A 72,089-nucleotide genomic window follows, 5' to 3' on the forward strand; every position below is an offset into this window, starting at 1 on the left:
ATCTTCTCATAGAAGACCAGAAGAAGACCCATAGGTCTTTTCATAGAAGACCAGAAGGCCTTTTCATGGAAAACCAGAAGGCCTTTTCATGGAAAACCAGACGGTCTTCTCATAGAAGACCAAAAGGTCTTCTCATAGAAGACAAAAAGTTCTTCTCACAGAAGCCCAAAAAGGTCTTCTCATAGAAGGTCTTTTCATAAAAGCCCAATTGGTCCTCTCAGTGAAGACCCTTCTCATAAATAATTGTCCATAATCTGCAATTTTTTTTGTTTTAATTTTTTATTTAATTTTAATTTTTTTTTTTTTTTTTGATTTTTTGGTTGCTTGTTATGGTTTGACACAAGTTTACACGCATACACAGGGACAGGGAACATACAAGCACACATGAAAATTGAACACCAGCGCAAGGATAAAAAAGGAAAACAAACATATTTTTAATTTTCTTTTTTTTTTCTAGGTTATGTACAATTAACAACACAAAACATTGATTATGTACGGTAATATAAGGAAAATATCCAGAAGTATTTATAACAAATTAAAATTACAGTTGAAATATTGAAATAATTTAATTTCAATTTTTGAAGTGCAATTTTAGTTGTGGGTCATGGAATCACAAGAAAACATACAAAAGCACAAAGAGAAAGACTTGCAACAAAATGCTTGACGAGAATCAACTTTTGAAACTTATTCGATTAAACAAAAATCAACCGCGGCATTGATTTAAGAAAATTCCAAAGTGATCCTGTTGAGCAAGCATACACTGATAAGGAAGGAAAACAAAAAAAAGGGGGGATAGAGATTATAGTATAAAAAGTGGAGGAATATCAAAGTAAATCTATTGACTTTTATATATTTGTGCACGAATACACAAAAGAATACTTTACTTTGATGCGAGGGGACAAAGGACAATAATTACAACAGTGGCCACTGGGGGACAAAACGACCTAAACAAGACCATATCTTAAACTAAGATTTCTTTAAATTTTGCATGACTTTTCTTAACCTCAAAAAGTCATTGGAAAATTTCAAGAAATCTCTTACTTTTCTCCTCACTTAACAAAATACCAGCTTTTGTTATGAAATTCTGGAGAGAAGGTATAATGGAGGGGAGCCTAACTTAATTCTAAAAATTTTTCTATCTTCATTTAACTAAGCTTAGTTCTAGTATTGGAATTTTTCCTTACATTAGGCACAATGTTTTTTATGGACACATATAACATAAAAATACACAAAAACACAACAAACATTTAAACATAGATATAGGAACATACATAAAATAACATCAACATTACAAAAAATTTGAAAAATTTTTTCTTAAGTTAAAACAGCGTTCCGTGATAGATTGATTTTCGTTTAGGGCTTAAAATATTGGGAGTTTTAAAAGCAGCTTTATCACATATGATTTTAATATTCCAACTGAGATTCTATTAATCGCAATACACGCTGGCGACCAATGTTATTCCAGAATAGATATGGCTCCGAAGCTCCGGTGACATTTCGCGGTTCGCTGGAAGTAGGAAAGAGGAAAATTATTTAATTACAGGTTTTTGATAAAAAAAAATATTTCCAAATATGTAAGGTATTGCAAATTATTTGGGGTAAGTATTATAAAAAAATCCACGACTGTGTTTAGAGCTTTAAAAATATTTTTAAAAAATCAACGACTGTGTTTAGAGCTTTAAAAATATTTTTAAAAGATCCACGAGCTTTAAAATATTTTTAAAAAATCAACGACTGTGTTTAGAGCTTTAAAAATATTTTTAAAAAATCCACGAGCTTTAAAAATATGTTTAAAAAATCCACGAGCTTTAAAAATATGTTTAAAAAATCAACGACTGTGATTAGAGCTTTAAAATATTTTTAAAAAATCAACGACTGTGTTTAGAGCTTTAAAAATATTTTTAAAAAATCCACGAGCTTTAAAAATATTTTTAAAAAATCCACGACTGTGTTTAGAGCTTTAAAATATTTTTAAAAAAATCCACGAGCTTTAAAAATATTTTTAAAAAATCCACGACAGTGTTTAGAGCTTTAAAAATATTTTTAAAAAATTCACGACTGTGTTTAGAGCTTTACAAATATTTTTGAAAAATCAACGACTGTGTTTGAGCTTTAAAAATATTTTTAAAAAATCTACGACTGTATTTAGTTCTTTAAAAATATTTTTAAAAAATTCACGACTGTGTTTAAAGCTTTAAAAATATTTTTAAAAATCCGCGACTGTGTTTGGAGCTTTAAAAATATTTTTAAAAAATCCACGACTGTGTTTAGAGCTTTAAAAATATTTTTAAAAAATCCACGACTGTGTTTAGAGCTTTAAAAAAATTTTTAAAAAATCCACGACTGTGTTTAGAGCTTTAAAAATATTTTTAAAAAATCCACGACTGTGTTTAGAGCTTTAAAAATATTTTTAAAAAATCCACGACTGTGTTTAGAGCTTTAAAAATATTTTTAAAAAATCCACGACTGTGTTTAGAGCTTTAAAAATATTTTTAAAAAATCCACGACTGTTTTTAGAGCTTTAAAAATAATTTAAAAAGTCTACGACTTTGTTTAGAGCTTTAAAAACGTTTTTAAAAATCCACGACTGTGTTTAGAGCTTTAAAAATATTTTTAAAAAATCCACGACTGTGTTTAGAGCCTTAAAAATATTTTTAAAAAATCCACGACGTGTTTAGAGCTTTAAAAATATTTTTAAAAAATCCACGACTGTGTTTAGAGCTTTAAAAATATTTTTAAAAAATCCACGACTGTGTTTAGAGCCTTAAAAATATTTTCAAAAAATCCACGACTGTGTTTAGAGCTTTAAAAATATTTTTAAAAAATCCACGACTGTGTTTAGAGCTTTAAAAATATTTTTAAAAAATCCACGACTGTGTTTAGAGCTTTAAAAATATTTTTAAAAAATCCACGACTGTGTTTAGAGCTTTAAAAATATTTTTAAAAAAATTCACGACTTTGTTTAGAACTTTCAAAATAGTTTTAAAAAATCCACGTCTGTGTTTAGAGCTTTAAAATGTTTTTAAAAAGTCTACGACTGTGTTCAGAGCTTTAATTTTTTTCTTAAAAAATTCACGATTGTGTTTAGAGCTTTAAATTTTTTCTTAAAAAACTCACGACTTTGTTTAGAGCTTTAAAATATTTAAAAAAAATCCACGACTATTTTTAGAGTTTTCAAAATATTTTTAAAAAATCCACCATTATGTTTAGGGATTACAAAATATTCTTAAAATAAAAATCAGGACTGTGTCGGAAGGTTTTAAAATATTAAAAAAAATCACGATTGTGTCTTGAGCTTTTAAATATTTTAAAACAAAACTAAGCTGCGTTCAGCGTTTTAAAAATATTTTTAGAAAAATCCACGGGGTTGTTTAGACCTTCAAAAATATTTTTAAACACTTTTGTAATCAAACATTAAAAAATATTCTTTAAAAATCGTTCCTTAAAATCTTTCTACTTACTTCTGATAGCAATCGAACCTCACGGCACCTTTATCATTCACCAAACACTTCCAGATATCAATGACTATTAAATTATTGCGTTCCGCTTCAGATTTAATGAATTTATTGAAACGTTCCAGTGTACGTTTCGTTTCCATATCATGTGTATAGTTGGCCAAGGGCGCCAATGTGGTTAGAATCGGTTGTATACCCTTTTTCAGCATTATGGTAAGTAATTCCCGGTATTCATGTTCGATTTGTATCAATTGACGTCCCTGCATTATGTTAACTGAACCGATATTCAGAATAATCGAACGACCATTGTCTTGAAGGCCAATGACACGTTTAATGGCAGCACCAATTGTTTGGCCCGACACACAAAGTCCGGATTGTAAAACTTTCTGACCTGAAAACGAAAACTATTTTATTTTCTTTGTATTTTTCGAGATAGTTATGAGACCCACGTTTTTTGAATTTACACCTAAGCTCCATGCGGGCCATGTACAAAAAGAAATCATCTCCCAGTAAAAGAAAATCCAGAAGATGTGCCTCATAATCGCTGTCGGCATACAAGGAATCGTTTGTATAGCAACTTTTGGTGGTGGGCGATGATGATCTACTCGAGCGAGGCATTAGACTTTTCTGCGTCCCATAAGATGAACGACGAGGATTAATTGCTGGGGCACCAACACCACCACCGCCGGGATTTTCACCACCAAGTACCATATTGTTATGTGTATTTATTGGCATTTCTTGGTTTTGAAATAAATTATTTAAATAATTCATATTATTTTCACATGAAGGCATGGCAATATTTGTTTGCATATTGAAATTACTCTGGCCACAAGTTGGTATTCCATTAAAGAATTGTTGTAGATTTTGATGTTGTTGATCATCAGCGGCAATATACATATCGCTGCTGGGAATCATCATTTGATTGGCATAGATATTGGTGGCAACAGGTTCTTGGCTGTGGATGCGATTGAGTCTGTCAAAAGAAATGGGAATTAATATTATCTCGTATGTATTAAATTAAACTCTTTCTACTCACAAATAATTACAGTTATCATTATAGATCCAATTGTCCTCCACGAAACCTTCGGAATTATCTTGCACCACCAGCTTATCGGTATTGGCACTTTTCAGCATCAGATTTTCGGTGACCACAGCATTTTGAGATAATATTTGATTCGAAGATGGCACCACATGTTGTTGCTGTTGTTGTGGCCCATCAGGTTTTATCTGAATTGGTTCATAGAAATGATGCTGATGCGGCTGTTGAGGCTGCTGATGTTGAAAATTACGTCTGTAATTATTTGGATAGTAATTTGTATTCCTTTGGTGCTCACGATAACGTCGATGATTATAAGACGATGGTTTGTTCGTAGTTTCCTGATGAGGTTTCTGTTCCATAACCATATTATGAATATGTTTGGTCTTCTCCATGGGTCGTATATTGAAGATACGTGTACCATTCTCATTACAGTAGGCCGAGACATATGGTATGGTGAGAAGAAATTCCGTAACCGACTCATAAATTGGAAATGTGAGGCCGGTTAGTTTGCGATAATCATCTGCAAAACAATAAAAAATGGAAATATTTTATAAAAATATTAAATATTTAAAAAAAGTTCTGAAAAGAAAATATTTGAATAAAAATAAATTCCGATAAATTCCACATTCATCTCAGATTTCTGGTTAAGAGAAATATTAAAACAAGTTGTAAAGTTAACCAACGGCGAAACGCGTCGCATAGTGGTGAGTGTGTGATAGTGTCTATCTGGCTTTCCTTTTCACTGCAAATTTCAGATCATTAAGCTCGTCTCGAAAGAGAAAACAAACACTTAAATCATAAAACATATGATCTTCGCCTTAACAAGGCAAAACTCGAAATGCCGACTTGTTTCACAAGTCATGACAGATAAAAGTAATGGAAATTGTGACCCTTTGTAGGTGAGGGACCAGAAGAGGTTGGAAGATATATTTCATCTTCGCAACAGATCTTGAGTTAGCAATAATATTTGGATGTGTGAAATTTGAAGAGAGTTGGTTGCTTATCTAGCCTTCTTTGAGCGTTTTATTTTTCAAAAATGTTGAACCCTATGTGGGGGAGGTACCAGAAGAAATGGTGCGATCTCTGTCATATTTAAAACAGATCTTGTTTTGATGGAAATATTGAGACTTACCAAGTCTGGAATGGAATCGGATGTTAATTTCACGTTTCATAGACATGCAAAATTTTGAACATTTGTGGGGGAGGTACCAGCAGAAGTGGTGATGGTTCACATCAGAGCTGGGGTTAATAAAAATATTGTGATATGTGTAATTTAAAGAGAACCGGATGCTTATTTCGGAATTTATGATCGTTTTTGTTATTAAAAAAGTTGACTTTTTTCGGGGAAGGCACCAGAAGGAATGGTTCGATCTCTACCATCTTTATAACATATCCTGTTTTGATGGAAATATTGAGGTGTACCATGTCTGAATGGAATCGGATATTAATTTCGTGTTTTATGAGATTCATGGATATTCAAAATTTTGACTCTTTGTAGGGGAGGTATCAGAAGGAGTATACCGATATATTCCATCTTCACACCAGACCTTGGGTTAATAAAAATATTATGATATGTATAATTTAAAGACAATCGGACACTTACATCACATTTTAAAAGAGTTATAATTATTCAAAATTTTGAACCATTTGTGGGGGAGGTACTCGATGAAGTGGACCGATATTGCCCTATTTCCTTACCTAGCTTTGATATAAATATTAGGATTCGCAAAGTTGGAGCAAATTGTCCTTTCTCTTTCCGTGCAGCAAATTATTTTCTTTGAAAATGTTGACATTTTGTGTGGGAGGTACCGAAAGGATTGGACCGATATTGCCCATCTCCGAACTCGATCTTAGCTTGACAATAATATTACTATGTACCAAGTTTGGATCAAATCGGATACTCCCTTCGAGAGTTAGCGTGCGCACCAGCCAGACGGACAAACGGACGGACATCGCTAGATCGACTCCAAATGTCCTGAAACGGATTTTGTCCAAAGAGCCCTAGGGCCTAAAACCGTTATTTCGATTCGCCACGTTTTGGTCGTATCAAATGATATATACCCTCTCGAGCCATATGGCTGAGGGTATAGAATCGTAGTCCTCTCTTACCTCTTATATCCGATATGGTAGCACCATCCTGAGCACGTGCTGTCAGAATACTGCGAATTTCGGAATCCAAATCGGGATACTCATCACGTATTTCCAAAAAAGTTAACTCCGAAACAACCATATCGTTAGCGTTCTCCTCTTCCACCACCTGCTGATGCTGCTCGTCGTTGTCGTCCCTTGCTAGTGTTGTTGTCGAAGAGGTTATCGAGCTTTGAAAGATCTCGAAACTTTCTTCAACACTATGATAGGCACTATCGACTGAGTTACGACGACGTTGACTGCAATAATTTTCCTGTTCTGTGAAATAACTGCCAAGGTGGGAGGAGGTTGAAGTTGAAATGTTGCTGGTTCTTACCAAAGTTGATGATAACAGCTTGGCCACAATTTCAACTTTACGATCGTCTTGTGGATGAGGGCCCTCTTCTTCTCTTCTCTCGTCGGCGATCGTTGATACTGGTGTTGTTGCTTTTGTTGAAATTGTGGTACGACGACGCTGGCGCAGCTCTTTTGGTATTAGAATTTTATATAGTTTTGTATTCAGCGTTTTACAATACACCGTCGTACGCTGCATAAAAGATGAACCCACTCCAGATGTTGGTGATGCACTGTAGTGGGTGTGGAATCTTAAAAACTCCTTGCGTGTATATCTTTTAAACCATTTATCACTGTTTTGTTGGCACGGACACTGATGATGGCATTCTTCTTCACTTAATTGCTGTTCTTGCTGCTGGTGTTCATTTGAAGTTATTGGCGATTTCTTGCTTGACTTATTGTTGGAAGAATGCTTTTGCCGCCAACGTTGTAGACACGTGGTTAGATGTCGTTTGAACGTTGAACGAAAATCACAACCGTTCGAAACGCTGTTTGAATTGGATTTGATCGTGGTCTCCTCCATATGATGGGGTTCAGAAGTTGTTTTTGCTTTCATCGTATTCGTTGACTTGACCGTGGCCATTGAAGATGCAATTCAATGACAACGCCGCTCACACAAACAACTGAATGAATTGAATTCTGCTTATTTCATACTTTCCAATGATTGTAAATGTAACGGTGCTTTGGAGATTTGTTTTTGCAAAGTTCTGCCCAAGCCATATTCCAGTGCTGTAGTTTGGAGTGTAGGGAAGAAAGAGTCGACTAGTTGTTTGACAATGGAATGAAGAGTTTGCAATGAGACCAATGGCAGAGATGTGATGATATTCACCTTGAAAATGTCAAAACACTCACTGAAGTGGAATCCATCCCAATAGGAAATTTTTAAACTGATTCCTTTTGGGCCTAAGTAAATCTGCAATTAATTCAGATTAACTTTGTTATTGATACCCAATTAAAAGACACTGTAATGACTAGCGTCCCATTAGGAGGCTCGTCACAATGTTTTAACACATAAAGGTTATGGGGATTTTTGCCAGGTCAAGTAAAAACATATCATACCCGAACCAAATTGGACTCCGTTGTTGCATCTGTACACAAAAACACCTCACACACAGTTAAAAATTAGGCCAGGCTGTTCTTAGGCGTGGGATAAAAAAAACGAGGAATTTAATATTGGGATATTGATCACTGGACACTTCTTATTTTTCAACATACTTATTCGATTTCTTAATCAAAATTTTATTAATAAATTAGTAGACAAAATTCCGATGGCAAAGGATTGAATCTAAAAGGAAATGCAATTTAAAAAGTGTTTTTAAATAAACTTTGAAAATACCTCTGTATTGGAAATTCATGGCTCTCAAAAAAATAAGGAGTAAACGTACCTATGGTGTAGATCTTAGCAATATTTGTATGCCTTGTACAATAGAGTATGTGTGGATTCTTTGTATTTTAATACAGAGCTGTAATAAAAATATTCTATTAATAATTCGAAGTATCATTTAAATTGGAAAAATCGTACAAACCTTAAAAATACTAAAACCAGACAGAACCGATGCATGGATACTATCCAGATACCAGACCAAATTATAATCCTAAATGTAAATAGAAGTTGCTAGCCACTGAGATCTAAAATGCAAATTCAAAATAATGAAAATAAAAAGTTATAACAATGTAGGGTTTATACCAAATGGTGGAGCTTGGAATATTAAATATAGAGGCCTAAAAATGACTATTGGAGTGAACTTGAACATTTTGCAAGGAGATGTTCTACTTACTGAGGATCCAAAATGTCAAATTAACTTTTTTGTTCGGATATTACTGTGGCTGACACTTCCAAATGCTGAAATCTGATGGTTCGATGTGTCTGATACATGGATCCTTTAACCATATAGACGATTCCAAATACTAAACATCCAAGACATGTGCAAAACATCCCAGATATGTGCCAAAATCCATACTCTGCATTAGGTAGTTTGATTTCATCTATTAACATTACCTTCTCTTGTGGTACATTCGTCTTAAGAGCACCAATTTTTTCGCTCGGCACCCAGTATTGGTCTTGTTTCTATGAACCAATCTGGAAGTTATAAAGAACTAAATTTAAACAGTTTGACTAATTTACCTACTAATATATACCGCAGACAATCATTTCTTTTGATTGTTTAGTTTTACATCTTTGAAATATTTCCCAACATTCCACGACCCTTATTTCATGCCAGTCCCCGTCAAAGTGTGTAATCTCGGCCTGATTTATGCTGACTGTTGCAAGGCGACTGTTGTATAAAAACGGATTTTTTTCTTCTACAGAATAGATTAGTTCCCAGCATGCATGGTTGTTATACACAAAAACAACAACAACGAACGAAAACATATCACTTATTATTTGTGCGTGTTTTAATTTAGTAATATTTTATAATTCTTTAATGTTTTAACACAAATTGACAAAAACTACTTTGCTTTATTCTGTAAAGTTTTCTTTTCAATGTCAAAAAATACCCGCCATTTCTTCCGTTTAGTGTCATATAATAAATAGTGAATACGTAACGTAACGCATACCCACCTAAGCATGAATTGACACGAGAGAGAGAGAGAGAGAAATAAGCAAAATATGAGGGAACATAATAAGGGCAAAATTCATTATTTAATTTAATTGAACATTTGATTTAATAGCGCGTTTATATTCTTTGAAACTATTAAACCTGCTAATTGACCCATCGCAACAAAATAAACGTATGTTTTCATATGTATTGTGACTGGCCAATAATCACGGCTACCACAGATAAAGATTGGAGGGAAAATGTTCTTTGAGCACTGTTTACACCCATGGAACAATAAGGCGGTTGAAGCATGGTGCAATGAAGACAAGGTAGGCTAACTTTTAAAAAATTGCAAGTATAGAGGTCGACCTGTTTGGCTCGTAATGTAAGAACTAATATCTAAACAAACAACTTGATGCATTTATTTTGAATAAATAATTGAAAACGGCGAACCGAATGAAAGGTCAAAATTACTTTTCAAAATCATGTTCTATCTCTTCTCCTACGTATGCAATTTGAAAATACACGAATTTGAATATCTTCTGCACATTTTTTTATTATTGAAAGGGATACACACACATAAACAAATAAAGTTGACATATTAATCCAAATAAAAAAAAAAAAATAAAATAATATGGTACAATAGCCCTACCTTGATTTTATTGTAGTATGGATTGAATAACTTTTCAAAACTACTGATAGAGCCCTGAAGGCATGTCCGCCTTCTATTAAAATTATTAAAATGACATACAAGTTTTTCTCCTTCTCTTTGATATTTCTCCTTATTTTTGAAATGAGTCAAAAATGACAAAGTTAAACGGAAAGCCTGGATTCTCTTTTAAAAACATGAACCTAACCGTTCAGTATTCCAATTCCATGGCAAAATAATATTCCTAATGGGCGATTCACCATTTACGTTTCTTCTAAAATAATATTTTTTTCAAAAAAAATGTTTTTGAAAATAATAAATACATACACAGAATTGACAGAAGTCGGGCATTTTTCCGTAGGTCAATTGATAATTTCAATGGAAAGTCTATCTTGCTGCCTACCTTTTGCTAGGAACACAATTGGAGCGAACGACGAATTTCGCCCTACGCGGCGACAAAATGAGCCGCGAAAATTCGTCGTATGGAACACAATACCGACGAAATTATAAAACAGCTGATGAAGTTGTTTACTTTTTGCTCATTTGTTGACTACAATGAATTATACAAGAACACATAATTCTTTACGTTCTCTATTATAATTTCACTTATGTCCATCTTCTCTATTATAAATTCACTGATATCCATCTTCACTCAGGCGCAAGTACACAAATAAATAAACAAATTAATTATGTTTTTTTATACGAGTAACAGATAGTAGAGTGGCCATAACAAATTTTAAAGTAAAAAGTAACTTTATTTACTAAAACACATAAAATTCGTACAAGTATGGCCACCTTGTACTGTTTTGTTCGCCGGTCGCCGGCGTATGAAATAGAAATAAAGCTAATTGAGTTCGCGGCGACCGACGAAATTTTCGCCGGTGCCGTGATTGTGTGCACTTCCATATACACATATGTGTTTTATTTTTGACGACGAACATACGCCGCGAAAAAATTCGTCGTTCGCTCCAATTGTGTTCCTAGCATTTTCCGTTGAATTTGCTTGTTATTAAATTTTTGCGCGCCTTTTTCCCCTCTGGTTTCGTACTTCATAATTTTTCCTTTTTTATTATCATGTCTATGTTTTTTCTCTCCTCATTCTCCTTTTTCTCTTTCGCCTTCGTACGATTTGTTTCAACTGTTAAATATCCGCTACTTTTGCTTTGCAACTGTTTAGCTTTTATTCAAAAAAATAAGCTTTCGTGCTTTTTTTGCAACTGTGCAACTTGCTCCACTCGGCAATCATTAACTTGACGTTTAGTATTACGGTAGGCAAATAATTTATTATTGAAGGAAATTTCGTAGAATTTAGTTAATTTTAATTGTACAATTCTTTTTTAAATAGAACATTCACATACAATGGCTTCGGTTATTACGCGCAGCAATCTGCTAAAGGAAATAATCAATCCCAAAGTCTGTCAAAAGGTAAATTTCTCCAACGAAAAGAAAAAATGCAAAAATTCAAACAAATATTTTTACATAATTGGCGAAATGAAAAAAAGCTACTCGTCCGTCATCTGTCTACGGTCAAGGTGATGATGCAGGGGAAGAGAGAGAATGAAATTTAAACAATTTCATTTTATATGTGTGAAGAGCAGTAGCATTTGAAGAAAGCTGAAAAATAATTAACAAAATATGTGTGACGTAACATATTTTTCATGGAGATAATAGTGTACATTTCTCCCCCTCGAGTGGGATGATGTGTTTGTTTGTTAGTTTGCCAGTCAGTCAGCCAGCCAGTTGCAGTGTTTTGTTTTTGTTTGAACCCCAAAGAAAATAAATGTGAGTGAGTTGGGGAAAGAAAGCAATTCGAGAAAAAGTGAAGGTATTTTTTTTATCAATGTTAATGTGAAATAAAAATCGAACGAAGGTGATGTCAATGGCGAACCTTGTACTTTTATTTCGTCTCATTTTATGCCACAAAATTAGACAAACTTTGTTTGTTTTGCGAAATTTCAAAAAGAATTTCTTATCACCGGTAAAGCAACTGCTGATTTGAGTTTTAATCAGCCATGGTAGTCCCAAGCCCCCACTCACTTTTGACGTCACTTATGCGGCCCAAAAATTTATGCTGGCAAAAACCCTGTGACTCACTCTAAAAATCTCGTGACTTGTTGTTGTTTGACATCTAACGAATAACATTCCAGTTTTTAGTTTTAAATCAATTCTGTTGCCGGGTCTAATCTTTCTTAATATTTGTTTTTGATTTTGTCTGCTGTTTGTTTAGTTATCACCGCGTTCAAGATTGTTTGGAGTGCGACAAATGTTAGGCTGTATTAGTGACCATGATTTATATATTTACATACCTAACTTTGTCGTGTTGTTTGTTTTAATTTGTTATTCTAATTTGTTGTTAAATGTTTTTTTTTATTACAGATTTTGGGTTCTGTTGCTGCTGTCCAAAGCCAACAACAACGTAATCTAAACGTACAGGAACATGTTTCCTATAAGCTCTTGAACGATGGCGGTATTGCTACACCCAAGTAAGTGATGTTATTCAATTTAAACAGGTTGTTGTTTTTAATTCATACTTTTATTCTTATTCAGAAATTGTGGGATTGAGGGGTTTTAAAAATGCAACTTAGAGAAAGTGTTAGATGCCATTTTGTTTTACATTTTCGCAATGGATAATTTAGGAAAAATATGGAAAAAATCTTCTGTGGAATGTGAACACATCACTATTTAAAGATCCTTATTAAATTAGTTTTTAGAGCTGCCTTTTTAGTCCGGAAAGCCGTTGTTTCACTGGAAGGCAATTGCGTTAACAATAACATTTTAGAAGATTAGTTCACAATACTATTTAAAAAATAGCACGCCTGTTCCAACACCACTTTGGAGCCTTTGGGAATTTAACTTAAATTTTTCCATATTTAGAGATTATATTAGAAAGAGATTGCTAAACCCAAGTAAGTAGTAGAAATCAATTCAAACAGGTCGTAATTTAAATACATAGTTTTATACTCTCAGTTATATAGCTACAGAGGGTATATATCATTTGATACGACCAAAACGTGCCTCATCGAAATACGGTTTTAGACCTTAGGTCTCTTTGGACCAAATCCGTTTCAGGACATTTGGAGTTGATCTAGCGATGTCTGTCCGTCTATCTGTCTGTATGGCTGGCTGGTGCGCACGATAACTCTCGAAGGGAGTATCCGATTCAAACTTGGTACATCGTTATTTTATTGTCAAACTTAGATCGAGCTCGGAGAAGTGCAACATCGGCCCGCTACTTCAGCTACCTCCCCCACAAAATGTCAATATTTTCAAAAGAAAGTAATTTTCTGCACAGAAAGAAAAATGATATGATTTTGCTCTAACTTTGCAAATCCTAATATTTGAGTCAGTGCTAGGTTAGGTGCGAAAATGGACATTATCGGTCCACATCCTCACAAAGGGTTAACATTTTGAATAATTACAACTATTATAAAATGTGATGCAAGAGTCCGATGGTCTATAAATTTCATACATCTCAATATCTTCATTAACCCAAGGTCTGGTGTAAGATGGATCGATCCACTCCTTCTGGTACCTCCCCTATAAAGACTCAAAATCTATATATATAAAAGAAAGTTGTGTTAGTTACTACGCTTATAACTTAAGAACCGCTGGACTGATTTTAACGATTCATACAAATTCGGAATTGTCTCCTCTCCGAAAAGGATAATATCCAAAAAAATCGCGTAAAAATGTGATATTTTAACATTTTCATTTTGACTTTTGAAATGTACAATAGTAATGTTTTATTTTGCATGATTTTTTTCCATTTTGACTTACTTTTTTCTAATGTACATTTGTAGTGTTTTTTATTTTTGAATTCAAATATTAATACCAAATTATTTAATTGACTTGATTTCTTGAGAAATGAAATTGATGGCGAGTTACATGGAAATGTAGTACCAAATTATGTGGTGGCGAAACGGAATAGATGATGTCGAAATAATTTAATGGAATCGAATTTTAAAATAGAAGTACAATCTATTGACAAACTATATAAGGATCTTTAAACATTTGCTGTAAAAAATCAGCGAACAAGTTGAAGATTTTTTCAATGTGTTATTCTTCTTTTGTCATTTTTTTCAATTTGTATTATCCAATTGAATTCAGTAAATTTTTTTGTGAACAAAATAAAGAATAATTTTTCACTATATACAAATTTTCACCAAAAAATGAAATGAGTGGGAAATACGATGTTAACTGACATCTACCTTTCAACTCCAGGGCCTACATCGTGGTTCAGCTGGAAGATTCGAACACATTTAAACAAACAAAAATGACCGAAAAAGCCTAATGGGGCTCATTTCAAAGCGTGGAACTACTTATTTCCTGTCACAATAATCCGTCCAATGTACAATCAGAAAATTACCAAATATAAAGGGTGGAAAATAGTAGAGCGAATGGGATTCTTAGTAAGAAAAGGATTTCTATCCTTCCAGAAATTCTTCCCAAACATTCAAGATACCTTAAATGGCTTTTGCAGGTCATGATCATAATTTTTTTTGCAGGTCATGATCATAACTCACGTATAAGGGTACAACCCGATTTCATATTTATATAACCATCGTATGATTTAAACTATTTTTGGTGTCTTGGTCACTTTTTTAATATTTTGGCCATTATTTGGCATCTTTGTTTCTAAGGAGGTAGAGAACCTCTTCGCATAAAGTTTGAAATTTTCAGAGTAGGGCCCATTTTGGTCTTGACCACATTCATTAATTGATTTGGCTAAAAATTGTATTTATGCCCCTGGGGTAGGGAACCATCATACAGATAATTGCCACATAGGAATTTATTTAAGTAAAGTCCCCATATAAGTATCCCCAAGTCCACTTTCACATCTAATTGGTGGTCAGAAAAGAAAATTTTGTTTTCTATTGAATTTGTAACCCCCAAGAGAATATTGGTTGGGCCACGTTTTGGTATAACCCTTATATAAATGTATCCCTGATTTCAGCTGTGACCGTGGTCTTGGCCACGTTTTTCAACTGATTTTGCCATTATTTGCTGTATTTAGGCTACTTTTTGTGTAGAGAACCATCTTACAGAAAAATGTCAACATACGTAAATATTTTGGTACAGTCCCCATATAGTCCTCAGGCCTGCCGATCTATAGTGATGTTTACCGATTGGCGGACAACAACGCGGGTATTGTTTAATCGTCATTGAATTTTACTATGAACAAGAAAATATACTTTTTGGGGACTCTCATGCGCAATTTGATGTGCTATGGTAATGGGTGTAAAAGCGTAATTAACTTTGACTATTCAGAAATTATTTTGCCCTCCTTCCATAGTTATTTATTTCTACTTAGTCGAATCAATATTTATATTAAAATTTGTTCACCTTTATGAGGTAGATTTGTAAAATATTATGCTATGCAAAATTTGCATTAAAGACTAAAACTACGGGCCGGCAACGCGGACCGGGCCAGCTAGTTTTAAATATTTATGAAGTTCATAAAGCATGAAATTAACATCCGATTCCATTTAGACATGGCACATCTCAATAAAAGAAAAGCTAAACTGACCTTTGATCAATGCAAAAAAATAAAACAAATGTCTACAGTCAGTGGTGAATGTGGCTATTGAGGTTTCTATTTTAGTGATTACAAGATGCAAAGTCAAACGAACTATTATGTTATCAGTAAAAGCAATTTAAAACGGTAAGGGAAAGGGGATAGAGGAGTGGGTTACTTTTTGCTTGCCATACATGGAACATGGTTGTAATCACAGTAGACGCCTAATTAAATGTACTGTGACTTTAATGGATTATTTTTATAGATTAATTTTTTATGATATATTATTATCACCACTTAATGGATTATATTTAACTTGTGTATATTAAAATAAGATTCCGATTATCACAGATTGTGATGTAGGCACACGTCACTGGTGTTATTTTCAATCATATCTTATCTGGACTTTGGAATTTTGAACGAAAACCCTGACAAATGCTGATATGAATAAGTACTTGTTCTTTTGGCCCACTAATCATTAGACAGCAGTTGTGTGTCATTGTTAATGACATAAATCACAATTATGGATCCTTAAATAAGTTTTGAAACATGAAATATTATTTATTTGAAATAAAATACTAATCTAGGGAATTATTAATTTGCATATTTTTATACCTTGCACCATAGTATGGAGGGTATATTAAGTTTGTCATTCTGTCTGTAATACCTCGAAGAGTACAATTTAAACCCCACAAAGTATATATATTCTAGATCAGCATAAATTTCTATGTCGATCTAGAGATGTCCGTCCGTCTGTCGAAATCAATCTAGCTTCCAAACGAAATGAGGTTGGTTGATAAAATTTTACTAAAATGTATATTATGTCTGCAGGACTTTTGGTATTGAAAATGGGCCAAACAGGTTCACGTTTTGGTATAGCCCCCATATAATGGCACCTCCCTATTTTCGGTATTTTGGTGATTTAAGCGACAATGTTTCAAATTTGGTATTTGAAGTTCGTAATATATTCTACAGCCTATGAGAGAAAATTGTCCGTGCAGGTCTACGCCCCGGCTACATTCCGTATTATTAAGATTTTTAAAGTATTTTTAACGGATTTTATTTTTTTGAAAATTGCCAATTCTTTCCAAATGGTAGAGGGCATTCACATTCGACCCGGCCGAACTTACTGCTTTTTTACTTGTTTAACTTGAAAACTATTTATAAGTTAATAATATTTTTTTTTGTTTTTATTTCAGATTCGGTGTTGCAACCTCAGCCACTGAGGCCCGTGAAATTGCCCAAAAATTGAACACCAACAACTTGGTTTTGAAGGCTCAAGTCTTGGCCGGTGGTCGTGGCAAGGGTGCCTTCAAAAATGGTTTCAAGGGTGGTGTACGTGTTGTCAATGAGTAAGTTGCATTTTACTGGAAAATTAATAACTTTAAAACTTAATATTTTTCCTGAGTATTCGAAATTTGGACACAAAAAATATTCTTAAGTTAAAACTCAGTTTATTGGAGAGAGGTGCCTAAAACATTACATTCATTGTTCACGAGAGCAAGACGGGAATTTCGCCCTCATTGGCCTGTCCAAGGTATATTGAATGGATAGAGTCATCATTAAATTTCAATTTTCGTCATCAAATTTCAATTTTCGTCATCAAAATATCGGATTTTGATAAATAAATGTCGGAAATATTGTAAAAGGAGAAGAAAATAGTTATTTTTTCTGGACAAATTGCCAGAACAAATTATAATTTTTCGGCAAAATCTTCTCTAGAAAGTACCATTTAGAAAATGCATCTTCCAATCACCATTTCTTCCTAGTTTTTTTTCTTCATTTTGGTTTAAAAAATTGTTATTATTTTGACATTTATCGTTTAGAGACAACTCAAATTGAAGATATTCCTTGGACCTGGCCCATATTTCTTCATAAACTCAGTATTACTTTTATTGAATTAACTTAGTTGTGATTAATATTTATTTGCTTATTTATTCGTTTATTTTACAACCATTTCTTTTAGTCCCAAAGAAGCCGAAGATGTTGCTTCCAAAATGATCAACCAACTTTTGGTAACCAAACAAACTGGTGCCGCTGGTCGCATCTGTAAGAAGGTTATGGTTGCCGAACGCAAATTCCCCCGTCGTGAATTCTATTTTGCCGTCATGATGGAGCGTGCATTCAATGTAAGTATCAAGGTGTCCAACCCATTTATGTATTTATATTGCTATATACAAAGTCTGCAGGCCGACTAAAGCGAATACAATATGCTTAAGAAAAGAAGTTATATACTCCAACAAAAGAGCTTTCTTCGAGCGTTTTGTTTTTCAAAACCTTGAATCCCATGCTGCCCCACATGGTGCAGAGAAGAAATGGCCCGATTTGATCTTGTATTTATGGAAACATTGAGATGTACCAAGTCTGAATGGAATCGCATGTTAATTTCGCTTTTTATGAGCTTCATGGATATTCAAAACTTTGTGGGAGAGGTACCAGAAGTAGTGGACCGATATATCCTAATTTCACACCAGACCTTGGATTTATAAAAATATTGGGATGTGTGTAATTTGACGAGAACAGGGTGCTTATTTCGGATTTTATGATCATTTTGGTTATTCAAAACTTTTACCCTTTGTGGGAAGATACCAGAAGTAGTGGACCGATATATCCTAATTTTACACCAGACCTTGGGTTTATAAAAATATTGGGATGTGTGTAATTTGACGAGAACAGGATGCTTATTTCGGATTTTATGATCGTTTTGGTTATTCAAAACTTTGATCCTTTGTGGGGTAGGTACCAAAAGGAATGGTCCGATCTCTACCATCTTTATAGACGATCTTGTTTTTATGGAAACATTGAGATGTGCCAAGTCAGAATGGAATCGGATGTTAATTTCGTGTTTTATGAGCTTCAATGATATTTAAAATTTCGACCCTTTGTGGGGGAGGTACCAGAGGGAGTGGACCTACACATTCCATTTTCTCACCAGACCTTGGGTTAATAAAAATATTGTGATGTGTGTAATTTAAAGACAATCCGACACTTTCATCATCAACTGGAAAGAGACATTTTCAAAAGTTCATTTGTGTTGAACTCGAAAGAGAAATGATCAAATATCCATCCTCAGATGACCTATGCCCTAATAAGGCAACAATTTCAAAATATAGAAAAATTCAATTTGTGAAAAATGCTATGTGGAAGTAAAAACAGCTTATTACCGGAAGTTTTCAAAAGTTCTCAAGTTGCATATTGGACGGTTTCCGAGTTTTCCAATTGTCATATACTTAGGAAGCAGTTTATTCTGCTTGATATTGCCGGCCAGATAGCCTTAGATACCTTATAACACCTGCCTTATATGCTGTTTGATCTAGAGACTCCCTATTATAGAGTGGGACCTTCCTCTCCCGATCATGTATGTCCTTCCTGACACGCCTGGTGGAATATTTTTGGATGATTCCATGATAACAGCCAAGCTGGTACTGCAACGGAAACATATGGTTATGCTGGCTTCTCGTACGCCATACTTTCGGCTCCTCAGGTAGATAGCCATGAGGAGAAATCACGTCACAGTTCTCAGGGCAGCATTCTGGCAGGTCTGAATGTTATTTTACTGTGTAGCACTTATATCCGCAGACCATATAGGGGCCGCATAACTGACCCCAGACTGACCATCATAGTTTTCGCATCCCAATTGCTGCCGGCTAGAGCTTTGAGGTCCGTGTTTTCTTTTTGTCGCAGCAGTGGCTGTTGGTCGAGTAAAATCGAACAAATTGTAGCTCTGATTCATATCGTTATCTCTTATTTCTGTTATATATTTTACTCAAAAATGTTCTTCTTTCAATTTCAGGGCCCCGTTGTCATTGCCTCATCTCAGGGTGGTGTTAACATTGAAGAAGTTGCTGCCGAAAATCCCGATGCCATTATCTATGAACCCATCGATATCAAAAAGGGTTTGACCAAAGAACAAGCCTTGAAGGTGGTGAAGAAAGTCGGTTTGGAGGATAAACATGCCAACGACACCGTTGATATGTTGCAGAACATGTACAAATTGTTTGTCGAAAAGGATGCCTTGTTGATTGAAATCAATCCCTATGCTGAGGATGCCATGCAAGGATGTGAGTATATTGAATACAATAAAATATTAAATAAAGAAAACACTAAAAGTAAAACGATTGGCGAAAAACATTGATTAGGATCCTTTGAGACCACAAATGACAATCATTTTATTTAAGTGTTTTTTTTTTTTTTTATTTCACACTAGTTGGGGATTCAGTTGCGTAGAATTTCATGAAGAAAAACAGAGTTTTAAAGAGAGATTTAGGCACTGTTTCTCTGTGGCGATACGGAATCTAATGCGAAAGAAAAACACCATTTCTAGGACTTTCTTCAAAAACAGAATTAAAATTGAAAACAAAATTTAGAAAGCAAATTTGAAAACTGTGTTTTTCTTTCCAATCACTTCCGTATCTTCATACAGAACAGGCTCTTATTTCCTATCAGGTTAATATGTTATTAGTTATTATGAGCCAGTTGGCTTAATTGAATTACAAGTTAAATAAATTTTCGTTTAATGAAATGTACTCCGTGCCTGTATCCCAACTAGGCAGCTCTCTACAGGAATCTTACTTAAAACAAAATTTAGATTGCAAAATTCATTTATCTAAAAAAAAAAAAAAAACAAAATTGGTTTTATTTAACCCCCATCTGTGTTTCGAAATGTCTTTGGCTAACATAGTTTTTTTTAAGATTTTCTTGTATTTTAACAACGATAGTTGATTTTTATATTATTTTTTTTTAATCCCTAACATTTGTATTTACATTTATTTCATTGCAATCGAACTCCATGTGTGTGTGTGTGTCTTCTGTTAATGAACATTTTGAAAAATAATACACACAAAATCGCGCAGCCTGTAAGTAGTTGAATTAGATTTTCATGTTACTATTTATTCGTGTTCATTTTAAAATGCTTTTATTTTTTTATAATTTACAATAGCCTTCCCTCTGTTTCAAAAACACAAGACACATAAAATTGAACCCAATTTCAGTAGAATTTGATTTAAAACTTAAATTTTTTTGACGAATTTTCTATCTAATGGTTTGTTCCAGAACTGCTAAAATATTAAAATTTTTACAACTATGAAAGATTTTCCCTTAATGATTAAAATTTACAAAACTAGTAGATTCATGCAGGTTCTGGAAAAAACCATATATTATTCAGCAAATCCCTATTTTGACCAATTTCTATCTCAATTGTATTGGGGCTGTAAATTTTCCATATTACCAGCTCTGACGACTTCGTAGTATGATTATGTGTATTTATACCCTCAGCCATATTGCTACAGAGGGTATATATCATTTGATACGGACAAAACGTGCCTCATCGCAATAACGGTTTTAGACCAGGTCCCTTTGAACCAAATCTGTTTCTGCACATTTGTAGTCGATGTAGCGATGTCCGTCCATTTGGCTGATGCTCACGATAACTCTCGAAGGGAGTATCCGATTTAATCCAAACTTGGTATATTGTCAAATTTAGATCAAGTTCGGAGATGGGCAATATCGGTCCACTCCTTCTGGTACCTTCCCCACAAAATGTTAATATTTCCAAAGAAAATAATTCAAAGAAAGTGAAAGGATGGTCCGATCTTTCCCCAACTTTGGAAATTCTAATATTTGCATCAGTGCTAGGTCAGGTACCAAAATGGACAAACAAACAATGGATGGGTGGAACGCATCAAGTACCTCCCCAACAATTTGGAATAATTTTAACTCTTATAAAATGTGATGTAAGTGTCCGATTGTCTTCAAATTACACACATCACAATATTCTTATTAATCCAATCTCTGGTGTAAAGATGGAATATATTGGTCCACTCCTTCTGGTACCTCCCCCACAAAGGGTCAAAATTTTGAGTATCCATGAAGTTCATAAAACGCGAAAATAACGTCCGATTCCATTCAGATTCGGTGTATCTCAATATTTCAATAAACAAAAGATCTTTTATAAAGATGGTAGAGATCGGACCATTCCTTCTGGTACCTCTCCCACAAAGGGTTAACATTTTTAATGACAAAAACAATCATAAAATCCAAAATAAGCATCCGGTTCTCTTCAAATTACACACATCACAGTATTTTTATTAATCCAAGTTCTGGGCTGAAAATGGGATATATCGGTCAACTCCTTCTGGTACCTCTCCCACAAAGGGTCAAAATTTTGAATATTCATGGAGCTCATAAAACAGGAAATTAACATTCGATTTCGTTCAGACTTGGAATATCTCAATATTCCCATAAACACAAGATCTTTTATAAAGGTGCTAGAGATCGGATCATTCCTTCTGGTAACTCCCCCACAAAGGGTCAAAGTTTTGAATAACTAAAACGATTATAAAATCCGAAATAAGTATCCGGTTCTCTTCAAATTACACACATCCCATTATTTTTACTAACACAAGATCTGCTGTGAAGATGGAATATATCGGTCCACTGCTTCTGGTACCTTCCCCACAAAGGGTCAAAGTTTTGAATATTCATGGAGCTCATAAAACACGGAATTAACATTTGATTCCATTCAGACTTGGCACATCTCAATATTCCCATAAACACATGATCTTTTATAAAGGTGCTAGAGATCGGATCATTCCTTCTGGTAACTCCCCCACAAAAGGTCAAAGTTTTGAACTAAAACTAAACGATTATAAAATCCAAAATAAGCATCCGATTCTCTTCAAATTACACACATCACAATATTTTTATTAACCCAAGGTCTTGGCTGAAAATGGGATATATCGGTCCAATCCTTCTGGTACCTCCCCCACAAAGGGTCAAAATTTTGAATATTCATGGAGCTCATAAAATGCAAAATTAACATGCGATTAAATTCAGACTTGGCACATCTCAATATTTCCATCAATACAAGATCTGTTATAAAGATGATAGATATCGGACCATTTCTTCTGGTATCTCCCCCACATAGGGTTCACGATTTTTGAAAAAGTATAGAAAGGAGTTGATATAGTCCATATACGGCACGTTGTAATATTTATATCAGTCTTAGGTCAGATACGAATTAGTCAATATTGGCCAACTGCTTCGGAAACTCCCCCATAAAGGGTTAAAAGTTTGAATAATCATAGCTCAAGGCTGGGGGTATACATCTGTCGGCAAATCCGACTGATTGTATTTTAGTTGTTTTATTTCCTTTTTGTTCTAAAACCCATAGAACCTGTGTAGTTACTTCTTCCATGTTCTTTTTTGTATTTTTGATATATGTTTTGCAAACGCTTTACCTTTATTTTTTCACAAACGTTATTTTATGCTGCCGCTTTTTTACTTTGTTTAAATATGTTCAATTATTTCCAAATCTAACTGATTTTTTTTTTTTCAAATTTAGTCTTTGCCCTCGATGCCAAATTCCGTTTCGATGATAACGGTGAATTCCGTCAAAAGGAATTGTTTGCCATGCGCGATTGGACCCAAGAGGATCCACGTGAAGTTGAAGCTGCCAAATATGACTTGAACTACATTACCTTGGATGGTACCATTGGTTGTATGGTCAATGGTGCTGGTTTGGCTATGGCCACCATGGATATCATTAAGCTGTATGGTGGTGATCCAGCCAATTTCTTGGATGTGGGTGGTGGTGCCACTGCTACTGCCGTCAAGGAAGCTTTCAAAATTATTACTGCCGATCCCAAGGTGATGTGCATTTTGGTTAACATCTTTGGTGGTATTATGCGTTGTGATGTCATTGCTGAGGGTATTATTGCTGCCGCCAAGGATTTGCAAATGAAAATGCCAATTGTGTGCAGGTTGCAGGTGAGTTTCTTAAAAAAAAAGATAAAAAATCAAACAAACTTTAATCCCTCTCCCATTTCTGTATTCCGCAGGGCACCAATGTAAATGAGGCTCGTGAATTGATCAAGAAATCTGGCTTGAGAATTATTCCCCGTCACGACTTGGATGAGGCTGCCAATTTGGCCGTGCACTTGGCCAAGATCGTCGAGTTGGCCCGTGAAGTCAAAATGGATGTCAGCTTTGAAATTCCCGACAGCGTCAAGTAGACATTTATTTATTCTACCATCAATAAACAAAATGATTTACCACCAACACCACCATCTCTTACATCCTTACCCTTAGCTATTGATTGCTTCTACAATATTAAAAAAAATATACACCAACTATTCATAAATTCTCTGAAACTATTAGATAAACAATAAAAAAAAACATTTATCACCGAAAAAAAAATTGGAAACCCACCCAATATGGCCAGCATTGTAGTTTTGCAAAAGGTTATTCTAAGATCCATGGAATGTTTGAATTGTTATTACATCCATTTAAAACCCAAAAAAACAACAACAAAATCAATCAATCAATGAATGAATGATATTGCAGCTTCTAAAGCTATTCATCCTAACCTATAAAAAATAAATTAGAATATCATTGTTAATATATGGAAAAGAATGAAAACCCGAGCACTTTCTTATTGTAACATTTAAATGCACAAGATGTTGAATGTAAATATATATGTGTAATAATCGAAGACTCCGAAAAACCTTTCTTTCTCTTCCACAAAAAGAGCCATACATTGTGACTGCCTTCATGTCTTTTTTGTTGTTGTTATGTCCATATAGTTTCATTGATTTTTATTATAAAGAAATTACCATCATTTTTTCTCTTAGTTGTTTATATATATTTTAAATAATTTGTTTGCAAGAAAATGTCCCATGGCATGTTCTTGGTTTTTGTTGTTACGCTATATTTTACATCATTTTCTTCTATCTCTCTCTTAATTTTTTCCTATTTTTAAGTTTTATTTTAAACAAAAATACACTCATAATACAAAGAAGACCAATACCTCTTTGAAACCAAAAAATCAAACAACTGCCTGTTTTCTTTTATCAGTCATCGATTATCTCTGCCTTAATACCATTACTAATAAACCACTTGATGTTTCTCTTCTATCTTTTTTATAGAAAAGCTTAAATCAAGTCCTTTTTAGAACGGCTGTTCATCTTTGCCAAGAAGGACAGTTCTGCTACTACATACATGTGGTTAATAACTTTTCTTTAATTTCTGTAAAATTTCATTTAATTAACAAAATTTAATTCAATTTGAATATATTTGTGTAACAATTAAATAATAATATGTGATATAATGATTTGGAAATATATATGTTTTTAGAGCTATATATGTTTCATTTTTTAAAACAATTTGTTTTTCGTGTAATGAAATCTGTTGGAAAAGAAACTTGTTTTTGTGTTTAATTTTGGCCAAGGGACTGGCTCGACGTATATCTGAGTCAAGTTAAAAAAGTGAAATAGTATCAATCGGTTTTTCCGACCAATGTATACCCTCCGGCCTTAAGTTTTAATTATTCAAGTTGTTGACCAAAGCAGTTTGGCAATATTGACCACTTCGTATCTGACCTAAGACTGATAAAAATACTACAACGTGCCAGATTTGGACTAATCGACTACTTCCCATACTTTATATGAGATATGTGCAACTCCAGATGGGATTGGCAAATATATATCATCTTCACAACAGATCTTGAGTTAGCAAATTTTGCGTTTTATTAGCTTCATGGTTGTTCAAAATTTTGACCCTTTGTGGGGGAGTTACCATAAGGAGTGGTCCGATATATCCCATTTTCACACCAGACCTCGGGTTAAAAAAAAATATTGTTATGTGTATAATTTGAAGAATGCCAGATGCTTATTTCGGATTTTAGGATCGTTTTGGTTATTTAAAACTTCAAACCTTTGTGGAGGAGGTACCAGCAGGAATGATCCGATCTCTATCATCTTTATAAAAGATCTTGTGTTGATGGAAATATTGAGATGTACCATGTCTGAGTGGATGTTAATTTCGTGTTTTAGAAACCTCTAGATCAAGAGGCCCATCGGGCAGGTCTGAGTGGCATTCATATTGATGACGTCGAAGATGTCATCATCAATTACAAGTTGAAAACCGTCCTCGGAGTCCACCCTTCCATTCCATTGCAGCTGAAGAACGTCAGCTGCCTATACCAACCAGGGCAGTTTTGGCACAATTACGTTCAGGATGATGCAGTCGTCTCAATTCGTATTAAGCACGAATTGACGAAGATGTGCGTGACGTCTGTCCGTCGTGTGATACAGACCCTAACAATACGCTGCACCTCTTTAATTGTATCGCCAAACCTAATCAACTCACTTCAGAAGATCCCGTTAAGATAGCCAAAATTTTAAACCTGTAGCTTGAACCAGATTAGCAGAATCCAAAACATCTGCATGTACTACTGCTACTACTACAACAACAAGTACGAAGTTTACCTTCACCTCAACAAAAATGACTTGAAGTTCAGTCACGGACAGTGATTCAGGATTGTCTGCTACCACTAGGAGCACGAAACGGAACGAAGGCAATGCTCTGACTCTTGACCCAGTTAACGACAGCGTGATAAGAAAGATGCAAGCAATTCGCCAGATTATTGAGGATATGGGACCGTTAAGGCTGAGTCAAGGCAGTATTCTCCTCCTTTCTGCCGAAGAAGAGGAGGACATAAATACTAGAACAGACCTCGACCTCTAGTTGACTCCCAAGGAAGTCGACCTGAGTAGCTCCACCGTTCCCAATATCAATTAGTCGGTAAACACCGACTAGTCCATGCTTTCAAGGCAGTTGAAGTAGAAGGAGAACAAAGAGGCGTTTCTATTAAAAAAGGAGTGTTTTGAATTCTCTCGACACCAAAAAAAAAACTAAATCCAGGGAGACAAAGAATAAAAAGGCAGATCGGCTTTCTGATATCATCTCTAAACTGGGTCTGCTTCTAACTTCTAGTTCAAAAAGGATGGGACTTGTATCGATTGGGTCCTTAGCGATATGGCAGCTAGGCACTTTAGAAGAAGGCACTGCTGTCAGTTCGAGCCTATTCAGATATCAGTTGTTCAAAACTACTCTGGTTTGCTGTGGTAGCTCTCTTTCCTTAGCGGCATTTTCGGTGAGCAGTAAACTACTGTCGATGGGAATCTATCAGAGCTCAATGTTCCTTATCATTTAGCTTTGATGGATCCCTGCTTATAAGGACATTAGGAAATTCAAGAGGCTCAATATATGTGTATATTTCGCAGTTAAAGCCATGTGGCCAATGCCTTTCAAATAACGAATATTTTTTGCTCTTCCTAACAAAGTCTTGGGGCAAGTTCTGGCATTCTAAATCGATCGAAATGAATTTGTGAATACACATTCCAGATAATGGAAAAGTGACGCATTTATCCTTTATTCGACCAAGGATTGAAGATTTTGCATTGGTCCCGATATATTCTCCCTCTTTTTTACATGACTTCTAATTCCTCTGTTTTCTTCCATTTATTCGGCAAAGGATTGAAGATTCTACTGTGGTCTAAATATATCCTCCCTCTTTTTTACATGACATCCAATTCTTTCATTTCGGCTGAGGATTGAAGATTCGACTGTAGTCCTAATATATCCTCCCTCTTTTCTAGTCCTAATATATCCTCCCTCTTTCCTCTTTGTTCTTATTACTACTTTTCTATTTTACTCTCTCTCCCACATATCAATTTGAGTTTCTTATACTATAGCTCCTTATTAGTAAAAAAAAAACAATATGTTTTTATTAATAAAACTAGTTTAGAAACGATCAACTAAGGATAATATATGTGTCTCTTCTTGCTCCTTCCAATCGGCATCGCCATCTTCACCCAAGTTACCGGCATATTCTGTAAATAAAATACAACAAATTAACAAAAAGTCATTACATATATCAAATAGGAAACAATACCTCTCATAACACTGCGTATCGTTTTCATGGAAGCACCACGCAAATTCAATATTTGTAATACCCGGGATTTGATGGACTCTGAGGTGGCGCTGATTTCCAAGATAATATAATCAATCATCTGTAGGGTAAACAAACCGCCGGTTAAACGTTTTAGGTAATTATTTTCCGCCTCCTCTGTTTCATCCATGTCGTCATCCTATAAACGGGAGAGCATATTTTAATGGTGGAAAATAAAGAATTCAATTCTTTGAGACCTTAAAAATTTTTATAAAAAATTATTCGTAAAAGGATAAAAAAAAATTATGAATTAAAACTTAATTATTAAACATACCCTCGGTTGCTGGTCAATTTCCCTATCCACTGCCTCAACCTTCTCCAAATACTTCAAATGCAACTCCAACAAACGATCAACCTTTTCATGATCGTTTTCGGTAAATTTCGAAAGCAGCCGCTGTCTTTGGGCACCCTTACAATTTCTCAACATCGACGCAATGACGGCGCAGACATGTTCCTCATGAGCATCGGCGGACAATAGGCGTTTACTTTTCTTTGGCGTTTTCATAAAGAGTGGGAATATGGTACGCAGTCCTAAGATATCTACAAATTTATTACAATTATCACGACCATCCGGACCCGACATGGCATGATCGAGCACCTTTAAGGAACCATTTCGTGACATTTTCTTTTCCCTCAACATAAGGTTCATCAGCTGTAAACCTTCTCCTTTGAGGAACTTCTCACGATTCTCTTTGGCCATTAGTGCCGAACACATGCAATTGAATAGATTTTCCATATATTCTTGTTCCTCTGTCGAAGAGGGGTCATGTTTCTTATAGAAGGCCAATTGCTGGAGCAGGATATCAATGCCATCCAGCTCACCCAACATCAATTTGTTGTCATAATTGGTCTGTATTAGTATGGAAAGGATTTCACTGCAGTATAGTTTATTGGCATCGTAGGGTGGTTTTTGTTTAAGTCTTTTAAGGATCCAGGCTAAAAGGCCCTGTTGTGCCGCCTCTGCCACAATATCGTTATTCATTTCTGTAAGATTTTCCACAATCGACAAGGTGTTGTGCACACCATCGGCCTCCTCTTTTATTTGTTCATTAAGACGTTCTAAATTCTGCACCAAAAGGGCAATGACCTGTTGTTTGCGTAGGGCCTCAATTAAGACTTCGGCGCCATCACTACTTTCACCTGGAAGTACCACAAAATATTTAAAACCTCCTTCAAAAAAGTTTTATTTAAGTTATTCCCTACCCAAAATATCAACATCTGTAACCTCCTGCAAAAGATCAACAATTGCCACGGCAATATCAGTATTTGGATGATTTAACAATTCCAACAGACTTGGTATACCATTGAGCTCTACCAAAACGGGATATAAATCTGGTACAGTGGCAACAGCCTTTAACTCTTGTATTACCGAATGTAGTTCCACTTCCGAGTCCATGAATTTAATGGGATTATCGGAATACTTTATACGCAGCTCCTGATTTTTTAAGTTTTTCTTTTCGAACACCAATAGCAACTTTTTCAAACCTTGTTCGTCCAAGACATCACCTTCAGCTTCTTCACTTTCAACGTATTTCAGAATATTCATACGTTCCTCATTTGTTAGCTCGGGATCTAGTAGAGCTGCCGCCACCCCACTCAACTGGGGTATGGGTTCCTCAGGTTTGGCAAAATCGGCTGCCTCCTTGGCTTGGGCAATACGTTTCAAACGTTTGCTGTTCTTTTCCTCTTGCCTGCTGGGCGGTTTCTCCGGCGAGTAGTCCTCATCGTCTTCGTGAGACCGTTTCGGAGTGGCTTCCGGCTGGAAAAGTTTTAATTAGGAAAAAAGGTTTCTACAATATTCCAAGATGGGCACAACACTAGGGACGAGTTTTGATACATTGTCCGCATGTTTTGCTTGTCATTTCTTCTTTACTTACTTTGAAGGATAAAAGCTCTCCAATATCCATTCTTTATTGATTATCGCAGTAGTTTTTTTTCTGGAATTTGGTAGTAAATTAAACGCGATTTTGGTTGTTCTCAAAAAGTGGACGATAAAGATGTTTCGATGTTCCAAATAAATGAAAAAACGTTCCATGTGCCACGAACAAGAGACATAGGTATGAATGACCAATAAAGATACAACACAAAACAAAATGACCCGGTGAAGCTTTGTTTACGTATAAAACAAAAGTAAAATAGCAGACGAATGGGGTGGAAGACAGAAAGAAACCTGGTGTATGGTAATCACTGGGAAATGATAACGTGTTAAGTGATACTGATAAGGCTAATTGTTGAGATCAAATGTAAAATGACGTTCTTACATTTCTGTTTCGTGGTTTTATATGATTTTTAAGAGCTCAAAATAAAAAGGGGAAGGGACATCATTTGACATATCGGCAATCACAGGAAAATGATACCAAGTGGAGGGTTGTTAATGAAGAAGCTGTCTTTTTTTCTACATCCAACTAGGCAGAAGTAAAGAATAAACCAGAAAAAAAGAAAAAAAATAAGCTGCCCTTAAGTAAGAACTATAGGATTAAATTAAAAATAAACTGAAATTATGTCATTATGAAATTCAGCTGATATATTGTAATGACAGTAAAATGATAACAAGTTAAGTGATACTGATCACAGTAAAATGATAACAAGTTAAGTGATACTGATGCGACAGGTATTCAATTAAATTTAACGTTGTATAAAGGCTAGTTTATACATTATGTTGAGGTCATATGTAAAATGACGTTCTTACATTTATATTTGGTAGTTTTATATCATCTTAATTAATAATTAATTTTCTGTAGTTGTTGCATGGAAACATATCTCAGCTACGTTTTTACTAAGCTAATACCATGTTCAAACGGTTTGTCTACTCTATTATTTTTCAGAAGACCGACCATGATAGAAAAATACAGGTAGTCGCATCGACACAGCTGCTAGGACAATTGACTGTCAAACCGATTTTGGAATTGAAAATGTCGGATGAAAAATTGGTGAAATTTGTGAAAATTGTTGAAAAATGCAACAATTTGCTATTTGCGTCGTATACGAAAACATTTAAAAGTTTATTTATTTTTGAAAAAAAAAAAAAAAACATCTTAAATATGTTGGAATATCAATGTTCCCAAGCGTTGATGCATCTATCTTTATTCTTCTACCATGAGACCGACTATATAAGTCGTAAAACTACAACAAAAACTACCACTGGGATTGAAAACCCCCATACTGTCAACAATTTTTTTATTTTACAAGGTTTAAATTTACAGGATTTACTTTAAACCTTTTCTACACGATCCGCCCGTTTTAGAAATAACAATAAAACACAGTTTTATTTTAAGTTTTTAGTATTTTTTCTTTTATTTTTTTATTCTTTTTTATTTATTTAACATAAATTAATACAAAAAATTAAAATTAAACTAAACAAAATGAAAGAGAAATAGTGGAGAAAAAACTGAGTACAGCAATTGGCTCAACAAAATAGAAACAAAGTTGAAGAAAGACGTTCAAGGAAATTTAGTCATACAAAAAAATAATAATTTAGAAAAAACGAAGAGTATAAAAAAATTCAGCGACATTTTCTTAAATATTTTTGGTTTCTAAAAGTGGGTGGGAGGGAGAGAAAAGTTCTTTTATTCTGAGTAACTCCTACACTCCTTCATAATTTCCTTAAATGCGCAACTGAGGGTTGGTATAACGGACATACTTCAACAAGGCATCGTTTTCTTCGCAAACGAATGGTTTCTTGTGATGACAAGCCACATCGTGCCAGTTAACACCATCGTTGTAGAATTGATTCAAGAGAGCCAAACAGTTTTCGGGAGCACCGTTTTGTTTGTATTCACGGTTGTCGGGTTGGGGCAAGCCAATACCACCGCTGGGAGACCAATCACCTTGGCTGCGTTCGCTGGTTGGGGCCAATTTTTGCAAAGTAGCAGTCCAGAACCAGCCGTTGATGTTGGTGGGTTGCAAGTCGGGACGTTCACAGCCCTTGAAGTCACAGAGACGGCCAGAGGTCCAGATGTATTTCACCTGAAAATAGGGGAAAATGGGGGAATTTATTAGGTTTTATTTCTTTTTTTTTGAGTAAATAAAAGTACCGGTTTATAATCGAGAGAGAGAGAGAGGGAGAGGGGAAACCACACTGAGTAGCAAATCGAAGGAGCAAAAAGAATACTTAAAACAAATACATGAGATAAACATTTAAATGTTGAAGGGCATATATTTGTGAAATAACCATTTAAAGAGAGACAGAGAGAGAGAAACAGCTATGAAAGATTTAAGAGTCTTATTTGAAAGAAAATTTTAATCGTTGTGGGGATTTTATAACAGTAAACTGGCCTCTCTCAGAAGGGGGATAGAGAGGGAGAAAAATAACGGTGTAATTCAAGTAAAAGACGAAAGAGCAGATAATTATAATAAAGGGGAAATGGCAGGAGGCCGTTAACTAAGAGATAACTCTTCTGATTTTAAAATAACTGAGGAGAGAAAAGTATATCATGTTAAAATTAAACGGGAAAAATAGAAAAGACTTAAGACATCTACTTGATTTAAGTGAGAGAAATATATAGGATTAAAAGAAAAAGAGAGGGATAAAGGAAAATAGAGATAAACTGTCAAGAGATATTATAAACAAGAGAGTTACTTGAATCAAAAGACTTAAGGCACAAACCTGAAGTGTGCAATAGTGAATGAATCAAAAGACTTAAGAAACAAACATCGATTATGATTTCAATGAGAGTAGTGAGAGAAAATTAATTGATTAACTGAATCAAAAGACTTAAGACGCGAACTTGATTCAAAATAAAGACTGAAGCTGCAGATGTCAGCTAAATTAGGGACGATTTTAAATATTTTTATTAACAAAAACTTAAATTTTGTAAAAACAAATATTTGAAAAAAAAAACGCTTTCAAATTTTTTTAATGATTTTTTTTTTTGGAATTGAAAATTTTTAATTATGAAATTTAATTTTTTTTCACTGCAAAATTTCATGTCTTATTATATAATTATGGTGAATTATCTCACCCCCCTTAAAATGGTGTAAGGAAATGTAATAACAGTTACTAAACGATTTAAAAGAGGCGTGTAATGTAAAGTCATTAACCGTTTCATTACACATTTTTATATAATTTTTTGTCTTTTTCTATAAAAATGATCTTGGATCATTCACATCCGTATTGTTTAGATGTAAGAGGTTTCTTGCCCAGTTCATTGCCATTTATGCAGAGATGAAAAAAAAATCTGCATTGACACCAATTGGTACCGGCATTATTTTCACATTTCAGACAAAAAATTTCTATTTCGGTTTAGTTACAGTTATGAACAATAAGGTAAAACTGTAAATATTACAACAAAAAACAAAACACAACTCATTATTGATGTACATTACGTGCTTGTGATGTTGTTGTTTTGGAGCAAAAAAACACCCAAACGGAAACTATTGTTACCCAAATGGTGGTGCTGTAGCATAAAATAGCCCTCATTGTTTTGTTGGCCACAAAAAAAAAAAAAAAAAAAAAAATCGTGCTCTTACAAACCTACCATAAATTGTCAACACTTTCTGTTTGCCATGCAAACAACCACACCAACATTTTCCAAATGTTCAGTCATTTGGGTGTTGTTTGTTTTCTTATTTAAACTTTGATATTTTTTTTTGTTAAAATGCAGTTAACGTTAAACCCCACCTTTCTTTGTTGTAGCTGCTGTTGTTGTTGTTATAACAATAAACCTTGGTCTATAATAATATTTTATTTCCATGATATTTTACATTATTAACAGACGACGTCGACACTACTTTCTCCCCCCGAAAAAGTAGGTTGTTGTAAAAAAGGCAACAACATTGAAAATCAATGAAAAATTTCTTACAGCTGACAGACAAGTGACCATAGAAACTATTTTATATCAAAAAAAAAAAAAAAATATTATGATTTGTGTTTGGATATGTTGAAGTGGATTGTCATTATTCACATTCATAATAAGCTTACGTCGTGCCCTTTTATGGCCTTTGCCTTGGGTGAAGTTCATTGCATGTGTCACATAATTAAGGCTAATGGTGAGAGCTTAAAAAAAAAACAAGGTTTGGGCTGTGTCATTGCACGTGGCAGCTGTCATGGCTCAAGCTTTTTAATGGGCTTTACTTCGGAGAATTCTCTCATGCCACACACAAACTACTTAAGAGCTTATTGAGTGTCTGATAGGAAAGGCATGGACAATTTTACTATGGAACTAATAGAATTTTTCAAGCAAAATACCAGCTATTGATTGTTTTTTTTTGGAAATTTCATTTTTTATATTCTTAGATTTTTTACAAGAATCCCTCAAAAATTATTTTTTTTAATGTTCAAAAAAAAAAAAAAAAAAAAAAATGGATTGACTCGCCTTGAAACTTTGACAAAACTTAGATATTTTAAAATTGACTTAGAAAAAATTCTTTCAAAAGGGGTTCACCTTTAAAAGTTTTCACATATCAAATTAAAAAATCAAAAAAAAAAAATGAATTTTATTTTTTCAATTTTTTCAAAATTTCCTTCTATCAACTGCATTACAAAATCGACCTTTTATTAGATTTTTTACAAGGATCCTTAAAAATTGTTTTTTTAATCTTCAAAAAAAAAATAGTGTTGACTCGCCTTGAAACCTTGACAAAACTTAGATATTTTAAAATTGAATTAGAGAAGATTCCTACAAAAGGGGTTATCAGAGTTCACTTTTAAAAGTTTTCAAATATCAAATTAAAAAATCAAAGAAAAAATTATATTTTTTTAAATTTTTTCAAAATTTTCTTCTATCACCTGCATTACAAAATCGACCTTCTACGTTTTTTATTTTTATTTAAAAATCTAATGACTTCCAATTTTTCTTTGACATTTTTCTTACAACATCCCTGATTTAAAACTCCCCATCCATCCATCCATCTATCCCAGGTGTCCCAAGGCCAATTAATATATCATTAAATACATAAAAACCGCACAAGCTATCTAACTGTTAATAATGGATCTATGCATATGGAAATTTACATATTCAAACCGATGATGCTCATCATTAATAATTCATCAACAACAGATTTTTTTTCTATTATTTGACATTGGCAGCCGGCGACAACTTGAAGACTTCGTCATGGGGTTTGAAATGTGTTACGGATTATATCACATCTGGTGGGTAAACACAAAAATGTGTTTGTGTGTGTGCGTTGATGTTTTAGTTTTGTTAGAAATTAATTTAATTATGGTCTTACATATTTACACATTTTTTTTGTGAAATATAGCGTGACTGAAAAAATCATAATTTTTTTATTTAACAATATTTTGTTGCATTTTTTTTCCTTTTACAGTAATCAATCATCATGGTAAGCATGACCGGGCAATATATTTTGTTTTATAAATATATATTTTTTTTGTTTGAATTATTTATAAAAAATTTTCCTTTATTTTAATGAGGGCCCCGAAATTGGACTTCATTAAGAGGTTGCATGCATGGCTAGCTAGGCTTTTGTATTTCCTCTTAACATAACATGTTCCGATTAGTAGCGTTTTAAGGCAATAGAGACATAAATGTGTTGGCAACAAGGAAATTAGTAGCAATTTGGGAAACAATAATGGTTTGATAGGTAATTTACAATAAATATCAAGAAAATGTGGGTATTTTGCCTTTGAAAATATATTTTTTTAAAATCTTCCTCATAAAAATGCATTTTAATCATGCAAATAGTCAATTCTCTTTATTTACACATTAATATGCATTCAATTTGTCTCATAAAATAAAGAGCGAGAGAGAGCAGTAATTTACATTGGTTTCCTAAACACTCATCAGTTACTCACTCACTCATCACTACCGTTTAATGCAGAGCCAAACAGATGCTATCCTTCAATAACGTAGTATTCTCCACACACACAATAAGTACCATTGAAAAGTAATGTAATTGGAGAGTAATATAAATGGGAGAACATAAAAAATGGGACTCTTTGCCAGCCTCTCGGTTTAATGTAAACAGAGAGTGTCAATAACAATGAAACTAAAGGGAAAGACTTAAGACACATACTTGAAATGAACAGTAATCTCTAATGGAAAGAGAAGAAGGTTGCTAAGCAAAATGAAAAACAAAGTAAATGGGGGAGTGAGAGTCACATATAAATGAGAAAAGGAAAATGAAAACAGAGGAGGATTTATCAAATGATATCTCTGTTTAAGAAAATAACAAGATAATAGAAACAGAGAATATAAGAAATGATTAACTAGACAGAATTTCAGTGACATAAACTGGAAAAAACTCCCTCCAAAGGAATAGCGAAAAGAAAAACAAATAAATTAAGTGAGAAGTAAAGAGAAGTAGGAGTGAGAAAGTATTATCTAAAGAAGGTGTCTTTCACCAATGAAATATAAAGGCGTAAGGCTTTCGAAAGAATTGGTCACCACTTGCGTCGTCTGGAAATAGACCGAATGCATTTTCGACTTACTACTGCTTTCGTTGTTGAACACGCGAGCATCTCCTATAAAAATGTTATATCTTTCACATTATTATCTCAAGAAGAAAAATGAAAACGGCAAAAGTAAAGAGTTAGAAAATATGGTATGATAAAGAGAGAATGAGGGAGGGAGAGAATTCTGGTTAAAAATATAGATAAAAACAAATCTAGGCAAATGATTGTAGGAGACTTAAGGCAGCCATAGAAATTATAGATTAAAAATGAAGAACTTAAGATGCAATCAAGAAAGCTATATTAATTCAGATAAAAATCAAAATATAGAAAGAGAGCGAGAGAATATATTTGTGAGAGTAAATGTATATAATAAAATAACCGGGAAACTCGGACGTTTTTTCAAAAAAAAAAAAAAAAACTAAATAAAATAAATAAATAAATAAAATGAAAATAAATAAATAAATTAAATGAAAATAAAATAAAAATAAATAAATAAAAATTAAAAATGAAATGGTGAATAAAGTGGAGAGTGATAGGTAGAATGAAAAGACTTAAGACACGAACTTGAAAATAGAAATGACGAAGATAACTCTCTGGTATTTCTCAAAAAAAAAAAGAGGAATGAGAGGAGGAAGAAAGAGAATTTCACTCATGCCCATTAAGAGCATAGCGGTTGTGTCTCTTATTCTCTGTCATGAGTAAACTATCAATAAAATAAGCATAACTTTGAAGAATTGTTACTTTAAATTAATTTTAGATTATGTTTGTTTTTTATTTTGTCTATTTAGATTATCTTTGTCTTTGAAAAATATTAAACTATCACAATTTCGTCACAAAAAAACTATTTTTCAATTCTCTTAAGAATTTCTCTTTCATTATTTTGCCCATCTATGATTGAGAGCTATGTTTAATCAAAGACATAAGTGTATCTATTGACCATAGATGGGCAAAATAATGAAAGACAAATTTTTAAAAGAATTTTGAAATAATTTTCCTGCGATAATTTTTTTACTTAAAAAAAAATAAAATAAAAGACTTAAAATATCAACGTGAATTGTTTCATACATAATTAAGACTAAAACTTAAAACGACAGGAAGAATTAGGAATATAATTCGTTAGACAGGAGCTTTTTAATTTCCTTGAGCACGACTTTTTAGTATCAATGACGAATATCAGATTATTTCTCTCTCATGTCTTCTAACCCAACCAATTGACCTAAAAGACAAAGTCTTAAAATGTCACCCATTAAACCGGGTAATAAATAACCCATAAAACTTTCTATTTGACATTTACAACATTATAAAAAAATACCAAAAATACAAAAACAAAAAATGTGCAGCATCATTTCATTTCCTCTAGGAAATGACTTTTGTAACATGTCTATTTTTAAGATAACCAATTTTTTTTCTTGGTCGTCGTCTTCTTCTTTGGCATTGTCATGGCTAATGCATATTGCAGTTTCAACTTGTTTCGAACAATAAATTTTGAGACAACAAACCGGTGTAAATCCAGTTTTGGAAAAGACTCTTTTTTGGGGGGGAGACAAAATCTACCTTTAACCACACAGATGCTGTGTGGAATATAAAGTTCAATGAGAAGGTGGGAATATTTTTAGTTTTTTTTTTTTTTTTTAAGGGGGAGATTCGTTACCATACCGGATCGATTGCCAGACAGCCAGTCGGCCAGCGTCAGGCAATCGACAAGTTGTAAACAATCATCAGGCTCAGGCTGGCGTACAGCACGATGGCGTTATGTAATAATTTTACTTAGCTTCGACGGTTTGTTTTTTCTTCTGTGTCGGTCTTTTTTTTGCAATGGAGTAATTTTGTACATCGTTTGTAAGGTTTTTTTTTCGTTTTTAATTTGTTTCTTCTTCATGAAGAAAGAGTTTATAGGTAAGACGTCTTTTTTTCTTTGCAAAAAAATCCAAAGCAACAACAAAAAGAAAAAACAAAGCAACCTCAGTTAACCATTATTTTGTAATGCCGCATTTATTACAGTTTGCTACTGTAGAGCTTACTAATGGCTGGTGGCTGCGAGGCTGCTGCTGTTGCTATTATTATCATCCTCATCATCATCGTCGTCAGCTTTATCGACTCTATTGTCGGCATCAACATCATTAAGACTATTTCATTGTTGTCCATTTGACCGAAAAAACAGAGGTAATTTTGTACGCAAAACATGTTTTCTATTGAAATCGAAAGTGTTCGAAATGCGTATAAAATAGTGAATCAACTAGAGTGTGTGTGTGTCTCTTTGTGTGTGCTACGCATATTAGATTTTTGGGGTGCAAAATTTCATTGGCTATTTTTTTTATTAATGCTTTGTTATTGTTTTTTGGGAGGAGGCACGTTTAAATGGTACTTTTCAATTCAATAAATGTTTTTTTATTTTTGTGGAAACTTTTTTTTTTATTTTTGAGGACAGAACGTGAATTTCATACCACAATTAGATTATATCATAAAAGTTATTTGAAATTTGAGGTTTATTTCTTTTTTTTTTTTTTTTTGGTATTCAAAAGGTGAATCCCATAAAAAAATTGTTTGCAAAAAATAAGAGTAATGAGAGGGCATTTATGCCAGGGGCTAAACTGGCAAAAACATTAAGGTCACAGAAACAACAAATTTGCTGCCAATGGAAAATTACAGGGTAAATGAATTTTTTTTATAAAAAAATTACTCTCTATTTTTTTAAATTTTTATGTAATTTTATTTAATTTTTTTTTTTTTTGTTAAAAATTAAAGTTTTATTAGTTTCGTTTCTCATCGAAATTTGTGTACATTGAGAACAAAGATGGGCAAGTAAGCACGCTTCTGTCTCTTATCTCATGAGTAAACTATCAATAATCGCAAAATTAGCAATATTTTGAAGATTTGTTTTTATAAATTAATTTTTGATACCTTTCTCGATTATGTTTGTGTTTGACAAATATTAAACCAGCAAAATATCAATACAAAAAAGCTATTTTTAAATTCTCTTAAGATTTTCTCTTCATTATTTTGCCCATCTATGATTGAGAGACAATTTAATGAGGGAGACGATTTTATTTACTGACCAAAGAGCATAAATGGGCAAAATAATGGAAGAGAGATTTTTAAGAGAATTTAGAAATTGATTTCTTCTGTCGAAATTTTGTTAGTTTACTATTTTTCAAACACAAGCATAATCAAAATAGGTTAAAAAATTTATTTGTAGAAAAAATTCTTTAAATTTATCCTTATTTTCCCATCAATGATAGTTTACTTATGAAGAGAATAAGCGACACAACCGTTAGCGTGCATACTTGCCCATCTACTGACGAAAGAGCTAATTAGCTATCAATTGAAAATAAAAGACTTAAGACACAAACTTGAAAATTTAAAATTAATTTATTCTGAGTGAAAAATACTGAAGAAGAAAATTTCGATTCAATAAAAGGAGAGGAAAATCAGTCAAAAAGTTACTTCATATCTGAAATATGTTTTTTATACAAAAGGGTAGGAAGGATTGGAAGGATCTTGAAAAATTTCAAAAAATATTCGGGGGCTATACGAAGACGTGTACCTGCATAAGTAATTTTTTGTTATAAGCGGTAGTACCCAATTAGGATCTTCAAATACGAAATTTGAAAAGATACCGACGAATAATGTCGCTAAAATCATGAAAATACCGAATAAAGGGAGGTACAGTTATATGGGAGCTATACGAAGACGTGGAACTGCATACGAAATTTTTTGGCATAGGCTGTAGTAGCCATTACAAACTTCGAATACGAAATTTGAATCATTTCGGGTGAATGATGTCGCTAAAATCATCAAAATACAGAATATCAGGAGGTACCGTTATATGGGGGCTATACGAAAACGTAGACCGACATATCCCATTTACGAACTTAATCTGCCTACTGGCAAAATACACATGTGTGCAAAATTTTAGCCTTCTATCTCATTTAGTTCGAAAGATAGCGTGGCTAAATCGTATTAGAATTTTATGCCGATCCAGAATATATATACTTTGTGGTGTCTATCATGAACACTTCGAAGAGTTATAAACGGAATGACAAATCCAATATACCCTCCATAGAATAGTGGAGGGTATAATAATTGGTTGATGAATATAGGAAGCTATATCCGGAACATGGACTGATTATCACCAATTTATCGTCCATGGAGCAAACAAATTGAAGAAAATTTGAAAGAAATTTATTCCAATATCTCTACAAAACAAACCCTGATTAATTGTAAAAAAATAATTTTTTTCCATTTTATTTTTTTTACTTTTCAAAACCCGTTATTTTTGGTCATCATGAATTTCCCAGAAAGATTAGCTTAATTTCAAAACTTACATTTTCATTGACAACACGTTGTTTGATCCATTCATTTTCCAAGCTAGTTTCCAGGGATACAGAGTCCATGCAACGTCTGCGGCAGTAGTTTCTGGCACTCAACCAATCTTCTTCGACACCCTTCAAAGCTGGGTCACGCCACGAGAAGAAATAACTGGAATAATGAAAAAAAAAAGTAAATAAATAAATAAATATTGATAAAAATATTCAAAATAAAATTTTATTGAAAAAATATTTTTAATTTTTTTTTTAATTAAAAAAGAATGTGTTTATAGAGAGGAAAAGGTATCAAATTTCTAAAAAAGTAAGATTTGCGAGACAAACATGAAATTGAGAATTGTTGCATTTGTGTGTAGAACAAACGCCAAATTTTCCATAGATTTGCAAGTTTTTCATTTGGTTTTTAGCTGCATTAAAATACGTTAACGTTTCTGTACTTTTATTAATTTTATTTTGAGAACAATAGTGGTTAGAAAGGCTCCAAGAATAATTTTTTTGCGGTTTTCTCTCTTAAATAAATTATACGTAATATTCTCTTTCTCAGAATAAAAATTATCACCGAGAGAAAAGAGACACACATTTTTTTGGAGAGAACTTAAAATTCAACAAAAGATTTAAACAACAAACACAAAACTGAGCCTTGTGCTGCATCTATCAGTGGAGAATAATTATGCTTATTTTCTCTTTGCTAACAGAGACTGATAAAACAAGAAACAGTTATACAGTTAAAATTCAGTTATTTGGAGTTAAAATTCTCTTCAAAAAGTTCATTCAAACATCAATTGAGAAACATAATGGAGAGTGGAAGTTTTTCTCTTTGCTCAAGAGACCAATGAAAGAAAGAACCATAATTTCTACTTAGAAATCATTTTTAACATTTTGTATAATCTTTTGAAAAAAAAAATAAATAATAAATAAATACAAAAAAAATAGTTGGACTTTTTTTTTGAAAAATTACTGCTTTTTTGAATATTACAGAAATTGAAAACGGTTTCTTTATATATTTCAGTGAGTATTATCTCACTCTTTTTTATAAATTAAAAAAGTCTCTTTATTATTTTATTATATTTTTTAAAGGCCATTTTGAAGGGTGAGACGGAAGTTCGATCACATAAAGAAAAAAAAGAAGGACGAAAATATGTTAAGAGGTATATTTATTTGTCATATTATCTACAACCCTTCTGTCCTATATACGATATTTTAAAAAATTGTGCATTTTTTATTTTAAAGAATTTTCCTCGAATTCCAGAATTCCATTAATGGCATGGCTTTTTTACCAATTGTGTGAGAACCTCACAGATTTTTTTTTGGAGAAAATAGGAGAGAGTAATACAAACACTAACGAAAGACTTAAGACCCATACTTGACCGAAACCTCAACAAAGAAACTAATGGATCAAAAATGAATGATACATTCTCAGAGAGCAAATAATGAGTAATGCAAACTCAAACAAAAGACTTAAGACACATACTTAATGGAAGTCTCACTACAGAACCTTATGAATTCAAACTAAAAGACTTAAGGCACATGTTTCTTTCGTATAAAAGTAGATTTTTATATTCATTTTAAAATTTGGAACTTAAAAGAAAACTCCTAAGTCACAAAATTTAAGAATTATTGTTTTTGAGCTATAAAAGAGATTTTTTTAAAAAAAAAATTTTAAAAAATGTCGCAACTTGAATTGATAATTTTACAAAATTTTTCTAGTCGAATTTCTAAAATTATTTGGTTTAATTTGTATTTTAGAAATATTTTTCTAAAGAAATATGTGAGTAATAAAAGATAGTTTTAACGGAAGGGTCTGTTAGAGCTACATAATATTTTAATGATTTTTTTAGGAACATTTTCCGAATGATTGTCAAAGTGGCAATCGTGGATTTCTTGAGAATATGTCAAAAGTGGGACATTTTTAGATCATTTTTAAAGATATATCTGATTTTTAATTCCAAGTGTTTTATTTTGCTGTTGTTTTTTTTCTAATTAAAGGAACAACTATAAGGACTGTCAGAGCAATATACGTTGTTAAAAGATTTAGTTTTTAACCAAATTTTGGATGCACTATCTAAGCAATAAACTACAGTTTTGTAACAACATTTCCCAAACTATTATTTAAATTATTGTGGATTTTTGTTTATTAAACTTTCTAAGAACTGGTACATAAAAATGGGTTTTAGAAATACTTTTCTGAAGGACTGTTAAAAATTCGGTACAATTTATTACGATTTTGGTCTCAACTTGTTCTTAAATTCCCCGTAGACTTTTAAGTTTCAATATATTTGTTTCAAATTCTTTTATTTTAAAAATAGGTCTCGCATTTCCCTTAGACTCCTGTTTTTCACTGCATTTGTTCAAAATTATTTTTTATTGTGAAATATTGTACAAGGCATTTTTTTATATTTATTTAAATGCATTTTTTATATTATTTTCAGATTCATTCACTTCAGGATCACAAGTGAACATTTTAAGTTTTTTTTTTTAATTTTGGGAAATATTGTCTCATCCTTTTAATAACCAGAAATCACACTTTCTTCTCTCTTTAATTTTTTTTGTTTTTTTTTTTTTGAAAAATTTTCAGTGTTCCTTTTTTAATTTTTATGAAATATATATCATCAACTCACCCTTTGCCATCGGGTGTCTTTTCATGAATAACACGTTGGGCACACAACTGGGGATTGGGTGGATCCAAGACGCGTCCGTTTGAGAACTGGGCCAAACCGACACTTAAAACACTGAACAAGCAGATACCGGCCACTACAAAGGCTTTCATTTTGTTATTTTTTTTATTTATTTGTTAATTTAATTTGTGAAAAAACACAACACTTTCGTTTTCGTATTTATACTCTGTTTGCTTTGAATTCACCACGAACGCGTTCGATTTCAAAAAAAGACACCTGTGCTATGTCTTCTTCAGATTCTTGACGTTACGACCGTAATTTATGAAATGACACAAAAGTTTTTATGCCTCCCCACTTTATATACGTGAAAAGCTCAAAGTCAATGTTGAGCTGTGTAAACATGCTTGGAATTTGAGTAGTTTCTGTGTGTGTTTTGGTTTGTGTGTGTTGGTTTGCGATGGTTGGTTGCTTGCCTGCTTCGTATTTGCCTTTTCTGGGAGTCCCAAAGAAATGAGTGACTCTTTGGCTGGGTGGCTGACCGTTTGTTTGTGTGTGTTTTCTGGCTTTACTCTTTTTCCCCAAAATCACACAAAATTGAGTGATTTGTATTTAAATTTGTATTTCTTCTTTTTTTTTTTGGAATTGCCTTTGCCTTCATTGTCGACTGCCTGTATTTGGGATCAATCAATGCCTTTAGGCTTACGTGATATTATGGTCAATAAGATTTCTTTAAACAAAAATATTTTTCATTTGGCTTTTCGGAAGAAGAAAATATTTGTCACCTTGTTGGTTGGTTGGTTGATTGGCTGGCTGGCTGATGGCACTTGGTCAGGTAGATGGCTTGCCAAGTAGGTAGGTTACATGCCAATGCTTGGCTTGGTTTACAAAAATTATTATTATTATTCATTTGATGTTCAGAAACGTTTTTTTTTTTTGCTATTGACATTGGTTGTGTAATTTTAATATATTTTTTTATTAAACAAATAATTTAAAAATTTTTGAAGTATAAATTTTAAAATTAAATTTTTTAAATTAAAATTTTAATTTTTTTATTTAGAATCATCAGCCAAACACGCATTCTTAAACTGTATACATTTTCATTCGAAAAAGTAAATTTGTTGATTTACGAAATTTTAAAGGATTTTTTAAGAAGAGAAAATATATTGAAGGAAATATTTTGAATTATTAGCTTTTTAAATTACAACTTAAAAGCTTTTGAGAGATTTTTAATTTTTTTTTTCGAAAAATGTTAAATACTATTTTCCCAACACAAGATGGCCCAAATCATATTTTTATAATAATGGATTAATTATATAAATTAAAAATATTAAGGGAGAGAATCTTTTTTTCTTAAAAAATTCTAAAATTTGTTGATCATTAATCGTACATTTTTAGAAAATTATTATTTTATGGACTTTGAGGAAATATTCATATATTTTTGAGGATTTTATTAAGGAATGTTCTGTAATCTTGAGACTCTAATTGTAAGATTTTTTAATATTATTTGTGTTATAAAATATTGCTTACAAATACTATTTATAATATTAAATTTGAAAGCTAGATATATATTTTTAATAATATTTTCTTTATTATTGAGGCTATAACCGGTGATTTTTTTTTTAAATTATTAGTTATTGACATTCGATGAATTTTTATAATCGAGAAATGTGCTACAGACCTAGGAAGAAATCTCATCTCTGTGTTTTTGTACCTATTTTGAGAAAATATTTAAATGGAACAGTTAAAGACTTAAGAAACGAACTCGAAAAAATAAAGAGGACGGAGATCAAATTCATGAGACATGTGTACTCTTGTGAGAAAACCATTGATTGTCTTTGGAGAAATTCAGAGAATATAATCCAAACTAAACGAAAGACTTAAGACACATACAGGGCAAGATAAAAAACTGCAACAAAGTCAAACGCCATAAGTTTTACATATTTTTTTTAAATTTTATTCAATAAAAGCAAAAATGCCGGAAATAGCATCAAATTTTAGAATAAATTTAGATTTATTCGAATAAGTCACCTTTGACACGAATTATGGTCTTCAAACGGCCAATGAAACTGTCACACGCTGTCCGAATGTTGCACTGCGATATTCTGGTGCTTGCTTGAGGTGATCAGTAGAAATGTTTTGAAAAGCAAAGAAGCAACTTGATCGAAACCCGCGTCGCCGTTGCCCGAAAATGGCTGGTGATCTGAACATATCGCAATATTCCATTCGGCAAATATTGAAAAATGAGCTCGGCGTAAAGCCATTGAAATTCCAAAAAGTGCAAGAACTGCAAAGGAAAGAAAAAAAAAATGCAAAAGAGCTAAAGAGTTGCTTCTTTTGGCCGATAGTGGTGAACTGACGAATTTGGTTTTCTCCTCTCCAATGACAAAACATTCGTTGTCCAGAAGTTTGTAAAGAAACTAAATGATCGTGTTTACTTTCCAAAGAGATCAGCTGAAAATGTACACCTTCGGTTGGCCACAAGAACGCTGGCCATGGTGATGGTGTGGGCCGCCATAAAAGCAGATGGTCGCTCTCCGCTCAGATCGCATTAATCGACCGTGGCATCAGACTAAATGCCGAATATTATCGCGAAAATATTCTGGAGGATGTATAAAAGCCTTGGACACGCAAACATTTTGGCCGCAGACCTTGGACATTCCAACAGGACTCAGCACCTCCAGCACGCGCCACCCAAGAATGGTTACAAAATGAGGTTCCTCGTTTCATTTCCATCGCACAAAATCTCCGGATACCAATCCGTTAGACTATTGTGTCTGGAGTATTTTGGAAAGCAAGGTTGGCTCTAAAAAATACCAAAGTGTCGATCACCTCAAGACAGCGCTTCGCCGGGAAAATACCGTAGAGCAACATTCGGGCAGAGTGTGTTGGTTTCATTGCCCGTTTTAAGGCCATAATTTGTACCAAAGGTGACGAATTCGAACAAATCTAAACTTTTTTTTAAAATTTGATGCTATTTCCGACATTTTTTGCTTTCATTCAATAAAATTAAAAAAAAATGTAAAATATATGGCTTTTGACTTAGTTGCAGTTTTTTTTTATCTCACCCTGTACATCTGTCGGGAAAACCAACTGATACTATTTAATTTGTTATATTGATCTTTTCTTTCAATAAGGAAATTTTTTAAATATTTTGAACAATTTTGAAAATAACAAAACTGTTTTTAAAAATATTTTTTTTATATTTTTTGGCCTAAAATTGTAAATTAAAAGAAATCCGTATTCCTGATGTATTTTAGCTTCTGGTGTTGCAAATATCTGTAATTGATTTCATTTCTTATTTTGATGTTTTCAATAATTACTAAATAGCCTATACATTGTTAACGCTATTGTATTTGAGATTTTCTCAAACTGTTTTGTTTCCCCATAAGAAAATTATTTCTCAGATTTGTTTTTTGTTGTCGTCTTTATTGTTTAAATATTTATCCAAGTTGAAGTTTAAACATAATTAGTTTTTGTTTTGTTCAATTTATTTTTTTCCTGCATTGAATTTTGATGTTGACAGTGGTAATAATGGAAATTATGGTCATAGGCGTATGAGAGCATCAGTATTGAGAAGGCTACATTTCGAAATTCTTGTGGTTTGGCAAAGAGTTAGTCCAGAGACTTGTCTGGTGGATAGGAGGCTATTATCACTATCCAAATGAGAACGCACATACAGTCATTTAACCCCTCAACTAAAAATTTGGTGTATCGGTAAGTGTGAGTTGTCTCTTAAATATGTTGTTTGATTGTGATATCTCTCTTGTAATGTCTGCGTTTCTCCACTTTTGTAAACTTTTAAGCTCAAAGAGATATAAAAGTCTTAATATTTTCTTTTCTACAACTCTTTCAACTCTTTTCTCAGAGAGATAGAGAGAGATAAGCTAACACAATTTTATAGTCGATTATAATTCTGTTTGTTAAATATTTAAATAAAAATCATCTCCCCCATAAAATAATCGAGCTACGCCAATGTTAAAGTTAGTGTCGTTGCAGCATTTGCCTCTTGTAAATAGAAATCATTATGTAATATTTGTAAGGGTTATTAGCAAAATTGTCAACGTTAAGTGAAGTTGTTAAACCTGCGGCCGGGGGAAAATTTTTACATTTTGGGTTAAGATGTTTGTTTGATTTTTCGTTTTTTTTTTTTTGTTGTTTTGTATGGCTTGATGTGGACAAAGTTAATTTCCTTCGATGTCGATGATGACGATGAGAAGCAATGTCACAGAGCAAATGTTTTATGCAATTGCTTGTGATGGGGTGTAAACAACGGATTTTTTTTTAATGATGCGATTAGAAAAATTTTTTGTTTAGAAATTGGTAGTTAGAGTTTGCTGATGACTGATGAGGTTTGTTTCTTAGGTCTTCGGATTATGTAAATGTAATATTTCAGGGAAGTCACCTTTCTACATAATATCTCAAAATGATTCCTAAAAAATGCAAGTTTATGGGCTTTATAATTATTCGGAAATTCTTCAAAACACCTTAAAAAATAAGGCCAATGAGTAAACACATTAAGTTAGGCCGGGTCGAACTTTTAATACCTTCCACCATTGGGTAAAGGACATATTTTTATATAAAAGTATCTGGATTCAAAAGTTTCCGCTTTAAACAACAAATAGCAGTAAGATTAAGCTTTTCAAGAACCATAACCTGGGTGGAGCCGTTATATGGGGTCATACAAAACTAGAACCATTCTTATCTACTGCCAGTCTTAAATACCGAATTTAAATCAATTCCGTGGGTAAATGTGACTAGGATTATGAAAATAGAGAATATCGGTGGGTAACTTTATATGTGCACTATAGGAAACGTGAATCTTGATTTTAAAAGTTCTGCTACCAGAACTAGAACCCATTATGAGCTACAAATACCGTTTTTTGACGAATTCGGGACAAAATGTCGCGAAAACCATTCAAATATCGAATATCGGGAGGTGACGTTATATGGGGACTATACGAAAACTTGGACCGATATATTTCATCTCCTAGGCACAATACAAATTGTTGTTCCAAATGTTAAAACTGTATGTCAAGTAATGTGAGCTTGTTCGTGATTTCAACAGACAGACTGTCTGTCCGACAGACGGAAATGGTTCATTGGACTTAGAATTTTTTGCTGATTTGGTCTAGGGCGAAAATTTAGGAATGTTACAAACGGAGTGACAAAGTTAATATATCCTCCTTTGAAGGTGGAGGGTATAATGAAACTTGACCACCACACTATCTAAATCTAGAAATCAAGAGTGACCTCAATATCAAATTTCAGGATTTCAGCTCACCCAATAACACTTAGTACTTTTCGAATAATTTAAGTAAGCATTTGCAAAACCACCAGCAGATATCAACAGAGAACTCAGTATCAAATTTCGGGATTTCAGCTCAATTCCTTCAGCCAATACCCAATTTAGTACCACTTATTACATTTCGAACAATTATAGTACATATTTCCAAAACCACCTCCATATCTTGATCCCAACTACTAACAGAGACCTCAATATCAAATTTCGGAATTCCAGCTCAATCCCTTCAACCAATACCCAATTTAGTACCATTTAGTACTTTTCTTACAAATAAAGGACGCATTTCCAAACCTATGACGGTGGTCTCAATTCCAGATACCAAAAGTAATCGAAATATCAAATTTCAGAATTGAGTTCCTTACCCTTCACACAACATAAAATTTAGTAGCATTCAGTACTTTTCGTACAATTATAGTACACATTTCCGAAATCATATCCATATGTCCAGCCTAAACATGGACAGCAAGCCTAATATCAAATTTCACATTTCGAGCACTATCTGTTCACTCAATACCAAATTGTACCAAATATAGTACCATTCTGTACTTTTTGTACAATTATAGTACACATTTCCGAATGGAGGTGGTCCATATGCCAAGACTACGTATGGACAGCATGCCTAATATCAAATTTCAGATTTCAAGTACTATATGTATAACAAAATGAAATTGTACCAAATTTAGTACCATTCAGTACTTTTCGCGCACAAAAGTACAAATTTCGAAAACTTCTTCTTGTTTCCAATTCAACACTCCGCCAGTAATGTTTATTTAAAATTTCAGGATTTCAGTTCCTCTAAATACAAATTGTCCTAAATTTAGTACCGTTTTGTACTTTTCGTATACATGAGTACACATTTCCAAAACTACCTCCTTACATCGACTCTACTCCTCAACCTTGATATCCATTCCAAATTTCAAGTTCTTAGCTCTAACCGTTCACATGATACGAAATGGTACCAAATGTAGTACGTTTTAGTACTCTTTGGTACACTTATAATGCGAATTTCCAAAAACCTCTTGGTACACCTATCAGCGACATACACTCCATCAGCGACTCTCATTCCAGAATTCTAGTTCATTCCGCTTGTCCAATAAAAGCATTAAATTTGTATTACATTTTGATACTGTTCGTACCTTTTTAGTACGAATTTCCAAAAACCCAGCCTTACCAAACACTTACGCACCAAGACTGACCCTCGTACAAAATTTCAAGATTCTAGCTTTAGCCGTTTCGTCTGGGCGTTGATTATCTGTCAGTCAGTCAATCATTTCCGTTCACATGATACGAAATGGTACCAAATGTAGTACATTGTAGTACTTTTCGTACACTTATAATGTGAATTTCCAAAAACCTCTTGGTACACCTATCGTACACTCCATCAGTGACTCTCATTCCAAATTTCAGAATTCTAGTTCATTCCGCTTGTCCAATACAAAGTATCCAATTTTTAGTACATTTTAGTACTTTTCGTACCTTTTTAGTGCGAATTTCCAAAAACCCAGCCCTATCACACGCCTACGCACCAAAACTGACCCTCGTACAAAATTTTAAGATTCTAGTTTCGTCTGGGCGTTGATTCTATGTCAGTCAGTCAATCATTTCCCGTTCACATGATACGAAATGGTACCAATTATAGTACATTTTAGAACTTTTCGTACACTTATAATGCGAATTTCCAAAAACCTCTTGGTACACCTATCGTAGACTCCATCAGTGACTCTCGTTCCTAATTTCAGAATTCTAGCTCTTTCGGCTTGTCCAATACAAAGTATTCAATTTTTATTACATTTTGATACTGTTCGTACTTTTTTAGTACGAATTTCCAAAAACCCAGACTTATCACACGCCTACGCACCAAGACTGACCCTCGTTGAAAATGTCAAGATTCAAACTTCAGCTGTTTCGTCTGGGCGTTGATTCTCAGTCAGTCAATCAATTATTTCCCCTATTTTGATTATCGAGTTTGTTGCTTAAGTCTTTTTTTTTGTTTTTTTTTTTTTTTGGATAAATGGACCTAAAAGTCATTCCCATGATGGGTTTTCAATATTTTTATTAATTACATAATTTAATTAAACATTTACTATTTATACTAACAACAAAAATTCCCCTTAATGAGGGTGTGAAATATTTACAGCCATTAATGCTCTACGATGCAACAGCATTCGACATTCAGGTCAATTTGGATTATTTAATAAATTAACAAATCTCAAATAAAAAACAAATCCGAAAATCAAACACAATGCAATATGTGTTAAAATGATGGATTTCTTTTCAATACTGAACTACAAAAAAAAAAAAAAAAAATAACAACAGCAACAAAAATATAAAATTCCAGAAATAGTCTACCCTAAGTAAATACGGATGCATGAAGGTATTTTATGTTGACTCTGCATAAAAAATAATAAAAATTCAAAAACTTCACCAAAATTGAAATTTTTTTTGGCCTAAAAAATGTTGTGGGTTGGGCAAAATAATTTCTTTTATATTTTTGTTGTTGTTGTTGTTATCTTTTTTTTTTTGTAATGACAATATTAAGCCTCATTTTATGCATACATTCATCTACATTTTAGACGGATGATAAGTAAACAATGGCAGTTAAGTAAAACCGAAAATATCACCACCGCCAGTAGTGGTAAAGAGGCCACAACAAAGGATTACAACAGCAACAAAAACAATTGCCGGTATTTTGTTTGTGATTACGACACCATTCCAGCAAAAAAAAAATGATGCTGGTGTGTGGTGACGACAAATTGCAAATGCGCGGCAAAAAAAAATTATGCAGGGTAAACATTTTTTAAATGAGGTTCATATTTTATTAATTTTTTTTTACAAGCATAGGAGGTGCGGTGAGGAAGTCGGGGTGAATTTTTTTTGAATTTTTAATCTCCAAAGTTAAATTTTCCCAGTTTTTTCCAAAATTTCCCCCGAAAAAGATCTTATGCAATATAATGAAGATTCGGCACAACTTAAACCGTTTTTTAATTATTCAGCACTTCCAATTGCCCTCCCCTTCCAATTGCCCTCCCCACATATTTTAAATTAGTAAAAAAGCAGAAAGTTCGCCCGGGCCGAACTTTGAATACCCTTCTACCAATTGGGATAAATTGGAAATTTTTTCAAAAAAAAAAAAAAAAAAAAAATAAATAAATAAATAAAAATAAAAAATAAAATCCCTGGAAAATTCTGTAAAAATCTTAAAAATACCGAAGATGAAAAAACTGTAAACCAACTTCAGACTGCTGTCATTTCAAAGCCACTCATCCGACAGCTGTTAAAATTATTCCAGTGACAGCTCAATATATTGTTTACAAGCGTACTTTAAATACCCTCCACCATTTGGGAAGAATTGGAAATTTTTCAAAAAAAAAAAAAAATAAATAAATAAATAAATAAATAAAAAATAAAATCCCTTGAAAATTATGTAAAAATCATAAAAATACGGAATACAGGGTGAGATGAAAAAACTGCAAGCAATTTCAGACTGCTGTCATTTTTAAGCCACTCGTCCGACAGCTGTTAAAATTATTCCAGCGACAGCTCATTATATTGTTTGCAAGCGTACAAAAGCATTTTGGTGAGAATTTTCCGGAAAAAAAGTTATTCGTGACGGAATTCAAGCGTGATAGTGTGATTTCTTTATATTTGGCTGGAAAACCACAAGTGGCTATCGTTAGGGTACTCCAGCATTTAAATGCGAATAGATCTTTTGTGCTCGTTACCGTAATACTGGTAGCGTAGCTCGACGTCAAGGAAGTAGAAAGAAGAAAACAGCAACATCAGCAGAAATGGTTCGAAAAGTAAAAAAGCGACTTGATCGAAAGCCGCGTCGCAGTGGACGAAAAATGGCCCGTGAGCTAAACATATCGCAATATTCCATTCGGCAAATATTAAAAGAAGAACTCAGGGTAAAGCCATTGAAATTCCAAAAAGTGCAAGAACTTACAACGCAACAGAAAGAAAATAGACTCAAAAGAGCTAAAGAGTTGCTTCGCTTGGCCGAAAGTGGTGAACGGCCGTATTTGGTTTTCTCCGATGAGAAAACATTCGTTGTCCAGCAGTTTGTAAACAAACAAAATGATCGTGTTTACTTGCCAAAGAGGTCAGCTAAAAATGTGCACCTTCTGTTGGCCACCAGAACTCCAGCGCCGGCCATGGTGATGGTGTGGGCCGCCATAACTGCCGATGGTCGCTCTCTGCTCGTATTAATCGACCATGGCATTAGAATAAATGACGAATATTATCGCGAAAATATTCTGGAGGGTGTATTAAAGCCTTGGGCACGCAATCATTTTGGCCGCAGACCTTAGACATTCCAACAGGACTCATCACCATCGCCCTCAGCACGCGCCACCCAAGAATGGTTGCAAAATGAGGTTCCTCGCTTCATTTCTAGCGCCCAATGGCCACCAAAATCTCCGGATACCTATCCGTTGGACTATTGTGTCTGGAGTATTTTGGAAAGCAAGGTTGGCACTAAAAAATATCAAATTGTCGATCACCTCAAGCAAGCGCTTCGCCAAGAATGGGCCAAAATACCTCAGAGCAACATTCAGGCAGCGTGTGACGGTTCTATTGGCCTTTGAAGGCCATAATTCGTGCCAAAGGTGATCAATTCGATCAAATCCAAACTTATTCTAAAATTTGACGCTATTTCCGATATTTTTTGCCTCCGATATTTTTCCGATATTTTTTTTCAAATCTATACTTATTCTAAAATTTGATGCTATTTCCGATATTTTTTGCCTTCATTCAATAAAATTTAAAAAAAATTAAAAATTATGGCATTTGACTTAATTGCAGCTTTTTTATCTCACCGTGTATAGCCATAATATTGGGGTTTATACGAAAACGTAAACCTGTATAGGCGAATTTTGTCATAAACCATTACAATATTCAAATACGAAACTTGAAAAAAACCGGTAATAATGTCGCTAAAATCCTTAAAATATCGAATATTGGGAGGTACATTTATATGGAGGCTATATGAAGACCTGGACCTGCATAGACAATTTTTGGCCACAGGCTGAAGTACCTATTGGGAACTTCAAATACGAAATTTCAAACGATTTCCGCGAATTGTGTAGCAAAAATCGGCAAAATACCGAATATAGGGAGGTGTTGATATATGGAGGCTATACGAAGACTTGGATCTTTATAGACAATTTTCTGCCATAGACTGTGGTTCCCATGACGAACTCTAAATACGAAATTTGAAACAACTCCGGTGAATAATGTCGCTAAAATCATAAAAATATCGATTATCGGAGGGGGTACCGTTGTATGTGGGCTATACGATATCGTGGACCTATATACACATTTTCCTTTCAGGGAGTAAAGTGCTTAGAAATAACTTCTAGCCGTGATTTTTAGACAATTCCATTGGAAAATGTAGCTAAAACCATCAAAAGACCGAATATGGGGAGGTACCGTTATATGGGGGATATACAACATCGTGGACCTATATAGACAATACTCTTACAGGGGGTAAAGTACTCAGATGGTACTCCTTTTGGGGATTTTCACACAATTTTATTGAAAAATTTGGCTATAATAATTAAAATACCGAATACTGGGAGGTACCGTTATATGGGGGCTATACGAATACCTGGACCTACATAGATAATTTTCTGCCACAGGTTGTAGTACCTATTAGGAACTCACAATTTCGGTGAATTATGTAGGTAAAATCGACAAAATACCCAATATAGGGAGGTACCGTTGTATCGGAGCTGTGCGAAGACCTGCACCTGCATAGACAATTATCTGTCACAGGCTGTAGCATCCATTACGAATTTCTCAAACAATTTCGATGGGTATTTTACCTAAAATCGTCAAAATACCCAATATAGGGAGGTACTGATATATGGGGCCTGGACCCGCAAAGACAATTTTCTGTCATAGACTGTAGTTCACATTACGAAATCTAAATACGAAATTTGAAACAACCCCCGTGAATAATATCCCTAAAATCGTAAAAATATCGAATATCGGCGGGGGAACCGTTGTATGTTGGCTATACGATATCTTGGACCTATATAAAAATACTTTTACAGGGGATAAAGTTCTCAGAAAGAACTCTTTTTGGAGACAATTTCATTGAAAAATTTGGCTACAATCATCGAAATACCGGGGGGTAACATCATATGGGGGCTATACAATATAGTGGACCGATATAGCCCATCTTCTTCGATCTTGACCTGCCTGCTGTCAAAAGACTGATCTGTGTAAAATTGTACCTTCCTACCTTTATTAGTTTTGACTCTAGCATGATTACAACAGACGGACATGGCTAAATCGTCTTAGAATTTTGCGCCGATCAAGAATATGTATACTTTGTTAGGTCTAAAATTATTATTTCGATGAGTAACAAATGGAATGACGAACATAACTTACCCTCCATACTACGTATGGTGGAGGGTATAAAAACAGTACCCGTAATGCTTAAATCAACGCCCACATTTTTAAACCAAGTTGCATTGTTTCTTTTTTTCTTCTCTCATTTTTTTTGTTTTTTTTTTTTTTTTTTTTGCAAAACACATTTTGTTAATATTCTGCTAAACGGTGGATTACAGCGCACATGAAAAAACAAAAATTATGTTAATTTATTTTTCTTTTGTTCATTACAACAAAAAAAAAAAAAACACCGCCCGTATAGCGGAGCGGTACAGGTGCTGGTTGGTTTTTATCTTAAAATTGTTTCGTTTCGTTTTGTTATTGTTTCACTTTTCTCTTGAGCGCATGCGTGCGTGTGTTTGCAAAGCGTCATTGGCAATTGGTGTAGTGTGACACCAATTTTTTGGAACTTTTTTTCGTAGAAAATTATTTTTTTTAGTTTTGGGAGAAATTCAATTTAGTTCGTGGTACACACCCATATTGCTGCATGATCGATGGATGGTATTGGGTTTTGTTCACTTCATTGACCTTGGCTGAGTAACGACCGCAATGATGATGATGATGTTGATGCTGTAATGGCATCAATGTACTTAATCAATAATTCTGGTATTTATGTAATAATTCAATAAGTTTTTGCAGAGGGGAATTTAGAAGTTGTGGCCGGAATGGGTATAATAAAATAATTTTTGGGATTTATGATGAAATACTTTTGAGTAATAATAAATAGAATATCTTATTTATTTGTGAAGAAAACAAATTAAAGTAAGATTTGATGTCATGTCGTGCATTTTTTTAAGAAAAAATTCTGAAAATGGTTTTGTATTTCTAATATTTGGAATATTTTTTAATTTCTAAATTTATTTATATACAAATATTTAAAAATGTTTTTAAATGAAATTTTTCATTTAGATTTATTATAGACGGCAGAGTCTATATTTTTAGATTTTAAGATAAGAAACAAGCACAACTTTATTAATAAAATATCTAAAAAGAATATGGTACAGATTTTTTAGCTGTGCTATATAGGAGAGCTCCGAGATATGGTTGATTTTTTTTAATATTTTTAAGAGACTCTTAAACAATGCGTTTTGATGGGCTGTCAGAGATAGTGGATTGTTCAATCATATTTTTGATAGAATAACTAGCAAATGCTCACTACTTCGTCAGTGAAAAATCCACCTTAAAATTTTAGATACAAAAATTTGTAATGAAAACTTTATATATCGTACTAAATTTTCAGACTTTTTCGGAAAGGATACTAGCAGAATATTTGCCTTTTAAACCAAAAAGTCTACAAAATCTTTCATTTGAAGTTTACCTAGGAGGATATTAGTAAAACCTTTGCACAATGGACCCACATCATATTTTTCTGTCCAAAACTATGTCAAAGTCCTCGTATGTAAAACCTGCAAACCAACAGTGACCTCAATATCAAATTTCAGAATTTTAGCTCTATCCATTCAGCCAATACCAAATTTAGTAACGTATATCCAAAACAATCTACACCTCTCCAACAGTGATCCAAAATTAGTACCATTTAGTGCATTTCGAACAAATATTGTACGCACTTATAAAACCACCACCAGATCTCAAAGCCATATACCAACAGACACCTCAATATCAAATTTGGGGATGCCAGTTCTATCCCTTCATCCAATACCTAGTACTTTTTGTACGATTATAGTACACATTTTCAAAACCACCACCAGATTTCAATCCCAGATGACCTTAATATGAGATTGTGGGATTCCAGATCTATCTTCGTACAAATTTTGAACGTATTTCCAAACCACCACCAAATCTCAAATACAGATACCATCAGTGATTTAAGTATCAAATTTCAGAATTGTATGTCTATTCCTTCACCCCATACTAAATATAGTACCATTCTGTACTTTTCGTACAATTATAGTACACATTGCCAAAACCATCTCCATATATATGAGAAGCAACCCTAACACCAAATTTCAAATTTCAAGCACTATCAGTTCAAACAAAACCAAATTGTACAAAATATAGTACTTTTTAGTACTTTTCGTGCACTTGTAGTGTATATTTGCAAACCTTCCACCAACAGATACCCAATTGCATAATGTCAAAATTCCAATTTTATCCGTTCACCGTAAAACAAACTGTTTCAAATTTAGTACCGTTTAGTACTAGTTCGCAGACTTAGTACACATTTCCAATACCATTTTCGTATATATCAAAACTTACTTTCTAATCTTAATTTTAATACCTACTTTTATACTTCTATCCATTTACGTCAACCAAACTGTAATATTTTAGAAGTTTTGTACCATTTTAGAACTTTTCGTAATCTTATGGTTTGAATTCACTCACCAGAGACTCTCATTTCGAATTTCAGCTCATTCCGTTTGTCGAATACAAAGTATTTAATTTTTAATACATTTTAGCACCCTTTTAGTACGAATTTCCAAAACTCAGTTTTATCATATGCCTACGCATCAAGACTGACCCTCGTGCTAAATTTTAAAATCCTAGCTTCATCTGTTTCGTCGGGGCGTTGATATTCAGTCAGCCAGTTATTTCCCTACTCTAGATATCCAATTTTCTTAGTCTTTGGGTCCTTAGAAAATATTTGAAAATCCGGAATTATTGGTCAATGGGACCTTGAAATAATATTTAAAAATCCAGGATTATTGATACCTGAGTCCTTGAAAATCTATTTAAAAAATTCGTGATTTTTTGTCATTGAAACCTTAAAAAATTAAAAATCCACCATTGTTGATCTTTGAAAAAAATATTTTTATAAAATCACAATATTTCGTCTTTAAAAATATATTTAAAAAATAAAACATATATTTATATTAAAAAAAATTACCAGTTTTTGTTTTTTGGTCCTTCAAGAAAATAATTTAAAATCTGAAATTGGTTTTGGGTCCTAAAAAATATGATAAAAATTATGCAAAAGACCAAATGCTCTTCGAAAAAATATTAAAAAATCCATGATTATTTGTCCTTGAAAAAATATTTAAGTAGGCAACGATAAAGTTTATGCTGCTTCTCAAAAAAATATTTTTTTAATATTCAATTATATGTCTTCGGTCTTCAAAAAATGCAAGATTTTTAGGTCTTTGGTCCTGGAAGAAAAATAATTATAAAATCCATCCTTCCTATATACCGTTGATTTCAGGTATAACGGTCCTCTACAAACTATTTAAAAAATTCACGATTTTTGCTTCAATAACCCCTGCAAACTTTTTATTTAAAATATCCAGGATTCTTGGTTTATGGGTCCTTGCAAAAATATTTAAAAATCGCGGATAATTGGTATTTGAGACTTTTAAATAAAATCCACAATTATTAGTTCTGAGTCCTTTAAAAAATACGTAAAAAACATTATTTGTCATTAAAACCTTAAAAAATAATTAAAGAATCCTCTTTGGAATTTATTTTTCTATAAAATGAAAATTTTTGGTCTTTGGGTTATTGAAAAAAATATATATTTAAAAAGTAGGGTCCTTGAAGACAATAATTTAAAAGCTAGTTTTGGTTTTTAGGTTTTAAAAATATTTAAAAATTGCAAGATATTTTGTATTTTGCTCCTCGAAAAAAATATTAAAACATCCATGATTATTTGTCATTAAACCTTAAAATAAAAAAAATCCACTGTTTTTGGATTCTTGAAAAATTTTGGTCTTTGGGACATACAAAAAAAAAAAATAAATAATAATAATAATAATAAAAATTCACGATTACTTGTCTTTAGTCTTTTAAGAAAATAATTAAAAATCTACGTTTGGTTTTGGGTCCTAAAAATATTTAGAAATTACATTATGTTTGGATCCATGCTTCTCAAAAAAAAAAAAAAAAAAAAAAAAAACAAAAAAAAAATAGAATAAAAAATTAATTAAAAAAAAAAATAAAAACATCTATAATTTTTTGATTTTAAAAAAATATTTAAAAAAATAATGGGTATATCGCTTCTCGAAAAAAAATATTTTTTAAAAAATTCTCAATTATTTGTCCTTAATTCTTAAAAAATCCAAGATTTTTGGTCTTTGGTCCTTTAAGAAAAATAATTATAAAACCGATGTCAGGTATGACGGTTCTTTACAAGCTTTTTTAAAAATTCGCGATTCTTGCTCTAAAAACCCATGTTTTCTAAAAATTGAAAAATAAATCTCCAAAAAACTTAATTTTTTATTCGCCTTAAATAAGTCCAATTCTAATCCGAATATTCCCAACATTTTACAACTTCACAAAAATTAATTGGTAAATTCCAGGTTTTGGAGGTCACACTTAATGGACCAGATACGGCTGCCACAACAAGCCATTATTACATCAAAAAAAGACAAAAATAACCACCTATCCAGATAGCCATAATTAATTGGATAGCTGATTGGTGGCTGGTCATATCAAAATAATTGACCACCCATTTATGCGGTCAACAATAATTACCGTTAAGCTCTTCTTTTAACCCCCCCCCCCCCAAAAAAAAAAAAAAATAAAATAATCAATGATTTATGGCTACTGTTGGATGCTTGGCCAAAATGGTCCATATCTTCAACCTTGCATTTTAAGCTGATAACCGACAATTTATTTCCCACTTCCTCCAGATTATGAGCACAAACTGTAAACATTAAAAAACGAAATGTAATCGACAATTTGTAATGGTCATCAACATCATCGTTTTGCTGATGGAAGCTGCCAAAACTTTTTTATTCGGTTTTTTTCATCGTGATGATTTTAAGATAAAGGGCGTGTGTGTGTTCATGCCATCGAAAGGTCAATATTTTACATTGCTTAAAAATCAAAAAGCCATGTAAAATTATGTAATCGAAAGAAACATGTACTTGGATGTTAATAATAAATTGTTATGGCTTCAGTTATGTGTAAGAAAAAAACTAAATTTTACGATTCATTAAAATTTAGGAAATATAAAAAAATTAAACCATCTCGCTGCTCTGTTCGATTTTTACCCTAGTCCAAAAAAAATATTTATGTATGAAAAGGTTAAAATTTTAAACAAATTTTTTCGACTGTCTGTAATTATAAAAAATCCCCCATAAAATATCCCCAACCTCCTAAAAATACTATCTCCTTCTCCATTGTAGAGGTACATTTCTGAAACCAATATTTTTGGATACTTTTTAAATTAATTTTAAAAATAACCAAAACGAATGAATGGAAAATATAATTATGAGGAATTATTGCCAATATATGTGACCGTTATACTAAATATAGCAAGTAAAGAAATAAGTTCGGCCGAACCGAACTTTGAATACGCTCCACCATTTGGAACGAATTTTCAAAAAAAAAAAATGCCATTAAAAATTCTGTAAAAATCTTAAAAACACCGACTATAGATGTTATATTGGGGGCTATACGAACACCTAGACCTGCATAGACGATTTTCTGTCACAGGCTGTAGTACCTATTATGAACTTTAAATACGAAATTTCAATCGATTTAGGTGAACATTACACCTAAAATCCTCAAAATACCGAATATTAAGAGGTACATTTATATGGAGGCTATGCGAAGTCCTGGAACTGCATATACAATTTTCGGCCACAAACTGAAGTACCTATTAGGAATTTCAAATACGAAATTTCAATCAATTTCCGCGAATTATGTAGCTAAAATCGGCAAAATGCCGAATATAGGGAGGTACTGATATATGGAGGCTATACGAAGACCTGGACCTTCATAGACAATTTTCTGACAGACTGTAGTTCCCATTACGAACTCTAAATACGAAATTTGAAAAGACTCCGCCATTACAATATTCAAATACGAAAAAAATGTCCGTAGCTAATGTAGCTAAAATCATCAAAATACCGAATATAGGGAGCTACCGTTATATCGGGGCTATACGAAGATCTGGGTCTGCATAGACAACTTTCTGTCAAAGGCTGTAGTACCTATTGAGAACTTAAAATACGAAATTTCAAACAATTTCAGTGAATATTGTGCCTAAAATTATCAAAATACCGAATATAGGGAGCTACCGTTATATGGGGCCTATACGAAAACCTGGACCTGCATACACAGTTCTCTGTCATAGACTGTTGTTCCTCCTTTTTTTGTGGATTTTCAGACAATTTCATTGACATCCAGGGTAAGATGAAAAAACTGCAACCAACTTTAGACTGCTGTCATTTCTAATGCTATAACAGCCGATGATCGCTCACCGCTCGTATTAATCGACCGTGGCATCAGAATAAATTCCGAATATTATCGAGAAAATATTCTTGAGGGTGTATTAAAGCCAAGGGCACGCAAACATTTTGGCCGAAGACCTTGGACATTCCAACAGGGCTCAGCAGTATTGCACTCAGCACCCGCCACCCAAGAATGTTTACAAAATAAGGTTCCTCGCTTCATTTCCAGCCAAGATACCAAAATCTCCGGATACCAATCCCTTGGACTATTGTGTCTGGAGTATTTTGGAAAGCAAGGTTGGCACTAAAAAATATCAAACTGTCGATCACCTCAAGCAAGCCAAAATACCGCAGAGCAACATTCGGACAGCGTGTGAAAGTTTCATTGGCCGTTTGAAGGCCATAATTCGTGCCAAAGGTGACCATTTCGAACAAATCTAAACTTATTCTAAAATTTGATGCTATTTCCGATACTTTTTGCTTTCATTGAATAAAATTAAAAAAAAAAATGTAACATATATACTTTGTTAGATCTAAAATTATTATTTCGATGAGTCACAAACGAACCGAATATTCCCTCCATATTATGTGCAGTGGAGGGTATAAACAAAATATTCTTGGAATTTGGGTCCTTAATTTGTTAAAAATTCACGAATCCACAAGTTCTTTACAAAATTCGTTTATAAGTCCATTAATACATGTTTAATGGAGGATTTTTATGCCACTTTTTATTTTAATCACTAATTTCAAATACAGGTGTAGGTCGTCCCCTCCCCCTGGTTAATTATTGACACACTTGATAGTTTGCCCGGCCTAAGGCAACACTCGAAAAGAATTACAATTATGTTACTTTCTGGAGTGTTATGTCAAAAGCAATTATTACGGACAGGCTAAAATAAAAACCTTGGCCTCCAAAACCATAAATGTCTTGTCGAAAAAAAAATTTTTTTATGAATAAATTTATGCAAATATGCAACTTTAAATAAACTCGTGTTGTCGATTTGTTTTAACTTTAAAAAAATATTTAAGTACTCAATAGATAATTCGAGTATTTGTTGGATATTCAATTGCCATGTACGCAAGGTGTGCTGCCTGGAATTTATGGATTTTTTGCGGATGAGCATATTTACAGTATGAGGTCAAAATGTTGTGAAGGTATTGGGAAAAGAAGCAAATTTATTTATATTCTAAGAAATGGACGTTTTATAAAGGATATATTTTCATATAGACAACACGTCTTTAAGTAATTGAAAGACATTAAAATTTACCAAAGAAATATTCCTTAAGAACTACTAATGAGCATTAAGTGTAAGAGAGAAAGATAGAGAGAGTGAAAAATAGAAATAGAGAAATACCAAATGTACAAATGCAATGATGTGCATAACTTAATTAAGAGAGAGTGTATGAGCGTAACACATAGTATTTGTAACTCATGGAAATGATAATTTTGGACCCTACAAAGTGTATATATTCTTGATCAGCATAAAATTCTAGAGTAAAATAACGAATAAAGATAAAGATAAAATTTTGCACAGATCAATCTTTTCTCTGCAGACAGATTAAGTTTGAACATGGGCTATATCGGTTCACGATATCGTATAGCCTCCATATAACGATACCCCCCGATATTCGGTATTTTGGTGATTGTAGCCAAAATTTTTAATGAAATTGTCTGAAAATCCATAAAAGTTGTTCCTTTTAAGTACTTTACCCTATATAAGTTGTTTAATGGGAACTACAGTCTATGACAGAAAATTGCCTATGTAGGTCCAGGTCTTCGTATATGGGGCGAAGGCCCATTCACCGAAATTGTTTGAAATGTCCCATTTGAAGTTCCTAATAGATACTACAGCCTGTGTCAGAAAATTGAATATGGTTCCACTGTGCAATGGGTTTACTAATATCCTCCTCGGCAAAATTCTTAAAGTAAGATTTTGAAGACTTTTTGGTGTAAAAGGTAATCATTTTCCTATTTTTCTTTCGAAGATGGAAAATCTACGATGGGTGATGTTTCGATTAAAATTTTTTTTTAAACTAAACAAATTGTGATTTGTGAATTTTGAGTATTAAAAAGGCCTTACATGAACTATTGCAACGAACCTAAATTTTAAGTTGGAATTTTCGCGAACGAAGCAACTGAAACTTGCTAGTAAAAGATATACAGGGTGAGATAAAAAAACTACAACAAAGTCAAACGCCATAATTTTTACATTTTTTCTAAATTTTATGGAATCAAAGCAAAAACTGTCGGAAATAGCATCAAATTTTAATATAAAAGTTTAAGTTTAGATTTGTTCGAATTGATCACCTTTGGCACGAATTATGGCCTTCAAACGGCCAATGAAACCGTCACTCGCTGCCCGAATGTTGCTCTGCGGAATTTTGGCCCATTTCCGGCGAAGCTTGAGGTGAACGACACTTTGGTACTTTTTAGTGCCAACCTTGCTTTCCAAAATACTCCAGACACAATAGTCCCAGGGATTGGTATTCGGAGATTTTGGTGGCCATTGTGCGCTGGAAATGAAGCGAGGAACCTCATTGTATAACCATTCTTGGATGGCGTGTGCGATTGTGCTGAGCCCTGTTGGAATGTCCAAGGTCTGCGGCCAAAATGTTTGCGTGCCAGCCCAAGGCTTTAATACACCCTCCAGAATATTTTCGCGATAGTATTTGGAATATATTCTGATGTCACGGTCGAATAATACGAGCGGAGAGCGATCATCTGGTGTTATGGCGGCCCACACCATCACCATGACCGGCGCATGAGTTCTGGGGGACAACCGAAGGTGCACATTTTCAGCTGACCTCTATGGCTAGTAAAGACGATCATTTTATTTGTTTACAAACTGCTGGACAACGAATGTTTTCTCATCGGAGAAAACCAAAATCCGCAATTCACCACTTTCGGCCAAGCGAAGCAACTCCTTAGCTCTTTTGAGTCTATATTCTTTCTGTTGCGGTGTAAGTTCTTGCACTTTTTGGAATTTCAATGGCTTTACCCCCAGCTAATTTTTCGATATTTGCCGAATGGATTATTGCGATATGTTCAGCTCACGAGCCATTTTTCGGCCAACGCGACGCGGGTTTCGATCAAGTCGATTCTTAACTTTTCGAACCATTTCTGCTGATGTTTTCTTCCGTCCACTTTTTTGACGTCGGGCTACGCTACCAGTATTATGGTGACGAGCGATGGTACGAGACACAAAAGATTTATTCACATTTAAATGCTGGAGTGTTCTAACGATAGCCACTTTTGGTTTTTCAGAAATCACACTATCACCCTTTAATTCCATCAACGCCGAATAACTTTTTTTCTTGAAAATCCTCGCCCAAAATGCTTTGGTACGCTTGTAAACAATATAATGAGCTGTCACTATGATAATTTTAACAGCTGTCGGACGAGTGGCTTAGAAATGACAGCAGTCTGAAGTTGGTTGCAGTTTTTTCATCTCACCCTGCAATCATCATTCATTTGGCTTCCTTCCAATAGATTATTAGTTATTTAATAACGTTTTCTGTACAGGTTCTCAGGGTTGTTTCATTTATTTAAAAACTCATTTTCATTCTCCTCCTCAATTTCAAGACCCCAGACTGTTATCATTGCAAACAGTTTTTATTACTTCACCAAAAAAAAAGTGTTGTCCACGAGTTTTATTTGCCTTCAATCCAAATATTACTCACATTTCGGTGAGTTTACGCATCCATCGATGTGTAGACATACATATGTATATGTGTGTGTGTGTGCATATAAATGTGACTATGTCTACGCATCACAGATAAAATTAACTATTAAATACCGGCAATGATTGCAACCGTAGGAGAAAGTCAATTTTGGTTGGTGTCGTTGTCGTTGTTTTTTTCTTTTCGTTTCGTTTCATAGCTCAAAATAATGTAAATATTGTCAATTTTTTTGTGAATAATTTTTTTTTCGTAAAAATACTCATCGTATTGCGGCATGGTTTACGGCTTGTTATTTGCCAAGACAATTAGCCCTATGCCGAAATCGAAAGTTCACATTTTTTTTTTTGCAAAAAAATAAGTCCATGTTTACATTTAAATGGTGATGTTGGTAACAGGAAAAGGGGTGCTGGGAGAGATTACGCTATATTGGAAAATATTATTTAGAACACAACAACTGAATTTAGAAAAAAAACTTTAAAAATTCAAAAATATGCCTTTAAACTTTCCTCAAAAAAAAAAAATAAATAAATAAATAAAAATCTAATATTTGACGTTATAAAATATCGATGAATTATAGTACGTTGAAGAATGATAATCGGTAATTAAGATAATCGAGAGGATTTTAATTATTGATTCCATTCCATGTACCCCAAATAAATCCTCTTAAAAACAACAGCTCTATAACGCATTTATACGATTGATGATTAACTACCAAAACGACGATTTAAAACACCCTACAAATGCAAAAAACGCAATAATAAAGGAGTTATGGCCGAAAAAAGAAAATGAAATGTTCATTATTAAAAGCAACAATTTAAAAGGTCCAGTGGGTTAACCATGTGTGTTAAGGTATGCCGTTAGGGCTAAAATAGATCAAAGCTTGAATCGTGAATTCGGCGTGAAAAAACCACACTGTTGTCACTTGTAGCTGACAATAGTTTTGTATTTCCACATCGATGCCACTGTAAAGAAGCGACTTGATCGAAACCCGCCCCGTGGCCGAAAAATGGCTCGTGAGCTGAACATATCGCAATACACCATTTGGCAAATATTGAAAAATGAGCTCGGGGTGAAGCCATTGAAATTTCAAAAAGTGCAAGAACTTACACCTCAATATAAAGAAAATAGACTCATAAGAGCTAAAGAGTTGCTTCGCTTGGCCGAAAGTGCTGAACTGCCGAATTTGGTTTTTTCTGATTAGAAAAGATTCGTGGTCCAGCAGTTTGTAAACAAACAAACAAACTTGCCAAAGAGGTCAGCTGAAAATATGCAACTTCGGTTGGCCACCAGAACTCAAGCACCGGCCATGGTGATGGTGTGCGCCGCCATAACAGCCGATGGTCGCTCTCCGCTCATATTAATCGACCGTGGCATCAGAATAAATACCGAATATTCCCGCGAAAATATTCTGGAGGATGTATTAAAGCCTTGGGCACGCAAACATTTTGGCCGCAGACCTTGGACATTCCAACAGGACTCAGCACCATTGCACTCAGCACGCGCCACCCAAGAATGCTTACAAAATGAGGTTCCTCGCTTCATTCCAGCGCACAATGACCACAAAAATCTCCGGATACCAATCCGTTGGTCTAGTGTGCCTGGAGTATTTTGGAAAGCAAGGTTGGCACTAAAATATACCAAAGTGTCGATCACCTTAAGAAAGCGCTTCGCCGGGAATGGGCAGAAATACCACAGAGCAACATTCGGGCAGCATGTGACGGTTTCATTGGCCGTTTAAAGGCCTAAATTCGTGCCAAAGGTGATCAATTCGAACAAATCTAAACTTTTTCTAAAATTTGATGCTATTTCCGACATTTTTTGTTTTCATTCAATAAAACTTAAAAAAATGTAAAAATTATGGTGTTCTATTTGTTCTCCTCTCTTTTTTCTCCAATTATTCCTCATTGGCTATGAGACATAATTTCATCAAGCTAAACTTAAAATACAGTCCACTCCACATTTTGGGTTTTCGTTGACGAAGCTTACTTACCTCTCTCTTCTTATTTACCTTCAGCGGAATCCAAATCTACCACTAAAGAGGTATCGTTTTTTGATCAAAGATCAGCTGACTGATACTTTATATCATTTTAAACTAGTCTAAACAAGTTGGATTTGAAAGTTGGATTTAGAAATCGAATCGATTTGAAGTGACTTTTCTAAATTGGCTATTAAATGTCAATTCTATACAGTATACTTCAAAAAAATATACACTGAATTTATGAATAAGATTTACGTGAGGTATACACTATGAAATCGATGCTGGAAATAATATATTTTTATAATCTGGCAAGTCTGTGCGTAGAAATAGGCAAAAAAAGTTATATGGAGACAATTTATTTAGCTGTTTGATTTTTAATAAACAAAAAAAACTTTATTGTTCTAAAAATCTTGTGGAAATTCTCGAATGTTGGCACTTTGTATTCTCATGACGTTATTATTCTTAGCACATGTTCAATTAACCTTCTCGCGATGCCCAGTTCACCCACCCCCACCTAAACATGCAAAACACATAAACACCCATTCAACATCCAGACAAACATACACAACATGCGTATTTCAAATAAAAAAAATAGTTAGACATGAATGTTTACAAAATGTTTTTTTTTCTTCTATACTTTTCATTTCTTTATTTTTGTTTTCAAAATTAATAACTCGCACATTTTTATTAGCCATTATCACAGCACAAGGCAGGGGAAACAACAACAATTGGCGTCATGTACAACCAGACATTAGATTCCAAAATAAATTTGTCACAAACAATGGTCGACAACTGGCTGTGGGACCAAACCAAATATTTGAAAATTGTACAATGACCATGAATTGCCATAAAAATATGTACGCGATTTGGAAATCCCAATTCCCAATGCTGTCGCACACAGGCACACACAAACGACCGCCAGCCTCCCATATCATAAATATGCCCAAAATGCAACTTATTAACAAAAATCGTTTTTAATATGTTGCCGGGAAGACAATTTTACTACTGCCATTTTGCCTAAAAACATTTTTATGGATCCAGTCAAAAGGCATTATATTTTAAGTTTTATTTACAAAACGTGTGTGAACACATTGATCGAAACGAGCGCACACCTAATATCATGGCAGAAGAATACAGATAGATGCATCAACGCTTGGGAGCATTGATATGTCAAAAAATTTAAATGTTTTTTGAAATATAAATAGATTTTTATATGTTTTCTTATACTACGTCATTCGGAGGCTATTATAATTTGCGTTTTCAATAATTTTTACAAATTTTAATAATTTTTCATTTAACATTTTCAATTCCAAAATTGGTTTGACAGTTCATTGTCCCAGCAGCTGTGTCGATGCGTCTACCTATATTCTTCTACCATGATTCATTCAACTGTTTCTTTACTAAACTAATGTCATGTTCCCACAATGCTTTCTTCCCTATTACGGCACACAATTCTTGTTCTATGAACACGTTAATTGAAAACTTTTTTACAGACAAGAAATGTCAAATGAATAATTGTTTATTTAACGGAAAGTAATAACAGGTCTATGAATATAATTTTGACAAAAAAAAACATGTTTGCACGACTTTACCTTCTAAATCTACCATGAAATAAATCCTGATAATAAGGCTTATAGAGCTTTTACATACAAAATATTTACCAGGGTTAACCATGATAATTGACATAATACAATGAAGTTACCACATGTTTCCCCATGGTACAATAAAAAGGTAAGGTAGAGCTACCAGCTGTGTATGTATTTATTGTTTTGAAAAATAAAAACTGAATATTTTCGAAATCAATGATTGGAAGACGCGTAAATTGTGAGACGCGTATTAAAGCTATTCGCCAGTTTTACCATGGAGTCGAAAGATGGAAATACTTTTGATAGAAAATCCAGGCATTCCATTCATTTTCCCGCTCTTTGACTGTTTTTAAAAATGAGGGAAAATAGTGAATAAATGGAAACAATTTGTTGCATGCAAATTTGACAGGAAGCGGGCATAGCCTCAGGTCTGTATTTTTGTAGTTTTACGAAGCTGTTCTACCTCCTTATTGTACCATGATGTTTCCCATAGCCGTATTTTTTGTGTTTGATGATTAATCCAGATAACAATTTGTAAAGCTGCTATCAGACGATTAGGGTTTTACATATGCACTGTCAAAATTTCCATACGTAAAAGTTGCACGCATCGTGTGATACGTGGACGAATACAGGTGGGCGAATCAACGTTTGGGAACATTTATACGTTAAAAAATTTTAAATTTTTTATTAAAAATAAGTAGATTTTTATGTTTTCTTATACGAAGCCAATCGAAGGTTGTTATGATATGCTTTTTTTTACACAATTTTTACAAATTTTAATAATTTTTCATTAAAAAGACAGTTCCAAAATTGATTTGACAGTTCATTGTCCCAGCAGCTGTGTCGATGCAACTACCTGTATTCTTCTACCATGTTACATACGTAATTTCTCGGTCACAGCGAGCCCTATTTTCATCGAAAAAAATATAATCTAAACCAGAGTGTTGTCTGATTGTTATGCCAAAAGATATAGGCCGGTTATTACATCATTCCGATAGATAAAAAAAGTGATGTTGTCGGCCATATAAATCGTTTTTCGTTATTAGAAGTCTCATTTAAATAAAAACTGTCCGACAAGCAAAAGAAAAAAAATCTTCCCTTTATCTTTTAACGTAAAGTTTACTGAATTCATGTTGCCATATTTTATATTGATAATATGACAATAACAGCAGAATTAATTAAAATAAAGAAATGGATAACTCAAATCGTTTATTTTATATTGAAGAACTGAATTATAATTTTATTTCACGAAATTAATCACAAAATCGTCTTGTTTATTATTTTCAACCTAAAATGAAGATGCCATTGTGTAGAAAATGCTGTGACTACCAGTTACTTTTGCAAAAAAGCTTGCCATATCTCTGTAAAAAAATGCTTATATTTTAAAGGAAAGATGTAATAATGAGAACCGGATAATGTGAACTTTATCCTTCAATTTGTGGACTATAAAGGAAGATATAAGAACGGGCCATAAAATATTAAAAAATATACAGGATAAGATGAAAAAAACGTCAACAAAGTCAAACGCCATAATTTTTACATTTTTCTTTAATTTTAATGAATAAAAGCAAAAAATGTCGGTAATAGCATCACATTTTAGAATAATTTTAGATTTGTTCGAACTGGTCACCTTTGGCATGAATTATAGCCTTCACGCGGCCAATGAAACCGTCACTCGCTGCCCGACTGTTGCTCTGCGGTATTTTGGCCCATTCCCGGCAAAGCGCTTGCTTGAGGTGATCGACTCTTTGGTTTTTTTTTCAGTGCCAACCTTGCTTTCCAAAATACTCCAGCCACAATAGTCCAACGAATTGGTATCCGGAGATTTTGGTGGCAATTGTGCGCTGAAAATGAAGCGAGATACCTCCTTTTGTAACCATTCTTGGGAGGCGCGTGCTAAGTGCGATGCTGCTGAGTCCTGTTGAAATGTTCAAGGTCTGCGGCCAAAATGTTTGCGTGCATAAGACTTTAATATACCCTCCAGAATATTCTCGCTATAATATTCGGCATTTATTCTGAGTCATGCTCGATTATTAGGAGCGGAGAGCGACCATGGCCGGCGCTTGAGTTCTGGTGGCCAACCGAAGGTGCACATTTTCAGCTGACCTCTTTGGCAAGTAATCACGACCATTTAGTTTGTTTACAACCTGCTGGACAATGAATGTTTTCTCATCGGAGAGACCAAATTCGGCAGTTCACCACTTTCGAACAAGCGAAGCAACTCTTTTGAGTCTAATTTCTTTCTGTTGCGGTGTAAGTTCTTGTACTTTTTGGAATATCAATGGCTTCACCCCGAGCTCATTTTTCAATATTTAACGAATGGAATATTGCGATATGTTCATCTCACGAGGCCACTGCCTCGTGAGATGAAATTTGTCAGTTGTCATACGTAAATATTTTAGATACAAAAATGTCGATTTCGTTGGAACATGGTTGTAGCAAATGAGAATACCTCATGGTAGAAGAATACATGTAGATGCATCAACGCTTGGGAGCATTGATATGTCAAAAAATTTTAAATGTTTTTTTTTAATACGAGTAGATTTTTATATGTTTTCTTATACTACGTCATTCGGATGCTATTATAATTCGCGTTTTTCAACAATTTTTACAAATTTAAATAATTTTTCATTCAACATTTTCAATTCCAAAATTGGTTTGACAGTTCATTGTCTCAGCAGCTGTGTCGATGCGTCTACCTATATTCTTCTACCATGGATTTAGCAAATGAGACCACCTCATGGCAGAAGAATGCAGGTAGATGCATCAAAGCTTGAGAACACTGGAATGTCAACAATTTTAAAATGTTTTTTCAGAAATAAGTAGATTTGTATATTTTTGCCTATACGACGCCAATCGGAGGTTGTTATGATGTTTGTTTTTTAATCATTTTTTTAAATTTGAATAATTTTTCATTCAAAATTTTCAATTCCAAAATTGGTTTGACAGTTCATTGTCTCAGTAGCTGAGTCCATGCGACCACCTGTATTCTTCTACCACGGACTACCTCTATTGTTTTGCTATATTTACCTATCATTTAAAAAAAATATATATCTATTTTTTATTTTCTCTCAACAGTACAGAGTAAATCTGACTGGCAAAGTAAAACGACATGCCTATTTTTCCTTGTCATTGATCATATTTCAATAATGTTTACATTGACCCAATTTACGTGTTACATAAATGACACATCTCAAAATCAAATTACATTGAAAGTTTAATTGCCAAGTTTGAGTCCTTATACTGTGCCAAGTTTAGTATTTTCAATTTTATCGAAAATCTCATTAATTAAATATTCACCTTTTTCAAAGGTGAACAATTTCCCAAATGATAATGAACTGCCACGGGTGGCATTCTGTCATTAACAATAAGAAATAAAAAAATAAACAAAAAATTGACATTAGTATTGAAATGACAATAGAATTTGAAATTGAAATAACAATTTTGTTATTTTGTTTGAAATCAATATAAAGTTTGAAGAACTTGCATAAAGCGGAAATGATTTAAAGTGGGGGTTGCCAAGCAAATGGTATGCGTTTCGAATTGTAAGAGCATTTGGTACCATAGCACAAGCGAACACCGGGAAACAATAATTTTTTTTTATTTTATTTTCTGTTGTCGTTTTCGTTTTTTTTTTGCTTCTTCTCCTGCTAGAATTTAAAATGATGGCTAAAAAAGCATTAAACTTAAATAACTTATCAATAGCCAATTTTTTTTAGAATCCAATCATGTGGTGGTGGCCAGCAGTGATGCTTTGCATACTAAAGACAAAGCATTTCATTTGTGCTGGGGGAGGCTCAAAGACTTTGCAAAAAAAAAAAAAAAAAAACAAAGTTGGGTAAAGCGTGTGTGTGTACTTTAACTAAATGCTTGGTTGGCCGGCCACTTCACTTGGTATCCGTATTGTGTCACATAAATTCACGCTTTTGGTCTTCGTCGTCGGCTCTTTTTATTGTCATCCACCGAAAGTGCTAGATGGCATATTCAATTCCAAGGCAAAAATATTCCAACCCAATCAGAATATTGTATTTGGATCATATAACAATTAAATAAAACAAAGAATAATAAATATGCATAATTTTACAATTTTATAATTGAGAATGTTCTAATTGCACTCACACTCAATCGAATGAGCATTTTAATGTGACAGAAATGGATCGCATGCAAATTAATGGAGTTATCGGGATGTTTTTTGAATGTTCGCATCATGGTAGAAGAATACAGGTAGATACCTCAACGCCTGGGAACATTG

The 72,089-nt window shown here is 33.4% G+C and overlaps 4 protein-coding genes across 4 annotated transcripts; 1 reads left to right on the forward strand and 3 right to left on the reverse strand.

The window, feature by feature from the left end:
- Nucleotides 1-477: 477 nt before the first annotated feature.
- Nucleotides 478-7,637, reverse strand: LOC131803062 (maternal effect protein oskar-like). The gene is made up of 5 exons (XM_059123986.1): nt 6,604-7,637; nt 4,492-5,014; nt 3,905-4,428; nt 3,462-3,846; nt 478-1,507 (listed from the first exon to the last, which is right to left on the reverse strand). The coding sequence occupies exons 1-5, from the start codon at nt 7,556-7,558 to the stop codon at nt 1,405-1,407; spliced, it is 2,490 nt and encodes an 829-aa protein (XP_058979969.1). The 5' UTR covers nt 7,559-7,637; the 3' UTR covers nt 478-1,404.
- Nucleotides 7,638-11,357: 3,720 nt separating this feature from the next.
- Nucleotides 11,358-24,818, forward strand: LOC101890061 (succinate--CoA ligase [ADP-forming] subunit beta, mitochondrial). The gene is made up of 9 exons (XM_059123982.1): nt 11,358-11,432; nt 11,510-11,589; nt 12,541-12,647; nt 16,879-17,031; nt 17,646-17,808; nt 19,473-19,740; nt 23,022-23,446; nt 23,518-23,687; nt 24,604-24,818. Exons 2-9 carry the CDS (start codon nt 11,524-11,526, stop codon nt 24,611-24,613), a joined length of 1,362 nt encoding a protein of 453 aa, XP_058979965.1. The 5' UTR covers nt 11,358-11,432; nt 11,510-11,523; the 3' UTR covers nt 24,614-24,818.
- Nucleotides 24,819-27,226: 2,408 nt separating this feature from the next.
- Nucleotides 27,227-29,560, reverse strand: LOC131803064 (beta-catenin-like protein 1). Its single transcript, XM_059123988.1, has 5 exons — nt 29,348-29,560; nt 28,674-29,229; nt 27,745-28,610; nt 27,414-27,609; nt 27,227-27,351 (listed from the first exon to the last, which is right to left on the reverse strand). The coding sequence occupies exons 1-5, from the start codon at nt 29,375-29,377 to the stop codon at nt 27,263-27,265; spliced, it is 1,737 nt and encodes a 578-aa protein (XP_058979971.1). The 5' UTR covers nt 29,378-29,560; the 3' UTR covers nt 27,227-27,262.
- A 1,173-nt stretch (nt 29,561-30,733) lies between these two features.
- LOC131803066 (uncharacterized) lies at nt 30,734-43,100 on the reverse strand. The gene is made up of 3 exons (XM_059123991.1): nt 42,767-43,100; nt 40,149-40,302; nt 30,734-31,436 (listed from the first exon to the last, which is right to left on the reverse strand). The coding sequence occupies exons 1-3, from the start codon at nt 42,913-42,915 to the stop codon at nt 31,074-31,076; spliced, it is 666 nt and encodes a 221-aa protein (XP_058979974.1). The 5' UTR covers nt 42,916-43,100; the 3' UTR covers nt 30,734-31,073.
- Nucleotides 43,101-72,089: the final 28,989 nt, after the last annotated feature.

Source organism: Musca domestica, unplaced genomic scaffold (assembly GCF_030504385.1).
Source record: "Musca domestica strain aabys unplaced genomic scaffold, Musca_domestica.polishedcontigs.V.1.1 261, whole genome shotgun sequence".
In the NCBI taxonomy this organism is placed as follows: Eukaryota; Metazoa; Arthropoda; class Insecta; order Diptera; family Muscidae; genus Musca; species Musca domestica.

Coding starts and splice junctions, on each gene's coding strand:
- LOC101890061 (XM_059123982.1), top strand. CDS start 11,524: ATGGCTTCGGTTATTACGCGCAGCAATCTGCTAAAGGAAATAATCAAT. Junction 19,741..23,021: donor TGAGGATGCCATGCAAGGAT/GTGAGTATATTG, acceptor TTTCAAATTTAG/TCTTTGCCCTCGATGCCAAA. Junction 23,447..23,517: donor CAATTGTGTGCAGGTTGCAG/GTGAGTTTCTTA, acceptor TGTATTCCGCAG/GGCACCAATGTAAATGAGGC.
- LOC131803064 (XM_059123988.1), bottom strand. CDS start 29,377: ATGGATATTGGAGAGCTTTTATCCTTCAAA. Junction 29,230..29,347: donor GAGAGCTTTTATCCTTCAAA/GTAAGTAAAGAA, acceptor AAACTTTTCCAG/CCGGAAGCCACTCCGAAACG. Junction 27,610..27,744: donor AAATTGACCAGCAACCGAGG/GTATGTTTAATA, acceptor TCCCGTTTATAG/GATGACGACATGGATGAAAC.
- LOC131803066 (XM_059123991.1), bottom strand. CDS start 42,915: ATGAAAGCCTTTGTAGTGGCCGGTATCTGCTTGTTCAGTGTTTTAAGT. Junction 40,303..42,766: donor AAGACACCCGATGGCAAAGG/GTGAGTTGATGA, acceptor TCATTATTCCAG/TTATTTCTTCTCGTGGCGTG. Junction 31,437..40,148: donor AACGTGTTGTCAATGAAAAT/GTAAGTTTTGAA, acceptor CCCTATTTTCAG/GTGAAATACATCTGGACCTC.
- LOC131803062 (XM_059123986.1), bottom strand. CDS start 7,558: ATGGCCACGGTCAAGTCAACGAATACGATGAAAGCAAAAACAACTTCT. Junction 5,015..6,603: donor TACCATATCGGATATAAGAG/GTAAGAGAGGAC, acceptor ATTGTTTTGCAG/ATGATTATCGCAAACTAACC. Junction 4,429..4,491: donor AATGATAACTGTAATTATTT/GTGAGTAGAAAG, acceptor TTCTTTTGACAG/ACTCAATCGCATCCACAGCC.